Raw genomic sequence first — 72,089 nt, 5'->3', positions numbered from 1 at the left:
TTAGTCAGGCCTAGGGCAGCACGAAACCTAAATACACCACTGGACAGGCAAGATTTATGAAAATAAAGGAAAGGAAACCTGAAAAAAAATCATCTAATGCAGATGTCAGTGGTTAGCTGTAATATGTTAAACTGATTATTTGGGGGTTTAGTTACACTTTAAATATTGCATAGTTTAAAATTTGCAATAAAAGCAGAGAAATCTGGGTGCAAATGTTAGAACAGCTTTATATACAGTCTGCTATAAGTCCAGATATGAATGTGCACACAGCACATAGTTAAATGATGGCCTGCACCATGTTGTAGGTTTAATTTAGTAATTAAACATTTTTAATGAAACATTTACATTTCATGCTGTTAATGAAGTCAGCTGCAGCGGCCTCTCTGGAAGTAAGCAATGTTATAATGACTGAGAATGTCAGGTCTGCCAAATTTCTTTCTTGGTGATTGATAAGCATATGTTAATTGACGAGGTTCACCAGCGCCTGTGACTTGCTACAAGCATCACGAGTCTTACAATACAAAGTTGCCTCGTTTTGTATTTCTCTGATCAAAAAACAGTTCTCATCAAGAAAAGATTGATAAATGAGAAGATATTTTAGGAAGTTGTCGTGATTATTTTTCCCCGCTTCGCCTGCCCATCTTTCTTTCTGAAAGAGAAAAAAATAAAATCTCTGCTCGTGTCTCCAAACCCCCCCATGCTGTGTTACATGTCCCTTTACTGACAGGGAACAACGCAGACTGCAGTGACAATGTGATATGACGCACACAGAACATGGAGTGCCTGCCTCAGGCAAGCAAGGAATTTGGATACTGAGAACTAGCAAATCAACGTGTTTGGGGAAACCAAGTTTTACTGTCTCTTACATACAATGTACAATCTACTCTTACAATATAAATTCAGTTTTTCAGTGTTTCCATTGATTGTGGCAGGAATGAAAAGCACAAAACATATGGTTCACTAATGAGGAAAAGTTAAAAGATGTGTCAAGCTCAGTGTCAGAGCGTTTGTCAGTCTTTCCCTGCAACCTGGTGGTCCTGGGTAGGGATGAATTTTGGGTTTGAGTCAAAAATAAGTTTGACCCAAACCCAAGTCATTCATAAATCAAGAAAATGGCAGATTATTGTGGCTGTTTGCGTCTACCGCAACCAATTAGCAGTAACGCACTGCCTGTGGTTAGGTGACTTAGACTAGAGGATGTTTTTTTTTTCTTATGTAGCGCCTTGCTCCTGTTGAACAGGCCCTGCTGTAAATTTAGTGGGGGTCTGAGCTGTCATTTGGCTCAGACTAGTGATTAATGGCAAATTTAGCCTCTGTTCCAGCCATGGCTGTGCTCTGAGTTCCCACCATTGTCCGCCTGGGGGTGTCATTACCACCCCAGGCCAAGGGTGGCAGCAGAAAAGTCAGGGTGTATTGGGTGTCCCCCTCGGCAGTGAATCAGTGGGTGTGGTTGCGTCGCTGTGCATTCTGGGGAGGGGAACTTAAGGGACAGATGCCATTGGCAGAAGTCGTTCATCCCACGTGCCTCGTGGCCCGCCTGGCCTGGGGTGCGCGTTCCTGAATCCTGGCTCCAGGACCACGTTGGTCCGGGGTCGCGGCTTCGCCTGGTAGGCCCAGTAGTCAGACTGGGGCCTGCTCTTTTTCAGGAGTTGATCCTGTGCTGTCCATCCTACGGGAGGAAGCCACTTGATGAATGAAGCCAGGGGAGGACCTATACTGGAGAGGACATTGCAAGATGCTGGTATCTTGGGAGAAGACCTGGACACTTCATCGAAGGATGCACCATGCACTGAGAGGCTTGACAGTGTCTTACTAAAGCTAAACTGGAGAGTTCCGGGTGCTGAATCCTGTGGCAGGGGATTCTGGACCAAAAGTGTCTCCTCATAAAGGAAGGTCTGTGGCAGAGACTGTACTTTATTCCGTGCGCCATCGCGGCTGCTGGGCCAGTGAGAGGGACCTATCCAGGTGAGCAATGCCTACTCTGGCTAGAGTGGCGATGAGAACTGGTTGCTGGAAGCAGGACTGTTTCCTATTTGTGAATATCTACCTTCCCACCCCTTCCCACTTCTTTCTGTTGAAGTTCTACAAATAAATCCCAGAAAAAGAAGTACAGTGTGTGGACATTGAAATTCTTCAGACTTTCACTTCACCCTGGATGGCGAGAAGATAGAGTTAACATGCCACCCAAAACTAATCAGCAGCTCCTTCGTGTGTAGTGCTACACTTAGGCCTCGTACACACGACCGAACATGTACGCTGAAACTGGTCTGCGGACCAGTTTCCGCGGACATGTTCGGTCGTGTGTAGGGCCGACCGGACATTTTTCTGGCCTAGCGGACAGGTTTCCAGCGGACAAAAGTTTCTTAGAAAGCTAAGAAACTTGTCCGCTGGAAGCCTGTCCGTCGGACATGTCCGATGGTCAGTACGACTCATTGGACATGTCCGCTGGCCCGAGAACCCGCGCATGGCGTTGAAGTGATTCGACGCATGCGTGGAAGCATTGAACTTCCGGGTTTGCGGACGTGGCGGCGTCAACATCACCGCCACGTCACCGCGCTGTCTGTCTGCAGGGATTTTGGTTTGATGGTGTGTACAACCATCAGACCAAAATCTCCGAGCGGACATGTCCGATGAAAACGGTCCGCGGACCGTTTTCATCGGACATGTTCGATCATCTGTACAAGGCCTTATATTACAGCCTGCTTCCTATAAAGGCTAAAGTTCTCTGCAGCATTATGTTAGTGTGCATTGGAGGAGACGTGAAGTAGATAAGGATGTTTGCAGGAAGAGGTAGTTTCTGCTGCTGAAAAATGCTACATTACATTACAGTCAGCCAGTGCCTCATACACACACAATGTTGGAGAGATGTGGAGCAGACAGGACTAAATCACAGTGCTTGAAGGAAGAGAGAGTTGCTACTAGTCTAAACACTGCTAATGAAAACTGCTGTATTTATATTTATAGTCAATAATATACAAAGTCAGCTTTTGTTGGAGTCTTGGAGCACATAGGTAAAGATTACACAGTCTTTGCAGGGAAAGATAGTTGCTGCTATACTCATACAAATTGCAATGCTTGAGTTTTGATCTGGTTGCTGGGTCATTCCTAAATGAGTTATAATTTCTGAAATTCCTATTCCAGAGATGTAAGAAAGCGCAGTGTGCGTGACTGTGCTGTGAGTCAATGCACCACTAAGGATAGGGAAAAAAGGGTCCATTATGTGCAGGTGATGGCAAGCTGAGGAATTAGGAACAGGAAGTACTGAATGTAATGAATGTGAGAGCATTGAATGTGCAAGCATGATGTAATTAAATATTATACAGATCGTTTGTGAGTGCAGTACAATCTGTTACCCACTCTGGTAGACACAATGGCAAAACTGCTTTGATGGTAATGAGATATTTGTGAGTGTATTCTGTTTGAGACGGACTCAGTGGTTGTTTGTTGAGATGCTGAGTGACTTGCCTGTGGTGGGCTGGTGAGTCTCAATGGTCACTGAAGAAGCCCAATCACTGAGCATAATGCATATATGTTGGGGGGGGGGGGGGGGGGCAGATCCTGTGACGTCATATCCAGGATGCTGTGGATAATTGAATGCATGCTTTTATATGGAAGTTTGTAAGTGTTTTTAAGCCTTTTTAAACTGTGACTAAATATTAAGATAGAGAGCATGATGGTTCTCCTTCTTGTGTCTTTCATCTTGTAACTACTTAGCATTAAGTGGACCAGGTGGAGAAGGCATGTGATTTTTTCCCTTCACTAATGTGTGCTTATGAGGCTGCACTGATGAGCACTGATAGGCTTCACTGATGGGCACTGATAAGGTGGCACTGATGAGGAGGCACTAATGAGGCTGCACTGATAGGTGGCACTGATAAGGAGGCACTGATGAGGCTGCACTGATGGGCACTGATGAGGTTGTACTGATGGGCACTGATAAGGCAGAACTGTTGGGCACTGATGAGGCTGTACTAATAGGGGGCACTGATGGGCACTAATAGGCTTCACTGGTGGGCACTGATAAGAGGGCGCTGATAAGGCTGCACTGATGGTTACTGATGAGGCGGGACGCATGGGCACTGATAAGGTGGAACTGTTGGCACTGATGAGGGGGCACAGATGGGCACTGATGAGGAGGCACTGATGAGGTGTCACTGATGGACACTGACAGGCTGCAATGATGGGCACTAATAGACAGCACTGATTTGATATTTTTTTATTTATGTTATACTAAGGCAAAATCATTCAGATTGTTTAAAGGTACATATGTTCAACTACTGCTTTTAGTTAGGCTTTATATGTGCAGCTTCATGTATTGTCCCACTTATCTGTGTGTATTGGGCCATCAGCGTGCACTCTCGCCATAGTGATAAGCACCTGTCATGTGTGGAGGGCAGCGTTTGATTGGCTGTTGCACCGGGAGGCAGCGGGATATAATCTCAACTTGTTGTCGTGTGGTCACGCTCTATGTTGAAGTCGGATATGACAAAACGTGTAAGGGCGTGACCTACATGACATACCTGAAGTGACGCGTGCACTCCATTGCCAGCCAGCTCCATACTAGGAAGTGATTGCGGTGTCTGAAAGGAAACACAGGCTCCATGTTCGGACGGCAGAACGGTGATAGCATTAGATTTTGACACTTTTTGTCTCATTGACTGCTATATTATGTACTTAGTTAGTTATAATGGTGGGGTTATTTGTGTATTGGGAGTTTGTTTAATAAACAGGATTACGCTATGTGCATTTTTCTGTGTTTATGAAATTTTTTTGAGCCCATACATCATTTGACCTCCTGGGTTGGTGAGGACACAGTACTTACTGATTGAGGAACATTTCTCTTAAGACTGATTCATTAGAGCATTCTGGTGAGTTTAACCCCCTGGGGGAGTGTGCTTCACAAGGTGAAATTCAGAAGTTTGGTGGAAGGTGCACACTGTGACAACCATAGCTGATCACCTATGATGTTTTGAACTGTTTCCTCTATTATCACTGCACATAAAGACTCTGATGTGGTGTTGGCCACACATTACTTATTTTCACCACTTCCCTACCGTAGGACGTCATATGAGGGGGGATATCTGAATGATCCCTGTAGCTACAGGCATTTGGTTAAAGGGGTTGTAAAGGTTAGTTTTTTTTTCTTCTAAATAGGTTACTTTAAGCTACTGCATTGTTGGTTCACTTACCTTTTCCTTCAATTTCCCTTCTAAATGTTTTTTTTTCTTTGTTTTCTTTGTCTAAATTTCTCACTTCCTATTCCTTCTCAGTAAGGTGTTCAGTAAGCTGTTCTAGATGACTTTCCACCGCTCGGATGATCAGGGGAACAATGATGAAGTCACGTGATGTGACGATACGTAGGGATTGAGTCTGAAGTTTTAATACGAGTCCAGCGCTCGTGGATGTTTTATTCTACTTCACTACCTAAATGTGAGTTTTTTTATCTGTTTTTTATTAAATTCATCCATTATATGGAGTCACAATATGGTCTCTTTTTCGCTCTTCTTAATGCTCCTATGATACATCGAGCCTTGGCATTTGGACGTATGAGGATCAGATCACACTCTCACCTGTATAGCTGACACTCTGAGTGGGATACAAGTTCGGCACTCGTGGATTTATACCCGCTTCTTCTCTTTTCCATGACATACATTGGCCACTGAGAGCTGTCTTAGGAGTCAGGAGGAGGTGTTTTATCAACCCACTCATCCAGCTGCGATCAGTATATGTTAGCTGTTTGGACAAACAGCTGTGAGGTGAGCTGCTAGTACACTCAGAGGTGTCATCACTGAGGTGGAGGTGTTTCATCTAGACACTGTTCTGTGGAGGAATCACTGGACTGCCAGATCTGATCCTTATTTATTATAGGACTTTATCACATGTGTGATTTTTGATAGTTTTGCATTTTTTTCCACTTATTTTATGCTAGTTTTGGTGTTTGTATATGTAGTAGCCATTTTACTATGTATTTTCACTGTTAAATCTTTACAGGATTATAGGTGTTTGTTCACTTTCATCTGTATTGTTCATTGTAGTATCATCAGATACCCCCTTTTTTTTTTCACTGTTTAGTTCACCCACGATCCCTTTACTTCGCATTCCCTTTTCACTTCCCATTCCCTCCCCCGCAGCGCAGCTACCATACTTCACATTATTATCACTTTTTCTGTTAGGATCAGATCAACAGGTGCTGCTGCAGTCCCCCCGTCCCCCCCAGTCCATCAGACAGCGCCGGAGTTCTCTATTTCTATAATAATAATAATAATAATAATAATAATAATAATATATATAATATAATTATAATACAATGTATTCAATAATGTAATCAAATCAAAAACACTGAAATTTGCTCAGTTGCAGAATTGTCGCTGTCGTCACTTTCAGGCTTTAATGACAACATTTCCACACAAATCACTATCACTCAATTCTGCAAGTGATTCTAATTTACTATCGCTGTTTTCTAGCTGTCCTAAAAACAAGTTTTGGATGCCATGGACAATCTCAAGTTTCCAGGCAGAACGAACAGTATATACAGGGCTTTTTTTCAGGGGGAACTTGGGGGAACTCAGTTCCATCACCTCTGGCTCAGACCCTTTGGTGCCTGCTCACCACAATCATTTGTAAACACAGAAGTCTGGTTTCTGTGTTTACAAGTGACAGCTCTGCACTCTGTGTGTAACCCCCCTGAACTATGCACTCTGTATGTAATGCAATCCTGGTATTTAATGCCTCTTTAAGACCCTTCTACTGTTTGTGAAATCTGAACGGGGTCGTGGTTGAGTTCCTGCACCTATTTTCTGAGAAAAAAAGCTCTGAGTATATATAATATAAAAGTGCATGCAAGGCACTGAACAAAGCACTAGGGACAAAAGGAAGGTGAAATGTTATATATTTTTCATAATTTTGAAGTTGCTGCCTAGCTCCACCCACGTGCGTTGCAATGCTCGCAGGGAATGGAGCTCGGCACAGTAATACATCGGGCAGAGTACACAGTCTACAGACACAGTGGGAGGACATCGCAGGATCCTGGGACAAGGTAACCCTGATGGGGCCCCCTAGTGGCATGGGGCCCTCGGGCAGTGCCCGAGTGACTCAATGGTCAGTCCGCCCCTGCCGCTAAGAAGGTTAAACAACACATCTTAAAGCCCCAGTCTAGTTTGAAATCCTTGCCTGGGGGATACTGTAATGATGCAGTATAACTACCTTGTGTCTTGTTGCTATGCTCAGTCTTGCTATGGTATATGACTTGTGACATGAAACTGTCTTCCACAACCTCACCATAGCAACGTTTAGTTTGTTCCTCACCCAGTTTTAAGCCTCTTACACAGCTCTTTCTGTTTCAGTTAATGGCTGTGTTATAACCTACATATGGAATTGGCGACCATTAGCACCTGCTTGGCATAATTGGTTATTCATACACCTGATTCTTAAATCCCATACACACTATGGGCCAGATTCACATCCTATCTGATTTATGATCCGCCGCCGCAAGTTTTTGAGGCAAGTGGGTAATTCACAAAGCACTTACCTCAAAACTTGCGGCGGAGTATCGTAAATCCCCCGGCGGAATTCAAATTCCGCGGCTAGGGGGAGTGTACTATTCAAATCAGGTGCGTTCCCGCGCCGATCGAATAGCGCATGCGCCGTCCGCACATTTACCCAGTGTGCATTGCGCTAAATGACGTCGCAAGGACGTCATTGGTTTTGACGTGAACGTAAATGGTGTCCAGCCCCATTCACGGACGAGTTACGCAAACAATGTAAATTTTTTTAAATCGCGACACGGAAACGACGGCCATACTTAACATTGGCTGTACCTCATAGACCCAGGGGTAACTATCCGCCGAAAAAAGCGGAACGCAAACGACGTAAAAAAAAAGCGCCGGGCGGTCGTTCGTTTCTGAATCGGCGTATCTTCTCATTTGCATATTCGTCGCGTAAATAAACCGAAACACCACCTAGCGGCCGGCCTGGAATTGCAGCCTAAGATCCGACACCTGTCAGATCTTAAGGATCATAATCTATGAATCAGTCGCATAGATACGATCGGCAGAACTCAGAGATACGACGGCGTATCAGGAGATACACCGTTGTATCTCTTTGTGAATATGGCCCTATTCGATTTTCTGCAGATTTTTGTCTTTAGATTTACCAAAACCATAATATATGAGGTCAAACCTTAAAGCCTCGTACTCACGGTCTGATTGTTGGACGACTGATTTTTGTCAAAAGGGCGTGTCACAGTATCTTGTCTTGCATACTAATGTTACGCAAATTGTCATTTGACAACACAAACGTAGTGACGTACTATGAGAGTATAAAGAGGAAGTTAATTTCTCAAGCGCAACCCTTTGGGCCCCTTCTGCTAACTTTGTGTTAGTAGAAGTTTGGTGAGCGTTGATTCACGATTTTCAGATCGTACAAAACAAATGCCTTTTAAAATACGCTTGGCATAACTACATGCAAAGCAGCTTCATTATTATCCCATTAAAGAAGATGATAATTTTGACATTTCATCAATTGCCACATCACAAATGTTAATTCTAGATAGATAGGTAGTTTACAAGACCAAACTCTTCTGGTTCAATCCGTGGTTCCAATCATGCGTGATTTCGATTTTTCTGCTGTTCGCTCACTTTGGATTTTGTATATTGATAAAAATAAACACTTAAAATATATATTTTTGAAACCATTCTTACTTTATGGAATTTCTTCACACCTGCCTAAAACTTTTACACAGTGCTGTAACTTACCCCTGACTGTTCAGAAGAATGTTCCCAGATTTCGTAACTGCAGGGGTATAGTCATGCGAATGTCACAAGTACACAGCCATAATCAGCAATGCACTGAGACTAAACTGCACCTGTGCTCTTAGTGATATTGTTAGAAGAAAACCATTTACCATGTGTCTGGTCAGAAGCAATGTACATTAATATACACAAATATTTTCATTTCCTTGAACTTTTTCTTGCAACTTGCAACACATGAGATGCTATTCTGCACATAATTGTGCTCAGCAAATGCTGTCTTTTATCTGGTGGATGATTTTTAGAATTTATTGGAGAAGTTGTGTGTGCTGTCAGTATGGCATGGGACAACTGAAGAATCAGACTGATGCACCAGCATGGAGGTGAGTATAGATGTATTTTTTATTTTGTTTATATAAACCCCAAACTTCTCTTTTAATGGTCTATGAAAATGATGAGTAACCAGAGCAAGTCTATCTACAGTATGTCCAGGGCTGCTTATGTCATTTTCGGAATTTTTTTGACACTTGCAGTAAGCGATAAAAAGGGCTTTTCTATTCTTGTGTGTGGATGCAGGCTACAGTGTACCATAGTTTTCAATTATTTTTCTAAAAGTAGTAACAGAATGACACAGCTGAAGCCTTTGTGTGAACTTGGTATGATAGAAAACCGAAAAATACTGAAAGATGTAGCAATGCAGTGATTTTCACTTGCGAAAGCTGTTATAACAATATTGGACCAGATGCCTGCCATCAAGTCATTTGTGGAGTCACAGAGGGAAACACTTTCATGACTAAAAAAGGTTGAAAGAATTAGTATATGATCCCAACAGTCTACAGAGCCTACAGTTGTGCATTGATAATCTTACCACTTTTTATAATTGCCTTTTTAATGGTTATTTCCTCAGAAGAAGTTGACACATTACTGGATGAATTTTTGACTTCAAAACACTGGCAGACAATGAGTTATGCCCTGTACACACGATCGGTCAATCCGATGAGAACGGTCTGATGGATTTTTCCATTAGTTAACCGATAAAGCTGACTGATGATCAGTCGCGCCTACACACCATCAGTTAAAAAAACGATCGTGTCAGAACGCGGTGACGTAAAACACAACAACGTGCTGAAAAAAATGAAGTTCAATGCTTCCAAGCATGCGTCGACTTGATTCTGAGCATGCATGGATTTTTAACCGATAGACGTGCCTACAAACGATAGTTTTTTTTTTCTATCGGTTAGGTATCCATCGGTTAATTTTAAAACAAGTTTCAAATTTTTTAACCGATGGATAAATAACCGATGGGGCCTACACACGATCGGTTTGGTCTGATGAAAACGGTCCATCAGACCGTTCTCATCGGATTGACCGATCGTGTGTACGCGGCATTAGAACAGTCTGATGATATTGCATCCCTGTGGTTCCACAGTCCAAAAATGAATCAGCTGTTTTCCACTGCTTTGTTAAGTTGTGAAACACCAGCTCTACCACATACCAATGCTAACACCAAGAGGGTGTTCTCTCTAAAAACAAAAACAAAAAAAAACATGATGTAGCGCATCACAAATTATCCTTGATGAAGTGCACACTAAATATGTAACATATATATATATATATACTGTATATAGAAGATTACAACTATTTTTTTCACGGATTATATCATGTTTGTGTAGTTCAGTTTTGTATTATGGAAAGTTTAAAATTACACATTGGGGTTAATTTACTAAGGCTGAAAAGTGCAAAATCTGGTGCAGCTGCGCATGGTAGCCAATCAGCTTCTAACTTCAGCTTGTTCAGTTAAGATTTGACAAAAAACAAACTGGACGCTGATTGGTTTCTATGCAGAGCTGCACCTAATTTTGCAGTCCCCGGTTTTAGAACCTCTTTCACGCTGGGGCAGTTTTCAAGTGCTTTAGCGCTAGAAATAGCCTATGCAAAGCGGCCTGAAAACTGCCTCCCATTCTTTGTAGTGTGTCTTTTCACACTTGGTTGGTGCGCTTACGGGGTGTTATGAAAAGTCCTGCAAGCAGCATCTTTGGGGTGGGTTGGGAGCTCTGTATTTAGGCTACTGATAGCACCGGCCGTTAGCACTAAAGTGACGCTTGTTTTATTTAGCTGCGCTTTTTGGCCGCTAGTGGGGTGTTTTTACCCAAACAAAGGGGTAAAAACTCCAGTTTTGCAGTGCCTTTTAATTAACTTTTTGGGCGATTTGGAAGCGCTGCCCCTTCCTTGCAATGGGCAGGACATTTTGGGAGTGCTAAATACAGTGCTCCCAACCCGCCCCAAAGATGTTGCTTGCAGGACTTTTCATAATGTCCCGCAAGCGCCACCGCCCCAGCCCCTGAAGAAACTTACGCCACAAGTGGGTGAAACATGCCCTTTGCAGATAGCCAAACTGGGCTTTTCATCATCCTTTAGCCCTCATCCTGTCTCCGCAAAACTGGAAATCCACAAACAACCGAACACTGGAAGTAGATGGCCAGATGGCCCCATGCTGGTTTTGAGCGAATGACACCTTGTGCATGTCACCAAGACTAGGAATACAGAGATTCGCATCCTGCATACCCGAAGGACTCTGTACCCATCACCTTGTTGCTGCAATTGAAGACCAATTCAATATCGTCTAAACAGTGAGGGGCAGATCCACTATAGCGAGTACGCCGGCGTATCTACTGATACGCCGGCGTACTTTCAAATTTCCTGCGTCGTATCTTTGTTTTAAATCCTCAAAACAAGATATGACGGCATCTGGGTTAGATCCGACAGGCGTACATCTTCGTACGCCTTCGGATCTAAGATGCAATTCTTCGGCATCCGCTGGGTGGCGTTCCCGTCGTAATCCACGTCGAGTATGCAAATTAGCTATTTCCCACGATCCACGAACGTATGAGCAGCCGTCGCATTCTTTTACGTCATCTCTAGTCGGCTTTTTCCGGCGTATAGTTAAAGCTGCTGTTTCGTGGCGTATAGTTAAACCTGCTATGTTAAGTATGGCCGTCGTTCCCGCGTTTGAATTGAATTTTTTTTTTTCGTTTGCGTAAGTCGTCCGTGAATCGGGATTGGACATAATTTACATCCACATCAAAACAATGACGTCCTTGCGACGTCATTTAGTGCAATGCACGGCGGATAATTTAGGGACGGCGCATGCGCAGTTCGTTCGGCGCGGGGACGCGCTTCATTTAAATGAAACACGCCCCCTACTCGCCGATTTGAATTAGGCGCTGTTACGCCGCGAAAGATACACTACGCCGCCGTAACTTACGGCGCAAATTCTTTGTGGATTTAAAGCTAAAAAAAGTAAGTTACAGCGGCGTAGCATATCTCACATACGCTGCGCCCATGCAATTCTTTGTGAATCTGCCCCTGAGTCTTTTTTCAAACTGGTATATCCAGCAAGAGACCACAGCCTGAACACTTTTTTATTGCTATTGAAAAGACACACTGCAATGAATGGGAGGTGTTTTTTTAGGAGCTTTGCAGAGGGTATTTCTAGCGATAAAGTGCCTGAAAACCGCCCCAGTGTGAAATGGGTCTTAGCGCTCCGAAAACGCCCTGCCCATTGCAATGAATGGGCAGCACTTCCAAAGCACCTTAAAAGTGCTGCAAAACTGGAGTTTTCACCTTATTTTGGGGTAAAACCTCCTTGCTAGCGGCCGAAAAGTGCTGCTAAAATATGCAGCGCTTTAGCGCTAATGGCCAGCACTTTCAGTGTGAAAGTGGCCTTAGTAAACCAAAACCATAGGGCTAGATTCAGGTAGGGGGACCTAAGTTTATGCAGGCGTAGCGTATCTTTTTTACGCTACGCCTCCGCAACTTAGACGGGCAAGTGCATTATTCACAAAGCACTTGCTCTGTAAGTTGCGGCGGCGTAGCGTAAATCTGCCGGCGTAAGCGCGCCAAATTCAAATTGTCAGGAGGTGGGCATGTTTTATGTAAATAAAACATGACCCCACGTAAATGACGTTTCTCACGGACGGCGCATGCGCCGGCCGTGAACGTATCCCAGTGTTCATGCTCCTAATCACGTCGCAAATAGTCAATGCTTTCGACGTGAACGTAGTTTACGCAAAGTCCTATTCGCAAACGACCTACAATTTTAAAAATTTGACGCGGGAACGACGTCCATACTTAACTATGGCTATGCCTCATATAGCAGGAGTAGCGTTACGCCAGAAAAAGCCTTACGCAAACAACGTAAAAAAATCCGCCGGGCGCACGTACATTTCTGAATCAGCGTATCCAGCTCATTTGCATATTCTACGCTGCAAACGACGGCAGCGCCACCTAGCGGCCAGCGTTAATATTCACCCTAAGATACGACGGTGTAAGAGACTTACGCCAGTCAGATCTTAGCCTAATTTCGGCATATCTTGCTTTCTGAATACAGAAAGAAGATACGCCGGCGCAGATTTGAATTTACGCGGCGTATCAATAGATACGCCGGCGTAAATTCTTTCTGAATCTAGCCCATAGTGTTTATTCATTTTATGTTTGTGTAAATATCCATATCACTGTTTTTGTGTGATTTAGTCACATATTGGCATTATTAGATGTTGCATGTAGGGATTATTATGAGAGTTCATGTATTTTAATTAGCGCAGCACTATATTTGTGAATATAGAGACCGTGGCAAACTAAAGGCCCATACACACAATCTGACTTTTTGACAACAATTGACATACGGATCTGTTTGATCGGACAATCCGACCGTGTGTACGCTCCATCGGACAAACTTTTTTTGCTTTTTCATCAGACAAATGTTCACTGTGAGAACAGACAAACAGACAAATTTTCCGGCAAAAAATGTCCTAAATCGGCTAATCCGATCGTGTGTACACAAGTCCAAAGTCCAAGAACCAATGCTAAAGATCAGACAACAATAGCAGAAGTTGCCCAAAGGGTGGAGGTAGAGAGCAGAAAAATCACGTAGTACGTCTATTACGTCACTACATTTGTGTTTGTTGGCTGAAAATGTCCTGCCATGTGTATGCCTACCAAGTTCACGGCCAACGCCCATTCGGAAAAAAAAAATCCACAGAAAAGTCAGTTGGAAGTCAGATTGTGTGTATGAGGCTTAACCTCCCTAGCGGTATGATTCTTTCAGATTTTAGGTGCTGAAAGCGGTACCATTATTTTGCATGGAAATTTGGCGTTTTACATTGCAGGCCTGTAATTCTTAGGAATAACTCACCTAAATCTGTCCAAACCAGAGTCTCTAGTAGACTATGATAAAGTTTGAAACACAAAATCATAAATTATAATATAATAATTAATAACAAATAATAATTTAATAATAACAATACTTTTTATTCAATAAATAATATATTCAGAAACTCTGATTTTTTGGGGGGTCAAACAAGGGTGCAAAATCATTATTCAGTAAACGTCTCGGGTATGAAAAATTTTAAAGCAAGGAACAGCGCAAAGTCCAACGTCGCAGTCGGAACAATAGAAACACGTTTCTTTACGTATTTTTCTACCGCTGTCGTCGCGTTTGGAGCAGCAAACCACACACATCCTTGTGGGTGCTGTTTTTTTTTTCAGTGGAATGTGGTCCAAAAAAATTACGACCAGTCAGTCGTTCAGGGTTCACAACACCAGCAGCCCGATGTCCAGATCGGTTTGCCGCCGTTGGCGTTTGGTGCTTCAGAAAGATCAGTTCTGCCACTTTCCACACAAAGTCGGCATGGACCATAGGCCTGTCATTTTTTTTTTTCATCAGGATGAAGGCATTCCAGAGACATTGTTCCAAAAGATGTCGGAATTTTTTTTATAGTATTTTCTCTGCTGCTTCCTCATCGCTGGGTAAAAGGTCATGGTCAGGTCAGCCCTGTCCACACCTCCCATCGTGTGGTTGTAGTCCAACACAACTTGTGGCTTCATAACATCATTGCCACCTTTGGTATGCTCATAAGGGAAACGTCTTTTTTGTCCCGCCACTTCAGTGCCATCATTTTCCCCTTCTGCCATGCAGCTACTTCTCCTTTCCCAAGCTTTTTGTTGCCAAATGCTGACGGCATGTCACGCCAGTTAGGTCTCACGGTCTCATAAGCGTCCGTCTTATTTAGGATAAGGAACTCGTACAGTTCTGGCGAGGTATAAAAATTGTCTGTGGTGACACAGTAGCCCTGGTTCAGCAATGGCTCTATCAATGAAAGAACTGAAGCGGTTGCCATTCCAAAACCACTGAATCGCTGGCAGAATTTGGTCCCTTTCCCGGTGTACAGGACTGAGTTCCAGATATATCCAGAGCTGGATTCACACAGCATAAATGATTTTATGCCAAAGCGAGCGCGCTTTGATGCGATGAACTGTATCCAGCTGAGCCTACCTTCAGGGCCGATCCTAGGGTCACAGGCGCCTGGGTGCAGACATTTTTCTGGTGCCCCCACATGGGCGTCATCCTTTTACTAACTCCTCCCCTTTACAAATGTTTCCATGGCAATGACTCAACCACAGAGATGCTACCCCACAAAATCACGAAGTCTTCATTAACCTGGGATCTTTACATTATCTCTTAACAATAAACAAAATACAGGAAGAGAAGCAGAGTACTTTATTGGGACCTGGAGGGCGGCCTCTGTGATGGACACAGAGAGGGCTTCTGTTAGAGAGTCTGTTAGATGTTCGGCGCCCCCACCTCTGCAGGCGCCTGGGTGCAATGCACCCTGTGCACCCTGCCTAGGATCGGCCCTGCCTACCTTTGTAGGCCATGAGACTTTCATCGATGGTAATGTCTCTCTCAGGAATATAGGTCCGCTGGAAGTTCTGCAAAATAATCTGGTAAGTCTCCCAAAAAAAATTCAGCTTTGGAGCTGGATGAGAACTCTCATCAAAGTCCTCATTATTTTCAAAGTGTAAATATTTCATGATCAATGAAAATCTGTACTCTGACATGACGGTTCCAAAAAAAGGTGTGGCCAATAATTTATTGGTTGTCCAATACCATTTTTGCAGGGGTTTCCCCACCACTCCCTGCAAAATGATGAGGCCAAGAAATTTCCAGATGTCGTCGCTGGTTACGGGCTCCCATTTTCTGCGCCTTGAAAATCACTGTGGCGTAGCAGCTTGTTGTTCCTGGTAGCGATTTGTCTCCAAAACTATTTTGTCGATCACTTCAGCGGTCAAAATAAGTTGGAGGGGGATTGTCATCCTCAATGTCCACTTTTATCCCAGGTGCTCCTGTAAATGGAAATCTTGGGGGCGCTACGTGCTCCGCACCGCAATCAATTGCGCACCAAGTCCGCACATCGCTGGGCACAGGCGCAGGATCGTCGCTCAAATCACTTTCTGCGTCTGATGACGAACTTTCATACGCGTCGCTGTCACTCAGCTCCTCCGCAAGTGATTCTGTATCGCTGTCACTGTTTTCAACAAGATTGCATAGCGATTTTGAGGTAGAGGCGCGCTTTGCCATGGTCGCTGTGCAGTTTACAGACACAGGTACAGTAAATCTGCAGACAGGGCACTGGAGAAAGCATTGGGGGGCAATCAAAGGTCACTGGATATTATTTTTTATTGTAAACCAATAGTATCAGTGTGTTTTACATTGTTTCTACTTATACTTTTTGAATTTTGCGCAGTTCCCCCCCGTTCCGCCCCCCTGCGTCGCGACGCTCACAGGGAAGGGAATCAGAGGAACACAGTGCATCGGGCGGACATCCGGCCGCTGTGCACTGGGGAAAGACATCGCTGGATCACAGGGAAAAGGTAAGTCACCTCTTTCTGCATCCAGCAAGGCAAACCCGAGTAAGGCTCGGGGTTACCGATCGTAGCAAAAAAAACTCACCCGAGCCACACTCGGGAACACCCCTCAGGGGGTTAACTGTGTGTGAACTTTGCCTGACCCAAGTGAACTCTTAAGCCTCATACACACGATCGGATTTTCAGCGGACAAAGTGTAGGACTTTTTTCCGAAGGGCGTTGGCCAGGAACTTGTCTTGCATATAAACGGCAAAGTATTGTCGGCCAACAAACACAAAACTACTTGGTTTTCCAGCTCTTTAGCGCCACCCTTTGGGCAACTTCTGCTAATGTGTTATGGTTAGCATTTCTTCTGAGTAGGGATGAGCCGAACACCCCCCCCCCCCCCCGGTCAGTTCGCAGCAGGACATGCAAACACGCAAAAAAAATGTTCGAACACGCAAACACTGTTAAAGTCTATGGGACATGAACATAAAAAAATCAAAAGTGCTCATTTTAAAGATTAATATGCAAGTTATTGTCATAAAAAGTGTTTGGGGACCTGGGCCCTCCCCCAGTGGACATATATCAATGCAAAAAACTTTTTTTCGGGAGCATTGATTTTAATAATGCTTAAAGTGAAACAATAAAATTGTAATATTCCTTTAAATTTCGTACCTGGAGGGTGTCTATAGTATGTCTGTAAAGGAGCACATTTTCCCCTTGTTTAGAACAGTCCCTGCACAAAATAAAATTTCTAAAGGAAAAAAAGGCATTTAAAACTACTCGCGGCTATAATACATTTTTGTGTCCGGGCAATACAGATAAAAGTCATTGAAAAAAACAGGATGGGTTCCCCCCCAGTCCATTACCAGGTCCATTGGGTCTGGTATGAATATTAAGGTGAACCCTGAACCAAAATAAAAAAAAAATGCGTAGGGGTCCCCCCAAATTCCATACCAGACCCTTCAGGTCTGGTATGGATATTAACCGCTTGCCGACCACCCACCGTAGTTTTACGGCGGCAGGTTGGCTCGGCTGCGCAAAATCACGTAATATAAGGTGATTTTGCATTTCAGTCACTAGGGGCGTGCACAAAAAGTTAAAAATATTCATTTTTTTTCAAAATTGTCGCTCTATTTTTATTTATAGCGCAAAAAAAATGCAGAGGTGATCAAATACCACCAAAAGAAAGCTCTATTTGTGGGAAAAAAAGGGCGCCGATTTTGTTTGGGAGCCACGTCGCATGACTGCGCAATTGTCAGTTAAAGCGACGCAGTGCTGTGACATGTCCCAGGAGATCGCCTGCCCACTCATAGAGCACAGCGCGACTCGCACATTGCGCAGTGAGTGCCCGGCCTATGAAGCCAAAAGCTGTCACGGCTGGGTGCCCACACTATGAATGGAGGCACCGGCCGTAGAGGGGGGGAAGCGGAGCTCCAGGCGGTCACGTCGGTGGACCGTGGAGCAGGTAAGTGTTTATTAAAAGTCAGCAGCTACACTTTTTGTAGCTGCTGACTTTTAATAAACACTAAAAGGCTGGAACTCCCTTTTAAAGTGTCTGGAATGTCAGCAGCACTGCTTAGACAGATTAGAACCACACATAACTTTGGACACAATGCATGCCACCATATACAGTAAAGCCTTGGTTTGAGAGTAACTTGGTTTAAGAGCGTTTTGCAAGACAAGCTACATTTTTAAATACATTTTGACCTGATATACAAGCAATGTCTTGATATACAAGTAGCGTCACGTCACAGCTGAGTATAAAAGAGAAGAGAGGTGCCTCTAAGTGTAGCAATACAGTTACATTTAATGAAGGTACAACATTTAGAAACTCACATGGTGGATGATTAAAACGGGCACATCTAAGTATACAAGCATCCGGGGTAAAGATGTCCACATAGACCATCTGCCTCACTGCCATTGACATTGTCCCTTTCCATGCTGCGCTCCACGAGCCGTTCAAGCCTCACTTTCAGATCGCTGTACTGCAGGGTAGTCTTCCCAATCACGATTGCAGACAGCTTTACCCTGGATGCCTGCATACTTAGATGTGCCTCTTTTAATCATCAACCATGTGAATTGCTAAATGTTGTACCTTCATTAAATGTAACCATATTGCTGCACTTGGAGGCGCCTATCTTCTCTTTTATACTCTGTAGCTCCTACTGGATTTTGCTTCTAATCCCCTCGTGGAAGCTTCCATTTGTGGATGGACATTTTATGGTTACACAACCTATCACATTGCTATAATCTTTTTACATGGACTACAAACTGAAGGACTTATACATAAATGGTTGTGGAATGAATCATTTGAATTTCCATTATTTCTTATGGGGAAATTTGCTTTGATATAAGAGTGCTTTGGATTACAAGCATGTTTCCGGAACGAATTATGTTTGCAATCCAACGTTTTACTGTATATAAAAAGACAAAGATATTTTGGAGCTATGATACATTTCATGCAAATAGTAGCAGGGTTCATTTTTTACTTTAATTGAAGCTAACTTTACTATTTACTTTAATCTTTTTACATTTTTGTAAAATAAAATATTCATCTTAGATAAAAAGAATACTGTATATGTTTAATTTCAGGTTGATTGATTTCTATTGTTAAAGTGCACTGCATTTATTTCACCCTAGCAACTATTCACCCACATTTATTATATGTAGACTTTCATGTTAACAATTTATCTCTGTAGCATTTTTTTTTATAGCTACATCATTGCTCTGTTATCATCATGTCCACTTGTACCTCACAGTAGGGATCATATTTGGCTATTTATAACATGCCTTTTTCTGATTGCTGTGATACCCTGATAATCTAGCTTCTTTATATCTAAGATTGTTAACTTACTTCTGGAGAGTAGTGGGGCTTATGGTCATTTATGGTGAATGATGATGACATACTCTGAAAATATAATTTATGTCTGGAGACAGCTGATATGCAAGCCACAGGACATTTGCACAGCCATGTCATATTAAAGCAGAGGTCCAGCATTAACACTTACCTGCCCGGTTTGACGCGATGTTGGCCGCCCGAGGCCGATCCGTCGATCGTGGCTGGTCCCGGCGCCGCCATCCTCACTAAGGGAAACAGGCGCGCGGCTATTTGTGAATGGGCAGTGTGTCCTGTGTGTCCCAGAAGGCAGAACGCCTCCATTTCCCATGAGGCTTTGCGAGGAGGAGAACACAGAAACTCACAACGGATGAGGAAGAGACAGATTAGGAAGATCTGCCTACCGGGTTTCCCCGAAAATAAGCCCGGGTCTTATATTAATTTTGGCAACAAACATTTACAAACATTTTTAACTAGGGCTTATTTTCGGGGGTAGGTCTTATATTGCAGCCCTCCTGGAAAATAGCGCTAGGTCTTATTTTCAGGGTAGGCCTTATTTTTGGGGAAACAGGGTAGTAACAGCAATTTCTGGTAAGTGTAATTTTTTTATTTTTATTTTTGCCTTTTTAGCCATTTTTTTGCCTGGACCTCCACTTTAAAAACCAAATAATTCTGCACTAATAAACACAAAAACCTACCCACAATGTGTGAAAATGTGTTATAAATCACAGCTTAGCATTAAAAAAAAGTGTAAATGCTGTGCATCAGTAACAGTGACACGATGCCCCCACTGGTTCCCCCTTGGGAAGTCACCCTTGTAGCCCTAGTGCCTCCCCCTTCACTGTTTTTTTTTTTTTTTTTCAATACCTCCTTGTCCTTTCTACCTCTCTTTAAATGATGTACCCAGCTAACGTTATCCTGTTGATTTTTCAATTTACTCTTCATCGTGCCTTCAGCTTGATGAATAACTTTGTTGTATGACCTCTACTGTGATAAGTAATTCTTAAATGTTATCAGTAACGAAGATGTTCTCTGCAATCCTTTATTTTCAAAATTCAATAAAGAATATGGTATAAAAAAAAAGTGTAAATGGAAGCTACCGACATAAATACCCACATACAGATATTATTAATAATCAGTAACCAGCGCGCATGCTCGAAAACATAATAATGTCAGCCACTGTGCCCCGCCCGCCCGCTGCTGCGTTTCATTATAAATAAGACCTTCAGGGGAAATGGAAGCCCATTCAGGATGCTGATGCTGATAGCGCCATTTTGTATATCGCAAGTATTATTTCCATGTTTGCTGCTTTTGCTCACAAATGTTTTTCTTTAAAGCGTATAAATTATCACAGTATCAGTATCACACTATGTGCAGTGTGACTTTTTCCTTCGGAAATTCTGACCGTGTGTATGCCCCATCTGAGTAATTCCATCGGAAATTCCAATGAATTCCATCGGAGTTTAGATAGAGAACATGTTCTCTTTTACTCCGATGTAATTCCGTCAGAATTCCAATGTGATTTTGGTCGGACAAAGGTCAGATCGTGTGTACGGGGCATAATACGCCGGCGTAATTTTTAATTTCCCGCGTCGTATCTTTGTTTTGTATCCACAAAACAAGATACGACGACATCTGGGATCGATCCGACAGGCGTACGTCTTAGTACGCCGTTGGATCTTAGATGCAATTTTTCGGCGGCCGCTAGGTGGCGTTTCCGTCGAAATCCGCGTCGAGTATGCAAATTAGCTGTTTACGGCGATCCACGAACGTACGTCCGGCCGGCAAATTTTTTTACGTTGTTTTCATTCGGCTTTTTCCGGCGTATAGTTAAAGGTGCTGTTATGAGGCATACTCAATGTTAAGTATTGCCGTTGTTCCCGCGTACAATTTTGAAATTTTTACGTCGTTTGCGTAAGTCGTTCGCGAATAGGGATTTGCGTAGAATGATGTCACCGTCGTAAGCATTGGCTTGTTCCGGGCTAATTTCGAGCATGCGCACTGGGATACCCCCTCGGACGGCGCATGCGCAGTTAAAAAAAAACTTTGTTTACGTCGGGTCACGACGTATTAACATAAAACACGCCCCCATTACATCCATTTGAATTCCGCGCCCTTACGCCGCCAGAGATACACTACGCCGCCGTAACTTACGGTGCAAATTCTTTATGGATTCGAAAAAAAAAAAAAAATTGCGGCGGCGTAGTGTATCTTAGATATTAAGCGTATTAATGCACCCAGGTACGTGGATCTACCCCTTAATGTGACATTACTTATGTTTGATGTTTATGAACACTGAGGATAGCACATGTATAGTTTTAGATTAAGCCATTTCATATTACGCAACATATAAAATACTTACAAATATAATATAAAGGTCTTTATCTAATTACTACTACTACTCGCTGACTGCTCCTGATGGACAAATGGCTGATCATTTCGGATTCTCTTTGGCAGATATAATTCTTCCAGGAGGATTGACATAAGCTCTTCCATTTGCATGAATAATAACAGTTTCACTCATTCATACTTTTGGGTGGAGACCAGTTAACCCGTCAGTAGTGTTTGGACTGCAAGACAAAACCCACCCATAGGGAACATATAATTAATTTGGTGTTCAAACCTAGCTGCAAGGGAATGAGAGCTAACCACTTATCCATCTTATTTCTTTGGACTGGCGCTTTGGGTAGTTAAGAAGAAATATGTGTGCAATTGTCCTGTGTCCTCTGCTGCTAAATTTACAGAGAAGGATAAGATGCTGTCAAAACCACAGGATGATATTCCAAGTGGGGGTGGTTTGGTATTCAGGGAGCAGGGATGGTAAACACTCTTGTGCCCTGGCTGTAACAGTCAAATATTTCTGGATGTTGGGGTCACCTTACTGAAAATTTTTGTAAAAGGTAAATACTACTTGTCCTCGGCCTTATCACTGAATACATTATACAACTTTATCCATAGACAGTGGGTCTTCGAGTCTTGTGGTAGTCATAGTCAATAGAGGTTGCAAGTTCTAATCTAGAGGCTTCAGTCTTCTGCTTCTCGAGGCTTTAGTCTTTCATTCCTTATAGAAGCTGTTTTAGGCTGGATTCACACCTATGCATTTTTAGTACTTTTTGCATTTTGCAGATTTGTACTACAGTCTAGACATTAGCATTTGTTTTCATTCGAATGCATTTCCGTCCGAATTTCGGGTATTTTCGTTAACGTTTTAACAAACGAAAACGAACGTGCAGAATCTGAAATCCGAAAGATCCGACATAAAAAATGCTTTATTTTCGTTGCTACAACAGTTCGATATAAATAGGAGATTTGACATGACGCTGACAATAGCAATCTGTGTCTATCTAACCGGCGGTTGAATGTGCCTAACCTTAACTTTTTTAGTCCAAGATTATTCTACATAGAGAGGAAAGATTTGACATAGAGAGAAAAGACTAAACATTATGGAGACAGTGTTGGGGTAGACCATTCGACATGAACGATGAAGATTCGATGAAGCAGTGAAAAACATACTGTCAACACAATCTGTCATTGAAGGCTTATGGTGTCTGTCAAAAGTTATAAGAAGATTCGACAAGCAGCTAAACGTACATTTCCGGTCAAATGCTCGGCCCCTAGGCTATAGAATTATTTGAATGTTAGTTGACTAGTAATAAAAATTTATAAATATAATTATTACTAGTCATACAACATTAGAATTCTTCTATAGCTTGTAGGTGGAACATTCGACCGGAAATGTACGATTGCGGCATCGTACAGTTTAGCTGCTCCAACGAATCTTCTTAGAACTTTCGACAGACACCATAAGCCTTCAATTGACAGATTTGACCTTAATTAATTCAGATTTTTAGACGATAGCATTTTATAACGAAACAAAATAAATAAAAATGAATTTCGGGAGTAACTAAATAATCGTATTTTTCGGACGAAAACAAAATTCCAGTGTGCACATGTCTACTACAGTCCATTTACCATGGTTTCCTATGGAACATGTTCTGTAGTTCAAATCTGCAAAATGCAAAAAGCACAAAAAATGCATAGGTGTGAATCCAGCCTTAAGCCCTATACACACGATCGGATATCTGATGGAATCTAATCCAAAGGATTTTTTTCGTCGGATATCCAATGAAGCTGACTTTTATCAGTCTTGCCTACACACCATCGGTCAAAAATCCGACCGTGTCCAACGCGGTGACGTAAAACACTACGACGTGCTGAGAGAAATGAAGTTCAATGCTTCCGAGAATGCGTCGACTTGATTCTGAGCATGCGTGGATTTTTGACTGATGGACTTTCACACAGACAATCGTTTTTTTCTATCGGTTGTTATAGGAAAATTTTCAAATATGTTCTATTTTTTTTCACTGATGGAAAACAAACCGATAGGGCCCACACACGATTGGTTTGTCCGATGAAAACGGTCCATAGGTCTGTTTTCATCAGACAAACCAATTGTGTGTACAGGGATTTAGAGGTCACTTCCCTTTATTAACAGAACATAAACTGCACTCTCAGCTTATAGTTGACACCTCAGACTAGAGGTCCCTAATACTGTAGAGGTAGTTGATGGCACATATTTACTTATTTTAGCACCTTCTGATGTAAAAATAATATCTTCAGATTACACTATCTGTGTTTTTTTTAACCAGGTTAATACATTTCTCATTTATCTTTTAAATTGTTTTAGTTCCAGATGTATCAGTAACGTGAAATGGTGATATCCATACAAACCTAGTCAGTGCTCACCATTATTTTCAAACCGTCAGTTCCAAATTTGGAGGTTTTCTATAAAAATACAGCATTTAAACTAATTAGGAAACTCAGCTGCAGGACATTTTCCAGGTCTAAGTCATGTGCCTAGAAGCTAATTTGCTCAACAATGTGTCTTTTTTTTTGTTTGCGAACGCCTATCAAAACCCCATTATGTGCAGGGCTTGGGCTGAGTTCTTGAGGACAGCAATTATGGTGCAAAAGATCAGGGATGTAGGGAAGGTTTGTGCTGGTACAGGATGAGTAAGAGGACATCTGGAAAGTACTTGTCAGTACTGACATAATGCAGAACATCAGTATCTTAAGTGGAGTTCGTTAAAGGCTGGAAGCTTGTCTTTGCTTAACTTTTAGACAGATAAATCATTTTGCACAATGTACTCCATTCTGTATGTCTATACTCTTCAGGAGCTATTTAGTCCAAACTGGGAGGCAGATGGCACTTATTAGGATCTAGTGACCTTGGGCTCCAATTGACAGCAATAAAAATGACCTATAAGTTTGGCAAACTACTTTGGCAGGCACAGTGACTACACAAGCTGTATATCATAGTATATGTATATGCACACAGAAACACACACATACTATATATATAGGGGTAGATCCACAAAGAAATTACGCCGGCGTATCTATTGATACGCCGGCGTAATTTCAAAATTCCTGCGTCGTATCTTTGTTTTGAATCCTCAAAACAAGATACAACGGCATCTCGGCTAGATCCGACAGGTGTACGTCTTCGTACGCCGTCGGATCTTAGATGCAATTTTTCAGCGGCCGCTAGGTGGTGTTTCCTTTGAAATCCGCGTCGAGTATGCAATTTAGCTATTTCCGACGATCCACGAACGTACGACCGGCCGTCGCATTTTTTTATGTCGTTTCCGTTCGGCTTTTTCCGGCGTATAGTTAAAGCTGCTATATAGTGGCATACTCAATGTTAAGTATGGCCGTCGTTCCCGCCTCGCATTTTGAATTTTTTACGTCGTTTGCGTAAGTCGTCCGTGAATGGGGCTGGACGCCATTTACGTTCACGTCGAAAACAATGACGTCCTTGCGACGTCATTTGGAGCTATGCACCCTGAGATATTTTAGGGACGGCGCATGCGCAGTTCGTTTTGCGCGGGGACGCGCTTCATTTAAATGAAACACGGCCCCTACCCGCCAAATTTGAATTCCGCGTCCTTACGCCGCGAGATACGCTGCGCCTGGCGCAGATGTATGTGGATCTGCCCCACAGTATGTGTATAAATATATATATATATATATATATATATATATATATATATATATATATATATATATATATATACTGTATATACTATTATACAGGATTTTACAGTATATAGCACCAACAGTTTGCACAGCGCTTTACAATATGATGGTAGACAGTACAGTTAAAAAGCAATTCAATGCAGGAGGAATCAGAGGGCCCTGAATATATATACAGGCATATCTCACTTTTAAGTACACAATGGGGTTTATTTACTATCGCTGGAGAGTGCAAAATCAGGGTCTCACTTCTGCATAGAAACCAATGAGCCTCCAGGTTTTATTACCAGGCTTAATTGAACAAGCTGGTGTTAGAAGCTCATTGGTTTCTTTGCAGAAGTGAGCCTGATTTTGCACTCTCCAGCGATAGTTAATAAACCCCATTGTGTACTTAAAAGTGGGGTATGCCTGTATATACACACAATATATTACCAAAAGTATTGGGACACCTGCCTTTAGAAGCACATGAACTTTAATGGCATCCCAGTCTTAGTCTGTTGGGTTCAATATTGAGTTGGCCCACCCTTAGCAGCTATAACAGCTTCAACTCTTTTGGGAAGACTGTTCCCAAGGTTTAGGAGTTTGTCGATGCAAATGTTTAACCATTCTTCCAGAAGCACATTTGTGAGGTTAGGCACTGATGTGGATGAGAAGGCCTGGCTTGCAGTCTCAACTCTAATTCATCCCAAAGGTTTTCTATTAGATTGAGGTCAGGACCAGTCAAGTTTCTCCACCCCAAACTCGCTCATCCATGTCTTTATGGACCATTCTGATGCTTGGTTCGAACGAGGTCTAGATGCCTAGTTCTTCACCAGGTCTAGATGCCTAAATGCTAGAACAAACGACAATTGAATATTGGGACTTTAGAGGTGCTGAATTCTCATTGTGGAATAACATCTGACAAGTGATATACAATTTTAATATTTTATTATAAAAATTATATCTATGACAAAAATAGATACAAATAGAAAAGTTTAAACAGCAATCTCTAATTGCAAACAAACATCCCCTGCAACAAGGTAGGCTAGTTTCTCTATGACCATGCATGTATGCAGTCATGTACACCCATGACAAACACCAAAACATGAATATGAGAGAAAGAGCTCAACCCGACGCGTTATGCTTGACAGCTTGACAGCTTCTTCAGAGGTTCTTTTTTAAAGGGGAGTAGGTGCAATGAAGTTGCTGTAAAGAAAATATATACAAAATATCTACACAAAAACAATAACATATATTCATAAAGAGCAGTTTGAAAAAACATCACGTTAAAAAAAATGTATACATTAGTTCAAAAACATACATTGAGTAAGTGAAAATCTTGAGAAGCCCCCCTAGGGCACTACAAATTCCCACCAGTGCACTGTAAAGTGGGCCAGATATCTGTCTCTGTCAAGTAGATTCAAGGCAAGTCAAGGAAGTTTGTCCCAAAAGATGACTAAATGCATTGAGTTGCTGCCATGTGATTGGCTGATTAGCAATTTGTATTAATTGAAGCAATTGAACAGCTGTATCTAATAAACATTTATATAAATGTTGTACTGTTTACATAAATGCATGGTAAGCACTGTTCATGACTAATAAGTAAGAGACTGGTAGGTGCTCAATTTATCCTCTTTCAGACTATAGGAAAATGTAATTTAGACAGTTTTTCAAAGCATATCACAAAATAAATAAATATTTTTTATGACACAACCCTGATAAGTAAATTAAATCTAGGTAAGTTATTAGCTTAAAGGGAAATTCCACCCAAAATTGGAACTTCCACTTATCTGCTTCCTCCCCCCTCCGGTGATGCATTTGTGGGGAGGGGGGAATGGGTACCTGTTTTTGACAGGTACCCTTTCCCACTTCCGGGAGGCGGCATGGTCCCTCCTTCATCCACCACTGGGCCAGTAACAAAGCGCAGTGCGCTTCACACATGCGCAGTAGGGAACCGGCAGTGAAGCCGTAAGGCTTCACTGTCGGGTTCCCTTACCTGGAATGGCAGCGGAAGCACCTAACAGCCGATCTGAAAATTGACTCGGTGCTGACATCACGGGCTCCCTGGACAGGTAAGAGTATAGTATTTGTAGCTGCTGACCTTTATTTTTATTTTCTCCAGGCGGAACTCCTCTTTAAATCACAAAGGCCCTTACTGTATGTTTAATACTAGAAGCAAGGTGAAGGTCAAATAACGTCGCAGTATGTTGGATTGTGGGAGGCGGCTAATAAACTGAGAGGAAACCCACATCAACTTTATGCAAATGGTATGCCAGGTCAAATTCAATTCCAGGACCCAGAGGCACAACAAAAGACTAATTAGCCACTGTGCAGCCTTCAAAAGTGTGACAAAAGTCCTGGATGCACACCTATGACAGCATGCAAACATTTAGATTTGTACAGAACAAAAGGGAATAAATATGTACTGGTTTGCTATGAATACGTAAGGGTTAACACGTGGTTACACCTCTTTAGTATCTCATGTGTTATACATATGTAAATCATCTAGGACCTGAGATAAGACATATCTCCATTTCTACTGCATAGTGCAGATCATTGATTAAAAGGGGGCAGGGATGTAGAATGTTGCAGTACTCTTTAATGCAGTATTCTTTAATGGGAGCAAATTTTACTTTTTGTGATTTAACCCCTTGTAATATACATACAGTATATCTATACTGTATAAAGATACAGTATATAAAGTATATATATATATATATATATATATATATATATATATATATATATATATATATATATATATATATTGTTTTTTTCTTTTAACAGAAGTACATTTATGATAAGATTATTAAGGCATTTTTGTCACAAATATATGTCAGGGGGACTTTAAGGCATAATTAAAGACAAGAAGTGGTGGAAGCAATGTAGAAATGATTTCTGCACTTGTGAGCTTAATAAATGCATACTACAGATATGGAGTGGTATTAAGAACGTGCCAGCAGAGCCACTTTTAGAGGATTTAAGGTAAAGGTTGAGGGTCTTATTTTTAACTTAATTATAAAAAAATGATACTGAATATTTTTTACATTTTTAATTTGGAGATGCGGTTTAAAGTTGGAGTCAGGTGGATATTAAAATTGCAGTGCTTAAAATTCACATTGATAAATTAGAATGGTAAGATTGTTGCATCCTCTTTTTCCCTTAATTTGACAGTGACCCTCTCTGCCTTGATGGCCCTGAAGCAAATGCCCTTTTTGACCTTTGTTGAAATATTCTTGTGTACCCAGAGATGCTTTTCATCACCAAGTTGGAAATACCATTTACTGTTTCCTGCGATTTGATTTTTTAATACCTTTCAATTATGCAAGTAGTAATTCCAATAGTGAATTATAATCCTTTCATGCCTAAGCCTTTTTCTGATATTTGTTGCTTACAAGTTAAAATCCGTATTTTTTGCTAGAAAATTACACAATGTTACTTCTGTTTTACTTCCCACAAATATTATGTATATATTGTAAGCTGGGGGATAGGTAGCAGGTACAAAAGCTCCCTGGGATGAGCAGGCACAGATACCAACAGGGGTCAAGTCCTGGGGAAAAAAGTGTGGGAACTCCCACCCAAGATCCACTCCCCCACCAAAAAAATAAACAATTATGGGGGTGGGTGGTATGTAGATGAGAGGGGTGCGGAGTGTATGGGGTGGGTGGTATCAAATACACCACTGGCCACCGATGCATTGGTGACCAGTGGCAGGTAATTAACCCCTTTGTGCTGCATTAGTGACACCAGTGACAGTGTTTATGAACCCTTTCATGCTGCACCAAATAGGGGTAATAAACACTTACACTGGTGTCACCAATGCATCAGTGGAAGTACATTAACCCCCTCATTGCTGAATACCATTGTAAATTACCCCCCCCCCCCCCCAAGAAGCAAAAACGTCAGACAGTTAACATAGCTAAGCCACTGTGATACAACACTGTCTTAGGTAGGTTAGGTCTCCACAACTGCACCTCTGGGCCCTTTACATTACACAACACCCTGCACCTCTGGGCCCTTTACATTACACAGCACCCTGCATCTCTGGACCCCTTTACATTACACAGCACCCTGCACCTCTAGACCCCTTTACATTACACAGCACCCTGCATCTCTGGACCCCTTTACATTACACAGCACCCTGCACCTCTAGACCCCTTTACATTACACAGCACCCTGCACCTCTAGACCCCTTTACATTACACAGCACCCTGAATCTCTGTGTCTCTTTACATTACACAGCACCCTGCACCTCTGGGCCCCTTTACATTACACAGCACCCTGCACCTCTGGGCCCCTTTACATTACACAGCACCCTGCACCTCTGGGCCCCTTTACATTACACAGCACCCTGCACCTCTGGGCCCCTTTACATACATTACACAGCACCCTGCATCTCTGGACCCCTTTACATCACATAGCACCCTGCATCTCTGGACCCCTTTACATCACATAGCACCCTGCACCTCTGGGCCCTTTTACATTACACTGCACCCTGCACCTCTGGGCCCCTTTACATTACACAGCATCTTGCACTTCCTGGCCCCTTTACATTACACAGCACCCTGCACCTCTGGGCCCCTTTACATTACACAGCACCCTGCACCTTTGGACCCCTTTACATTACACAGCACCCTGCACCTCTGGACCCCTTTACATTACACAGCACCCTGCACCTCTGGACCCCTTTACATTACACAGCACCCTGCACCTCTGGGCCCCTTTACATTACACAGCACCCTGCACCCCTTTACATTACACAGCACCCTGCACCTCTGGGCCCCTTTACATTACACTGCACCCTGCATCACTGGCCCCCTTTACATTACACAGCACCCTGCACCCCTTTACATTACACAGCACCCTGCACCCCTTTACATTACACAGCACCCTGCACCTCTGGACCCCTTTACATTACACTGCACCTCTGGACCCCTTTACATTACACAGCACCCTGCACCTCTGGACCCCTTTACATTACACAGTCCTTGTCCCTCTGGACCCTTTTACATTACACAGCACTCTGGACCCCTTTACATTACACAGCCCCCCACAGCTCTGGACGACTGTATGTTACACAGACACCCCCCCCTAACAGTTATGGACCCCCTGCATGTTACACAGACCCCCTACAGTGCAGACACCCCCCATTCAGTACAGACCCCCCCCTTTCAGTACAGATTCTCCCCCCCCCTTCATTACAGATTCCCCCCCCATTCAGTACAGATTTCCCCCCCCATTCAGTACAAATCCCCCCCATTCAGTACAGATTCCCCCCCCCATTCAGTACAAATTCTCCCCCCATTCAGTACATACCCCCCATTCAGTACAGATTCCCCCCACCCCCCATTCAGTACATACCCCCCATTCAGTACAGATTCCCCCCACCCCCCATTCAGTACATACCTCCCCTCTCTTCAGTACAGATTCCCCCCCCCCCATTCAGTACAGATCCCCCCCCCCATTCAGTGCAGATTTCCCCCCACCCCATTCAGTACATAACCCCCTCCCCCATTCAGTAACCCTTATGTACCTGAGATGATCGGGACATGCCAGACACCTGTGAACCTGTCGGATCCCCTCCCCCTGTGTAGACATACAGGAGGAGGGGGAGGCGGGCCGCTTCACTCAGCTGTGCCGAGACTGATCAGAAAACGGAGAGCAGGGAGGGATCTGACGGCCGGGTGTCACTACACTGCGGTTCGCACCCCCGCAAAGCCACACTACCTCAGGCTCTTCTCTCCGCGTTTTCTAAAAATTGCGCGCCGCTGCCTAATCCCGCCCGCTGTCTCTGAACCCGCCCGCTCAGCCTCGCTGTCTGTTCAGTCGCGCGGGGGGGTGGGCGCCTGCCACTCCGCTGCTTAACCTGCCTGCAGTCTCCGCTTCAATCGGAGGGGGGGCGCCGACCTGACACCCCCAGTGTGTGCCCCCCCCCGCCCCTCACTTAGTAAACACTGCATTCATTTCCCACCTATTCTCTGCTCGAGTCCTGCAATGGGAACACGCGTTCCTGCTGTGAAAAAAGTGCAGGGACGTCGTTCCCGCAGGACTCGAGCCCTGGATACCAAGTCCATAATATAAGTGACAAACAGTGGGGTGTTTATTGGTGCTATATACAAAGGCCCAGATTCAAGAGGCTATTGCGCCCGCGCAACCATAGGTTGCGCGGCGCAATAGCTGTTTTGCTCCCGCGTAGCGAATGCCCCTGATTCAGGAACATCGCTACGCGGACTGCAGCCTAGGATATGACAGGCATAAGCCTCATTATGCCTTCATATCTCAGGCTGCATTCTTGCGTTGTCCGCTAGGGGGCGCGGCCATTGTGATCGGCGTATAGTATGCAAATTGCATACTACCACCGATTCACAAAAGTTGCGCGGGCCCTGCGCACGCAAGGTACGGAGTTTCCGTATGGCGACTTTAGCGCAAGGTTGCTCCTGCTAATAGCAGGGGCAGCCAATGCTAAAGTATAGCCGCCCTTCCCGCTCGTGAAATTTAAATTTCACGTCGTTTACGTAAGTGATTCGTGAATGGTGCTGGACGCCATTCACGTTCACTTAGAAGCAAATGACGTCCTTGCGACGTCATTTGCCGCAATGCACGTCGGGAAAGTTTCCCGACGGAGCATGCGCTGTTCGCTCGGCGCGGGAGCGCGCCTAATTTAAATGATTCCCGCCCCCGGCGGGATCATTTACATTAGGCGCCCTTACGCCGGGCTAATTAGCATAGCGCCCGCGCAATTTACGGAGCTACTGCTCCGTGAATCGCGGGCAAATCAAAATATTTGCGTGGGCGCAGAGCAAAAATCGTTGCCCTTTGCCCACGCAAATATTGCGCGGATCTACCTGAATCTGGGCCAAAGTCTTTTTACAGGTGCTGTACAGTGTGCAGAAAAGCAAAACAAAAGTAATTAAACAAAAAGCCTAGCCGTGTCCCGGCTCTAACTATACAATATGCATGCCCTCACTACCAGGCTGAACAAACCTACAGCTTGTCAGCTTCCACATAGATTGTGTAACAGTTTCGTTTACCAACCTTCTTGCTCTCACAGACCAACACTATCTGTGTGTCCCAGGGCAGAGCAAAGACTGTCTGCACAGGTGAGCTTAAATTGGCCTGGGGGAGAGGGCCAACACCCGTACTGGATCAGAGCTCAGAGATCCCTGAATGTATAAGAGAGGAGCCTGGGAGAGGTGTTAACCCCGAACAGGACTTTTCCAGGCTCTCTCTGGGACGCTCTGCTACACATCCTCCCCCCTTGTTTCAACCCCAGGGTTGGAACACCTGTAGCCCAACAGGAGTGAACACGGGACAGGGCATCTACATTCCCCATTGCAACACCTGGCCTGTGTTTTATCGTGAAGGAGTAATCCTGTAGGGCCAAAAACCACCGGTTCACCCGTCTATTCGTCTCTTTCTTTTGGGCCATCCATTTCAGGGGAGCATGGTCAGTTATCAACTCAAACTGGCGCCCCAACAAGTAGTACCTGAGTGCATCCACGGCCCACTTTATGGCTAAACACTCCTTTTCAATGACTGCATATTTTTTCTCATGGTCATTAAGCTTTCTGCTTAGGTACACCACAGGGTGTTCTTCCCCATTGTGTACCTGTGATAGTACTGCCCCGATACCCACATCAGAGGCATCCGTTTGAACCAAAAAGTCTTTGGCGAAATCGGGGGAGTATAGCACTGGCTGGGCACAAAGAGCTTTTTTCAGGACTTGGAAAGATTCTTCCGCTACTGGGGACCATTTCACCATTACGGAGTCTTTCCCTTTCGTAAGGTCTGTCAGTGGGGCAGCTATAGTTGCAAAATTTGGGATAAATCTTCTATAATACCCCGCAATCCCAAGAAAAGCCCTGACCTGCTTTTTATTTGCAGGACGTGGCCACTCCTGGGTGGCTTCTATCTTATTCACCTGGGGCTTTATGACACAACGGCCAATAGTGTAGCCCAATTGCTTGGCATCCTCTAGACCGATGCCACATTTTTTGGAATTTGCCGTAAATCCTTCTTTGAAGAGGGAATCAAGGACAGCCTGGACACGGGGCAAGTGAGACTCCCAGGCAGTGCTATGTACCACTATGTGGGAACTGGACTTTTCCAGGCTCTCTCTGGGACGCTCTGCTACAATATATATATATATATATATATATATATATATATATATATATATATATATATATATATATATATATATATATATATATATATATATATATATATATATATATATCGTGTTTCCCCAAAAAGAAGCCTGGGTCTTATATTAATTTTGGCAACCAAAAACACACTAGGGCTTATTTTCGGGGGATGTCTTATTTATTTACGGTATGTACAATGATCTTAAAGTTTTTGTAACTCTAAAAAAAACAAATCCTTTTCCTTTAAAGCATGATAGATTACATAGTGCTTTTGCTGTGTCATTTATCCATCTCCTGTGCCCCCTGTCTTCGCCCCCTCCCCGTCAGGTCAGGAGTCAGTATTTTTTCATAAAAACCATCTTAAAATCCATCCTTATAGAATTATGTAATTGGTTTTGTAGGAATTGTGCCAGTGTGGGGTGCAGTGTGTCTCCCTTTGTGATTGTTTTGTGGGAAATACCTTTGTTGCAGCTCCACTGGGTGTCGCATAGTCTGCATGGGCTCTTCTTCTCTGCGCCGGGATCCCCCCTGGTGTCGGCCCACTCCGTGTACTGAGGAGGGGGGGCAGCGGGAGGAGAGCAGAGGAGGGGGGAGCCGGTGTCCCGCTGCCGTTGAACCGCTCTGTGCGCTGAAGAGGGAGGGGCCGCAGGCATCGGGCAGGAGGAGAGCGGAGGGGGGAGCCGCTGTCACGCTGGTGTCAGCCAGGAGGAGAGTAGAAGACCTCCGGCGAGTCTGTAAATAGGGTGTTTTGCACAGTGCAGTTACAGTACAGTACAGTACACAAAAGAAGACACGCACACCTTATGGCGGTGTAATCATTCTGCAAGTTGGATTGAAAAATAAATTATCAGATTTTACAAGGGCTTATTTTTGGGGTAGGGCTTATTTTCGGGGGAAACACTGTATATATATATATATATATATATATATATATATATATATATATATATATATATATATATATATATATATACATATATATATATATATATATATGTATTAGCAGAGAATCTAGATAATAAAATGGCGATTGTTGCAATATTTTATGTCACACGGTATTTGTGCAGTGGTCTTTCAAACGCAATTTTTTTGGGGATAAAGACACTTTCATGAATTAAAAAAAATAAACAGTAAAGTTTGCCCAAATTTTTTGTATAATGTGAAAGATGATGTTATGCCAAGTATATAGATACCAAACATGTCACACTTTAAAATTGCGCACACTCGTGGAATGGTGACAAAGTACGGTACCTAAAAATCTCCATAGACGATGTTTTAAAAACGGTTACCAGGTTAGAGTTACAGAGGAGTTCTGGTGCTAGAATTATTTCTCTTGCTCTTAACGATCGCAGTAATACCTCACATGTGTGATTTAAACACCGTTTACATATGCGGGCGTGATTCGCAAATGCTTTATTTTTTGCTGCGCAAGCTTGCGGGGACAAGGGTGCTTAAATTATTATTATTTTTTTTACATTGTGTTTAAAAAAATTTTTAAACATCCCTTGTGACAGTAATATGCGATGATAGGTACTCTTTATGGAGTGATCGGGGTCTAAACGTCCCCAAATCCCCCAAAAACAGTGATTCTGAATACTGTATTTTTTTTCTTTTAAACCGGCGCCATTGGCAGCCAAGTAAACCGGAAGTAACATTGTGACATCGCTTCCATGTTTACATACAGGAGACTGGAACAAAGCTGTTTACGGCTTAGTTCCAGTCTGTCTATAGCCGGGGGAAGTGCCGGATCGCAGAGCGGGTCTCCTGGAATGGGAGGCACGGTAAAAGCAGCGGAAGGCGGTGGGAGGGTGGAATGTCCCCTCCCGCTCTTCCGGGATAAGAACCGAGCCGCTTTTAGCTGAATTGGTTGTTTACCCTGGAAAGCCAACCGCCCGCTCTAAAAAATGGTACTGGGATACAGCTGCAGGCATCATCCCGGTATAACCCCCTAAAGCCGAGGCCGCAAATGTGCATACGGTCGGTACTAAGGGGATAATAGATGATGTTTAAGAACAAAGAAAACATGGTTAGGATGAGGTCCATAATGAATATTACAATGACTCTGTAGTGTTTGTTTGCAGATATCATTGTAGCCTTTGCGGTCGTAGCATATGCAAATGGTAGACCCATGTAAGAGGGGTCATGTGTATATCTTTAGAACTCTAAACTCACTTATACATTGGACAAAACATTACAAAGCTTGGTAAAATATGCTTCAAAAGGAAAAAAAAACAATAATTTTGCTCCCCAGAGGCAATCCGATCAAGAGTCTACAGTATTATTTTTTTTAAATAAAATATCTATTTATTTATATTTTCTGCATTTAAAGCACATAAATCCCTTTTTAAAGCTGTCCTCTGAGATGGCTAGAACCATTCCTATGGAAGATATTTCAAATTTGTTACTGTTTTTACAAAAACATTACCCCTCAGGCACAATTAGTAGATGCAAGTGATAGTCACCAACTCACCATGTTTTGTGCCTATTGATGGCTTTAATTTATTATTTATTAATGATGCAGGAAGAATTACAAACTGCTCCAGTGTGTGGGGTAAACATAACAGTCATAAGTCAACCATGGTGCAGTGTAAAATTTAACTTAACTAGTTTGCATCTAACCAAATGAAACATGTCAAAGAGCAGCTTCATTTTCTGTCCTCAAGATATTTGGATTATCATTTTTAGCTCTGAATAGTACAAACAGTCTGCTATACTATTGGTAAACAGATTTTCACACTGTATAGTGGCAACTGAATTTTGTGTTTTGAAGTAGTCCCTTAAACATGCCTTTCCTAGAATATATACATATTTGATGACTTTAGTGTGCACAAGGGTTGACCACACACGTCTTGACCTTTGTTACCAATGAGATCCATTTTATTATTCTTAACAAGATGGATCAGAGAGAAGACTTCAGACAGACAACAGTGAACAAACCCTGTGGCTTTCTAGCTGTAATCAAGATGACATCCTGCTCTTATAATACTATGAATGGGTCATTGATAAATTTAGGGATTCCAAAATGCCCCATTGTGTGATAGATTTGAAGATCTGGCATGTCACTGTATTAGAAGAGAAATGCCGCCGATTTAGTCAGGGCTACATGTTGATTGCAAACGGAAAGTATTTTTGTCCCCTGACTCATTCTTAGAGGGAAGAATCAGAAAAATTTCACATCTTTCTCTGGCCCTGTGAAATGTTGCCATCTACTTGGAAAATTAAATAATTTATCCTTTGTACGCTTAAAATAAGATTCTATTTTGAGATTGTAAAGACATTTGATCACCAACACATCATTTTTTTTTCTTTAACAAGAACATTTTATTTAATAAAAATAGTATTACAAAACATTGGTCCATGTGGCACAAGTACAAAAACTAAAATATAACACTTCTAAAAATACAGTGCGTACATGCAGGTCGTCTGAGAGGAGTACATACATCTCAAGTAGCCAGAGGCTACCTAAGACAATGTCTATCAAAGTCAGTTACATGTCACAAATCAAAAATATATATATATATATATATATATATATATATATATATATATACAGTTTTGTGTGGACGAAGTACAGAGAGAGAGAAAGAGAGAGAGAGAGAGAGAGAGAGAGAGAGAATTAAGACTTGGAAAGGGAATGAGGATGGGGATGGGAGGGGAGGAGAGGGGGAAGGGAAGGGAGAGATACCCGCCAATAAGGCACATAACATCAACATTTGATATATATAGTAGTTATTGCAGGTATTTTGGCAGGGATTTGAACTGGAAATCATAGGTAGGTTGACTGGTAGTAGTAGCTATTAGTGATGGACGAACATCCGACGGGACGGTTCGTGAACGCTAACCGTGACCGATCACAAATGTCCGTGAACCACAAGTTTGCGGCGGGCCCCATTGACTTTAATGGCAGGCGAATATTAAAAACCTTCAGGTCATATTTGCAGCCACAAAATGCTTACTAGCTGTGCAGAAATAGTTCCACAACAACATGGACACTGACCTACCAGAAGTATTAAGTGAAAAACCTCGATACATAAGTTAGTCCCGGCCATTACAAGCCCCAAAAATTAGCCGACAGGCGTTCACCTGACAGCAAACAACCTTGTATTCTGTGACTGGTGGCACATTAGGCATTCACCGGATACAGAAGTAAGTGTCGGCCATTACAGGCCCCAAAAATTAGCCCACGGCCACAGGCGTTTACCGGACAGCAAACAACTTTGTAGTCTGGGGCTGGTGGTACATTAGGCCAGTGTTTTTCAACTCCAGTCCTCAAGGCACACCAACAGGTCATGTTTTTAGGCTTTCCATTATTTTGCACAGGTGATTTGATCAGTTTCACTGCCTTAGTAATCACCACAGCCGTTTCATCTAAAGGAAATCCTGAAAACATGACCTGTTGGTGTGCCTTGAGGACTGGAGTTGAAAAACACTGCATTAGGCATTCAACGGATACAGAAGTAAGTGTCGGCCATTACAGGCCCCAAAAATTAGCCCACGGCCACAGGCATTCACCGGACAGCAAACAACGTTGTATTCTGTGGCTGGTGGTACATTAGACATTCAACGGATACAGAAGTAAGTGTCGGCCATTACAGGCCCCAAAAATTAGCCCATGGCCACAGGCGTTCACCGGACAGCAAACAACTTTTTATTCTGTGGCTGCTGGTACATTAGGCATTCACCAGATACAGAATAAAGTGTTGGCCAGTACAGGCCCAAAAAATTAGCCCACAGGCGTTTACCAGAATTTGAATGAAACATGGTCTACTGGTCACATGTGTAGAATTCCTCCGAGATCCATGCTTCATTCATTTTTTTAAATGTGATGTAGTCAACACTGTTGTGAGCTAGGCGAGTGCGCTTATCGGTCACGACCCCCCCCTGCTGCGCTGAACGTCCTTTTGGACAGGACACTGGATGAGGGGTAAGCCAACAGTTCCATTGCAAATTGTGCAAGCTCTGGCCAGAGGTCAAGCCTGCCCACCCAGTAGTCCAGGGGTTCATCACTTCTCAGTGCGTCCACATAGGCTGTTAACCCGATGTAGTCGGACACCTGTCGGTCTAGGCGTTCCCTGATGCTGGATCCGGAGGACAGCTGTCGATGGGTCGGCTGAAAGAATGATCTCATATCATTAGTGACTAAGACATCTTCAAACCGCCCTGTTCTTGCAAGCGCTGTTGGATTGGTACCCGAAACTGTTTCTCTGTGAGTGGAAATTCCTCTGCCAGCGGACGCAAAAGCAGAATGCAGCATTTCTCGAAGCAAGGCCTGGAAGTGCTGCATTCTGATAACGCTCTGTGATGGTGGTAACATTTCCGCCATGTTTTGTTTGTACCAGGTGTCTAAGTACATTGCCACCCAGTACTGGTCCTTGCCCTTGCCTGGTCCCTCTTTAAACACTGGAGCATGAAGGCCCCCATTTGCACTAAACTGGAAGCGCTGTACTGGCCTGGCTCCTGCTCATCATCCAGGATAATGTCGTCCTCGTTCTCCTCCCCCCATCCACGGACAACACCAGGGATCCCAGAAAGGTTTAAAGCATGCTCTTCTTCCTCCTCCTCCTCCACCCCGGCACCATCCTCCTCTGACTCCTCTTCAGACTCCTGTTGTTGACTTGTCTCAGGTGGAGTAGCCCCCCCTGGGAATTCATCCAGCATTGCGACTTCCTCATCATCCTGCTCCTCGACGGCTTGATCAATGACACAACGCAATGCACGCTCCAGAAAGAAGGCGTAAGGTACGATGTCACTGATGGCGCCCTGGCTGCGACTGACAAGTTTGGTGATCTCATCAAATGGCCGCAGAAGTCTGCATGAGTTGCGCATGAGCAGCCACTGGCGCGGTAAAAAAAAACAAGCTCCCAGAACCTGTCCTGCCGCAGAGTTCGTACAGGTAGTCATTAACTGCACGTTTCTGCTGGAGCAGCCTATCAAGCATATACAATGTTGAGTTCCATTGCGTCGGGCAGTCACAAATAAGACGTCTGACAGGCAGGTTGTGTCGCCGCTGAATGTCAGCAAGGCGAGCCATGGCCGTGTAAGATCTTCTAAAACAGGCCGAGATTTTCCTAGCCTGCCGCAAGATGTCCTGGAGCCCAAGGTATTTGGCAACGAATCGCTGCACGACCAAGTTCAGGACGTGTGCCATGCATGGCACGTGTGTAATTTGCCCTGTTTCAGTGAGCTCAGCAGATTGGCACCACTTTACCAACTGTCAAATTGAGCGGTGTTAGCCACTGATCTGCCTGTGAACGCAAAGCTGAAAGGAGTGCAGGACCAGTGTGGCTCTTGTCTTCCAGGCACAACAGACGCAGCACAGCATGGCAACGTCTCACCTGACATGTCGAATAGGTTCTGGGGATCTTGGGCGGCGCATCGGAAGAGACGGTAGCATCGGAAAGTGAGGAGTCAGCCGAGGAGGAGAGGGAGGATAGAGTAGGAGGAGAAGGAGAAGAAGTGGCAGGCCTGCATGTAATTCGTGGTGGTAAAACTAAATCTACATGGGTGTCACTGGTTACTAGTGTTGCTCACGAATATTCGCATTGCGAATATTCGACTCGAATATAGCATATTCGAGAAATCGCGCTATATTTCGAAATTCGCGGTGAATATTCGCAATTCCGAATATTCGATTTTTTACAATTTTTTTTTTGAATCAGATCACATCCTAGATATCTCCATCGACGTCTAAAAGCATTGCTGGTATCATTAGAGACCCTGGGCCGAGTAGCTGAAGCGTTCATTGAATTTTCCAGAAAGATCGCAATGCGATTATTCGGCAAACGCAATATCGCGCGATTACTTTCCTCGCCCCGATCTTCCGCATCAGAGCGATTTTTACAGTTTCATTTTTAAAACAGATCACATCCTAGTGATCTCCATAGACGTCTGAAAGCATTGCTGGTATGATTAGAGCCATTGGGCCGAGTAGCTGAAGCGATCATTTTATATTGCCGAATATTCGCAATGCGAATATTCGGCAATAGGAATATTGCGCGATTATTTGCTCCGCCCTTTTGCATCAGAGCCAATCAGAGTTCTCCTTCCACACTCGTCACAGGTTAGCAACCAATAGGAACCTGCCTGCATGGACATTATATAAGCTCACTCCCAGCACCATTTCATTGCAGATTCAGAAGCTGGCTATAGAGTGTGGAGGCTGTTTCTGTGTTCCTGGTTTCCTGTGTCTTTGTTCTTGATTGATTTAGATCATCACCAGCATTGCTATTTAGTGATTCCAGTGGATCTTTTCCAGTATATCAACTGCTTTTTTCAAAGCAATAGACCCAAGAGCTTTTTTCAAAGCTACGTTTTGTGCTGTTTTGTGCTGTTTTTTTCATTTGTGTTACTGTTTGATCCTGCAATCCTCCCTGTTCAGTTATATTTGCAAGAGATTTCAGAACACGTTTTGCTGAGCTTTATAAAAGAGCTTTTCTAAAAGCTAAGTTTTGTTCATCTTGTGTTACTGTTAGATCTTGCAGGTTCGCTGTTCAGTGATATTTGATAGGCATCTCAGTTCAAATTTTGTTTAGTTTTCCCTAAAGAGCTTTTATAAAAGCTAAGTTTTGTGTTCAGTTTAGTTAAATTTTGTGTAGTAAGTGTACACACTGTTAGTGTACATTTATTTCATCTAGCTTAGCTTAGTGTGTGTTTAGTGTCTGTGTTTTGTGTTTAAAAAAAAAAAAAAAAAAAAAAGTTAGTGTTTGTTTAGTGCTTTTTTTTTTTTTCTTTAATTTTGTAGTCCTTGTCTGGTGTACTACTTTTCTTATAGTTTAGTAGCTGTCTGTGTACGTCTTTGTCTGCGTGCCTGTCTTGTAAAAAAAACACAAAAACACATTTTGTTCACATTTTCCCCCCCCAATAAAGTTTAACCCCCCCACACACATATCAGCAATAATGAGCGGCATCCGTGGCCGTGGCAGCAGGGGTAGGGGAGTTACTCCCAGTGCTGGATCGCTGCCAGCACGGGGTACCTCTCGTGCCCCTACTAGTGGTAGAGGATCGGGTGCAAGGGGAGTACGCCTGATCCGGGAGTTCTTCCCATCGGGCAGCCGCCCGATATTGCCATCTCAGGCTCAAGTAGTGGTGGACTACATGGGGCACAGCAGTGCCACTGAGTCGTCGGTCCCGACTCACAGTAGTACCACCATTACACCGTTGCCTGTACTACCCCCCCCCAGCCCCCAAGAGTCCAGCATCTTACTGTTCGACAGCGACAGTGATAGGGATCTCTTGGGGGAGGCCATGCATCAGGCAGACCTCCAGCTCTGTCCTGATGGTCAGGACCTTTTTGAAGGGATGGATGAGGAGGATGGGATACCTGCTGGCAGTATCCCAGAGACATCCCTTCAAACTGGTGCTGCTGTTTTGGTGCAGGAAACAGCAGCACCTAGTCAGACCCAGGCGTGGGTGAGGGGACAGCGGAGCCAGGCTAGAGGCTCCATGTCACGTGGTTCCCTCAGACCAACACATCTCAGCCCTTGGTCTGACATCTCTGGGGGCGAAGAGGGTGACCCATCATGGTTGCCATCTGACGCGTCGGCTCACTACGTCAGTGACGACGGGGAAGGTAGGCACCCTGGTGAACCACCAGGGAGACCATCGTCAGGGTCTCCACTGGTGATGGCAGCAGGAGGTGTCAGGAGGAGGAGCAGCAGCAGCAGCAGCAGCAGCAGGCAGCTCCACCTGTGCGCACCGAATCCCAGCAGGTGCAAGTAAGCGTCACCCCATCTGACAGGAGGGCGGTGCTGAAGTCACCTGTCTGGAATTTCTTTACCCTGGTGGCAGACAACCCTACCGTGGCCATCTGCCGGATTTGTAAAGTGAGGGTGAAGAGAGGGAAGTGTTTGGCTCGGGTGGGTACCACAGCCCTGAACCAGCACCTGAGGATAAACCACTGGGCGTTGTATGACGAGATGAAGCGTGGTGGTGGTAGCAGCGCCACCACCACAAGTGAGCAGGGTACAGCAGCCCCTGCCACATCTTCATCTGTTTCCAGCAGGTCATGCCCCCCCGCTCCCTCTAGTAGAGGTACTGGTACCGGCAGCCAGACCTCTACTTCCACAGCACCCTCCACGTCTGTGTCCCGCACTGCCGTCCGGCGCCAGGCGTCGATTTCAGACGCCTTTGACCGCACCACTCCCTTCCCCCCTGGAGACCGACGTGTGCGTTCCCTCAATGGGCTCCTGGCAAGGGTTATTGCCCAACATCTGCTGCCCTTCAACATAGTTGACAGCAACCCCTTCAGGCAGATGTTGGAGCAGGCCCAACCCCAATGGCGTGTCCCCAGCCGCCATTTCTTTGCCAGGACTGGTGTCCCTGCCCTACACCAGCACATTGTGCAGAATGTAACCCTGTCGCTGGATCACGCTGTCAGCGACAGGGTTCATCTGACAATGGATGGCTGGACCAGCAGGCATGGGCAGGGACGCTACATCAGCTTCACGGCCCATTGGGTTTCCCTCCGAGGCGTCGGTGAGGGATCGTCGGCAACCGATCTTGTGGTGCCGCCCCGGGGTGTCCAGGGGAGAACTGCTGGTCTCCCTCAAGCCACTGTCTCCGCAGCTGCTGAGCCTCCCAGCAAGCGCCCCCATAGCTACTCAAGTGTGGGGCACGTGCGCTGTCAGGCCGTGCTCCAGCTTGTTAGTTTAGGGGACCGGAGACACACTGCAGAAGAAGTGCTGAAAGCACTTCAAGCTCAGGTCCAGAAGTGGCTGACACCCCGAAGGCTCCAGCCAGGTATGGTTGTCTGCGATAACGGCAGCAACCTACTCGCCGCCCTCCATGCTGGCAGTCTGACGCACGTGCCCTGTCTGGCACATGTCCTCAACCTGGTGGTGCAGAAGTTCCTGCGCACTTATCCAGGGTTGAGTGACATTGTGGCAAAGGCGCGTAGGATTGCCAGCCACTTCAGGCGCTCCCCAACCGCTACCGCGTCCCTGTCCAAATTGCAGCGGAAGTACAATCTGCCCCTTCACAGGCTGATTGTGGACAGTGTGACGCGGTGGAACTCCACCCTCCACATGCTGAAGAGGTTGTGGGAGCAGCAAAGGGCGGTGAGGGAGTACCTGATGGAACTAGGCACTGAGAGGGCTTCACCACAACTCCCTTTCATCGCCTGTGCGGAGTGGGGGCAGATAAACCAGGTCTGCCAAGTGTTGTCCTCCTTCGAGCAGGCGACCAAGATGGTCAGCAGTGAGCAAATTGGCCTCAATAGCGTGCTGCCAATACTGTTCATGCTGGAGAGGACACTAGATCGCCTGCTCGAGGCTGGGGAGAGTGCCTTGGTGGAGCAGGAGGAGTCAGCAATGCTCCACCGAGACCAGGGCCAGGACCAGGAGGAGGAGGAGGAGGAGGAGGATGATGATGAAGAGGAGGAGGAGGTGGTTGCTGGTGTCGTCCCGGAGTCAGGGCCTGGTCAGGAGGGAGAGCCGGTGTTGGGGGCACCGATAGTCCGGGGGTTGGGCATGTCTGAGTTTGACCAGCAGCGCCTCAGGGAAGAAGAGTCGCACCTCATTCACCTGGCCAGCATTGAGGAGTCACAGCGGGCTGTGCTCTTCCCCATGGCTGCCCACATGCTGAGATGCCTCAGGAGGGACCCCCGGGTTAAGACCATCAAGACGAGGGATGATTTCTGGATGGCCACCCTTTTGGATCCCAGGTGCAAGGGGAAACTGGAGCAGTTCATCCCAGCCAGCCGGAGGCAGCACCGGATGGAGGAACTGCAGGCAGCCATTGTCAGACGGTTGGAGCAGGCAACTCCCCGGCCTCCAGTTGTCCCCCCTCATCTCACCCAGCAGGTGGCTGCACCCAGCTGCAGCCGAGCAGGGGACCTAATGGAAGAGATGAGGATGTTCTTCCAAACCGAGCGACCCAGTACCACCACCAGCAGCAGCAGCAGCAGTCACCACCAGCGGCTGGCCCACATGGTGGCAGACTACATGGCGTCCGTCGGTGCTTCTGACAGTATGAGCACCGACGACCCCATGGAGTACTGGGTTGCCAGATTGGACACCTGCCGCGAGCTCGCTCAGTATGCGCTGGAGTTATTGTCTTGCCCCCCCTCCAGCGTACTATCTGAGCGGACATTCAGCGCGGCAGGTGGGGTGGTCACGGACAAGAGGACCCGTCTGTCCACAGACTCCGTGGACAGACTCACATTCATAAAGATGAATGAGTCCTGGATCGGCGGTGACTTTCTGGCACCCGTCGTCGGTTCAGGGCGCTGAAGGGTCCCTTGCCATGCATTCCCTGATGAAGCCCCGGACCTGATGTATTTACAGTGCTGAATATAACTATTTCAACATCAGAGAAAATCAATGTTAATATTTGGTAAAGTAGGCTTTCTTTGCAATTACAGCGGTCAAACATTTCTTGTAGTTTTACACCAGCTTTGCACACACTGGAGGAGGGATTTTGGCCCACTCCTCCACACAGATCTTCTCTACATCAGTCATGTTTCTGGGCTATCGCTGAGAAACACGGAGTTTGAGCTCCCTCCAAAGATTCTCTATTGGGTTTAGGTCTGGAGACTGGCTAGGCCACGCCAGAACCTTGATATGCTCCTTACAGAGCCAATCCTTGGTTATCCTGGCTGTGTGCTTTGGGTCATTCTCATGTTGGAAGACCCAGCCTCGACCCATCTTCAAAGCTCTAACTCAGGGAAGGAGGTTGTTGCCCAAAATCTTGCAATACATGGCCCCGGTCATCCTCTCCTTAATACAGTGCAGTCACCCTGTCCCATGTGCAGAAAAACACCACCAAAGCATGATGCTACCACCCCCATGCTTCACATTAGGGATGGCGTTCTTGGCATGGTACTCATCATTATTCTTCCTCCGAACACGGTTAGTGAAATTATGATCAAAAAATTATATTATAGTCTCATCTGACCACATGATTTTCTCCCATGACTCCTTTGGATCAGTCAAGACAATTATGTCAGCAGTTATTTCACACCCTATATACTCTTATTAAGACTGCTGTACATCATGGCAACTCCTGCCCATGTGATATGACTCTGTATCAACTACTACTGTTAATACTGCTACTGCTGCTTCTGCTGCCCAGTCAAGACACCTATGTCAGCAGTTATTTCACACCCTATATACTCTTATTAAGACTGCTGTACATCATGGCACCTCCTGCCCATGTGATATGACTCTGTATCAACTACTACTGTTAATACTACTACTGCTGCTTCAGCTGCTGCTGCCGCCCAGTCAATACACCTATGTCAGCAGTTGTTTAACACTCTATATACTCTTATTCCTACTGCTGTTCATCATGGCACCTCCTGCCCATGTGATATGACTCTGTATCAACTACTACTGTTAATACTACTACTACTGCTTCTGCTGCTGCTGCCGCCCAGTCAATACACCTATGTCAGCAGTTGTTTCACACTCTATATACTCTTATTAAGACTGCTGTACATCATGGCAACTCCTGCCCATGTGATATGACTCTGTATCAACTACTACTGTTAATACTACTACTGCTGCTTCAGCTGCTGCTGCCGCCCAGTCAATACACCTATGTCAGCAGTTGTTTAACACTCTATATACTCTTATTCCTACTGCTGTTCATCATGGCACCTCCTGCCCATGTGATATGACTCTGTATCAACTACTACTGTTAATACTACTACTACTGCTTCTGCTGCTGCTGCCGCCCAGTCAATACACCTATGTCAGCAGTTGTTTAACACTCTATATACTCTTATTCCTACTGCTGTTCATCATGGCACCTCCTGCCCATGTGATATGACTCTGTATCAACTACTACTGTTAATACTACTACTACTGCTTCTGCTGCTGCTGCCGCCCAGTCAATACACCTATGTCAGCAGTTGTTTAACACTCTATATACTCTTATTCCTACTGCTGTTCATCATGGCACCTCCTGCCCATGTGATATGACTCTGTATCAACTACTACTGTTAATACTACTACTGCTGCTTCTGCTGCTGCTGCCGTCCAGTCAATACACCTATGTCAGCAGTTGTTTCACACTCTATATACTCTTATTAAGACTGCTGTACATCATGGCAACTCCTGCCCATGTGATATGACTCTGTATCAACTACTACTGTTAATACTACTACTGCTGCTTCTGCTGTTGCTGCTGCCGCCCAGTCAATACACCTATGTCAGCAGTTATTTGACACTCTATATACTCCTATTCCTACTGCTGTTCATCATGGCACCTCCTGCTCATGTGATATGACTCTGTATCAACTACTACTGTTAATACTACTACTGCTGCTTCTGCTGCTGCTGCTGCCCAGTCAAGACACCTATGTCAGCAGTTATTTCACACCCTATATACTCTTATTAAGACTGCTGTACATCATGGCACCTCCTGCCCATGTGATATGACTCTGTATCAACTACTACTGTTAATACTACTACTGCTGCTTCAGCTGCTGCTGCCGCCCAGTCAATACACCTATGTCAGCAGTTGTTTAACACTCTATATACTCTTATTCCTACTGCTGTTCATCATGGCACCTCCTGCCCATGTGATATGACTCTGTATCAACTACTACTGTTAATACTACTACTACTGCTTCTGCTGCTGCTGCCGCCCAGTCAATACACCTATGTCAGCAGTTGTTTCACACTCTATATACTCTTATTAAGACTGCTGTACATCATGGCAACTCCTGCCCATGTGATATGACTCTGTATCAACTACTACTGTTAATACTACTACTACTGCTTCTGCTGCCCAGTCAAGACACCTATGTCAGCAGTTATTTCACACCCTATATACTCTTATTAAGACTGCTGTACATCATGGCACCTCCTGCCCATGTGATATGACTCTGTATCAAGTACTACTGTTAATACTACTGCTGCTGCTTCTGCTGCCCAGTCAAGACACCTATGTCAGCAGTTATTTCACACCCTATATACTCTTATTAAGACTGCTGTACATCATGGCACCTCCTGCCCATGTGATATGACTCTGTATCAACTACTACTGTTAATACTGCTACTGCTGCTTCTGCTGCCCAGTCAAGACACCTATGTCAGCAGTTATTTCACACCCTATATACTCTTATTAAGACTGCTGTACATCATGGCACCTCCTGCCCATGTGATATGACTCTGTATCAACTACTACTGTTAATACTACTACTGCTGCTTCTGCTGCCCAGTCAAGACACCTATGTCAGCAGTTATTTCACACCCTATATACTCTTATTAAGACTGCTGTTCATCATGGCACCTCTTGCCCGAGTGATTTGACACTGTATTGTCAATGTCTACTACTACTATTACAGCTCAGTCAAGACACCTGTGTCCCAATTTTTTGGTACACTATTGACTATTATGACCACTACTAATGCTGTAAAGTATTCCCCAAGTGTTTTTATGCTATGTATTACTATTACCACTACTGCTTGTAAATCGTGCCTGTGTGATACTTAGTGGGAATGCTTTAATAAGCATTCCTAGTATGGATACCCGTAAATGTATTAATCTTAATTAGTGTGAATGCTTTAATAAACATTTCCAGTATTGATATCCGTAAATTTAGTAATCTTATTATTCCTTACGTTTTTTGGTTCTGCGTAACTTCGGCATACTTTCAGCTATTGAGACCATTCAACTGTAAAAATGTTCGTCTCTTTCAGCAAATGATGGGACTTGTTCAAGTTTTTTCCTACTTTTTACACTTTTATAAATTTTTAGCTTTTAAGACCCTTTTTTTAACATTGAAGTCAATGAGAACATCCTTTTCCCCTTTGAATTCACATGCCCTGCCAAAAGTTTCAGCTACTTCATACTTTCACTTACAGACACTGAAAAAACTGTAAAGCGGTCACAAAATATTTAGCTATCCGGCTATGACTTTTCAGATAGTTAGCGTTTACAATTTTTTGGTGAAAACGCAATTTACGTTTTGCGAATTTTTCACAAAAATGCGATAGGTTATAATGTAATCCTATGGAGGGGATTTAGAGTCTGTCATGTGACCTTAACATTCTAGATCTTTGTAATTAAAAATATCTTTACAAAAAGGGGAAACAAATTGGTCTCACGCCCACAAGATCTACTTTTCATACACAATTTTTATATCAAAACGTAGCTATGCTTGTCTGGTTTATGGCAATGTGATCAAGTCTGCGATACGTATTTTAGTTTTAGTTATTGGAGCAACAGCCAGAAATTATGTCTCATAGACTCTCATGTTAAATTATCTAAAAAATGTTGCTGCAGAACTCACAAAGACGCTCTTTTCTAAATCGCAGACATGGCCACATTTTTAAGTTTATCTACATAAATTTCATATCGATGCGTTTACAAGGGCCGTGTATTTCAAACGGTGTAGTCGTTGTATCAATTGCATGTACGTTTGAGGATTTATTAAGCTTTGTTTGGAGGCTTAAATCATGTATTAGATGTGTGAATTAAAAGCGTTTGTAATGTTATTTCTTTCTATAAATCACTTTCCTGACCTCAGTGCAATATTCCTCCTCACTGACCTGGGGGGGAGGGGAAACCTATTGAGGGGGGAGGGGCGACCAGGAAGTCAGCATACGCTATACTTTGCAGATAGAGAAAGAAGCTGTGTGTCCTAAAGATAGTGTAGTGGTTATGGTGAATGTCTTTGGCAAGGGGCTCACCAATTAAGCTATTCAGCATTCCCACTCGCATTTTCCTCAGGAAATGCATTGTCTAGTTATATTATATTTTAATACTCCTGCTGCTGCCTCCATGCTGAGTAAAGCTTCATGACCTCTCTGGCACAGCGGATCCACCAACAGCCTCCGCTACAAGCTACCAGACCGGATCTAAACAGCAAGTGTAACTATAACAATGAACCTTATGTTAAACACTGTTTTGCGGCATTTATACTGCAACCATTGGGCTGTCTGCAAGAGCTCATCTGCATTCTCTCTCTTTCTTGCTCTCCCTCTCTCTCTCTTTGTATATATATATATATTGTTGCTTTTGTTATGTTCATTTTTCAACTGTTTATTTTGTGTTCGTCGTGTCTGTGTCGTGTGCTTTAGTTTGTCCTAGGTTACTGTTAAATAAAATAATAGTATAAAATGTTTTTGCTTATTATGAAGTTAAATGTGTTGATGTTGATTTGTTTGATGTTAAGTTAGATGTGTTGAAAAACCTACAAATCTATCTCAAAAAGAAATGAAACATTTCCAAAAAATAATATTTATTAATAAAAACATAATTTCAGATATAACTCTGATTGAGCTTCTGAAGGCGCTCCAGCTTCTCTATATTTTTTAATTGCTGCTGCTCCAGCAGCACATTTTGCTGAATAAGGTAGCGGATCTGGCGCTGATTTGCCTGGATCCTCTGGTGGGTTGTCTTTATGAGCGCGGTCTGCCTCCTCATCTTTCCTGATACTGTTAGGATATAATAAAAAAAAAAATTGGATTTAAAATAACGTTACCAAATAAATAAAAATTTTTTTTTGCTTATTAATCAATCATTATCATGTGTATACACTTGTTATGTGTCTAACACATCCCGGGAGTGCAGAATTATTAGGCAAATGAGTATTTGGACCACATCATCCTCTTTATGCATGTTGTCTTACTCCAAGTTGTATAGGCTCGAAAGCCTACTACAGATTAGGCATATTAGGTAATGTACAACTCTGTAATGAGAAGGTGTGTGGTCTAATGACATCAACACTCTATATCAGGTGTGCATAATTATTAGTCAATTTCCTTTTCTTTGTCAAAATGGGCCAAAAGAAGGATTTGACAGACTCTGAAAAGTCCAAAATAGAGAGATATCTAGCAGAGGGATGCAGCACTCTTAAAGTTGCAAAGCTTCTGAAGCGTGATCATCAAACAAAAGAAGCGTGTGGAAAAACAAAGGTGCAAAATAACTGCCCATGAACTGAGAAAAGTTAAGCGTGCAGCTGCCAAGATGCCACTTGCCACAAGATTGGCCATATTTCAGAGCTGCAACATCACTGGGGTGCCCAAAAGCACAAGGTGTGCAATACCCAGAGACATGGCCAAGGTAAGAAAGGCTGAAAGACGATGACCACTGAACAAGACACACAAGCTGCAACGTCAAGACTGTGCCAATAAATATCTCAAGAAAGATTTTTCTAAGGTTTTATGGACTGCTGAAATGAGAGTGAGTCTTGATGGGCCAGATGGAAGAGCCCGTGGCTGGATTGGTAAAGTGCAGGGAGCTCCAGTCCGACTCAGACGCCAGCAAGGTGGTGGTGGAGTACTGGTTTGGGCTGGTATCATCAAAGATGAGCTTGTGGGGCCTTTTCGGATTGAGGATGGAGTCAAGCTGAACTCCCAGTCCTACTGCCAGATTATGGAAGAGACCTTCTTCAAGCAGTGGTACAGGAAAAAGTCACCATCCTTCAAGAAAAACATGATTTTCATGCAGGACAATGCTCCATCACACGTGTCAAAGTACTCCACAGCGTGGCTGGCAAGAAAGGGTATTAAATAAAAAAAAGTAATGACATGGCCTCCTTGTTCACCTGATCTGAACCCCATTGAGAACCTGTGGTCCATCATCAAATGTGGGATTTACAAGGAGGGAAAACAGTACACCTCTCTGAACAGTGTCTGGGAGGCTGTGGTTGCTGCTGCACGCAATGTTGATGGTGAACAGATCAAAACACTGACAGAATCCATGGATGTCAGGCTTTCGAGTGTCCTTGCAAAGAAAGGTGGCTATATTGGTCACTGATTTGTTTTTGTTTTGTTTTTAAATGTCAGAAATGTGTATTTGTGAATGTTGAGATGTTATATTGGTTTCACTTTTAAAAATAAATCATTGAAATGGGTATATATTTATTTTTTGGTTAAGTTGCCTAAAAATTCTGCACAGTAATAGTAGTCACCTGCACACACAGATATCCCCCGAAAATAACTAACACTAAAAACAAACTAAAAACTACTTCCAAAAAAATTCAGCTTTGATATTAATGAGTTTTTGGGGTTCATTGAGAACATGGTTGTTGTTCAATAATAAAATGAATCCTCAAAAATACTACTTGCTTAATAATTATGCACTACCTGTATACTTCTAGCATCAATACCATATTATGGTTCTACAATCTGACAGGTGCGCTTTATATGTTGTCCATTTTTATATCTACATTTTATTGTTGAAATGTTATTAATCATTGTGCACATATTTACCTTCCTGAACGAGGCTCACAGGACCGCTCTCTTCCTCCTGCTCTTCTGCTTGAGAAGTTGGGGTGGTGGGGGGGGGAAGCTCCTCAGCTTGCTCCTCAGCAGGAGCTGGGGTTGGGGAGTGGGAGGGCCCTGGCTGCTCCTCTTCATCCATCTCCTCCTCTGCCGCATCCTCCTCTGCCGCATCCTCCTCCTCCTCCTCATCGGCCTGGCGCCTTCTGCGCTTGGCGCGGATAACTGGCATTGGAGCTCCTATAATAACACAATGTTCATATATTATAAAAATGTTTTCTAATGACGTATGCAAATTCTGTGTACTCTGCTGTATTGTATATGAATACAAATTGATTTATATAGACAGTTAACCAATGGGACAATGTTATATTAAAGGGTCTTGTGGGCACTACAGGGGACTGAGCGTGAGCTGGGATGCAACCATGTTAAAATGAGCTGTTTTTGTCTACTTTGTTTTGTTCAGACCATCTCATGTTAAAAAAAGGGCCTGATGGAGCACACGGGATTACTATAACAACCCCACTCCTAACACAGGAATTTAGTGGTAATCTATATATATAAAACTCAACGTGTGTGTGTGCATAAATGTATGTATGTATGTATGTATGTATGTATGTATGTTCCAGCATCACGTACAAACGGCTAAAGATATTTATATGAAACTTGGCACACAGGTTACTTATATGTCAGCCACAAACATAGGATAGGTGGTTTAAACCTTACCCACCCCCACTTGCCATGGTCGGGGTTTTTCTTTAAAGTCCCATGCAAAGCAATGGGAAAATTATGTTCCCACATAACTTCTGTGTTCCTGTCTGCTGCCCCATGTCTTTTTTCAACAGTACTATGAATACCTTGGCCGGTGGTGATATATGTTAGCACAACATGGCATCTTGGTTAACAACATCTGACCTTACATGAATTACATATGACCTTACATAACTGTCACCAAAGGAGCTGCGGTGGCTCCACGCGATTGCCACTGCACTGACAACTGATTCACCTCTGCAGCTAGGGGTTCGGATCCCGCTCTCGGCTACCTGTGAATTGAGTTTGGTGGTCTCAGCCCCGCCCCTGGTGGGTGTGCTATGCGAGGTTGGGTTGGGAGGACCCCCTCACACCCGCCATTGCCAACCGGGGCATGGAGAAAGGTGGCAGATTGCCTCTGGGGGAGGCCTCCCAACTCCTGCAGGCCGGCTCCTCTCTCTTTCGAGTTCACGCACAAAATACACTTTTTTTAAAAAAAACATAACTGTCAACAATAACTTACCTGGATGATATTTAGCCCGAAGACGTCTGACATGAACCATTTGGCGCCTCTTCAGGTCAGACCACTTCTTAACAATGGCCTTGTGGTCATGTTGGCCGCCAAAGTCAGCGATTAGGGCGCTGACCACAGCCCTTTTCTCTGGCTGCCTCCACAGCTCATCGTATCCTGTTTCCAGGAACTTCTGCAAGATGAAGAACAAAGTATATTGTAATACTTCTGTTGACAGCCTTATGGATATATGACGTAAATGTATGCTATTCAACAATTGGAAGCATTCTCGCCTTATTAATCAATGACAGGGGTAACATGAAAGATTTTATATCCTGCCATTTCGGTCGCCACCTTTTTTGCATAAATATAGCAGCCATTATCATTTGCATAATTATGAATATATTATTAACAACACAGGATACACGTATAGGGGAGATATGCGTTGCTAACTCTTTTCCCTGTCAGGAGCCTAACGCCCCGGGGGGTCAGAGACGGGACCTTTTTCGGAGGACCACTGACGTATGTACCCGTCGCAGTTTTTTGTGATGTCACTCTTTAGGTGTGTGCACATTTTTCACTGCATCCGGGTGGAGTTTTTGGGTTGTGTTTTGCACGCCACAGGCTTTTCAACAGGAAAAAAACAGCTGGAGGCAGAATGGTTGCAAAACACTACGTGTTTGTTACTTAACTCTGGGTTTCAAGACCAGTCCACCTCCAGCTGTTGCAAAACTACTACTCCCATCAGCCACGGTCTGTCAGTGCATGCTAAGAATTTTACTTTTGCTGCATCTAGGGTGCCACAGTTTAGAGACCCGTGCATAAAGGCCTGAAAAATGGGGGCCTGCAGAACTTACAATACTAGAAGTGCCAGCATTCCCAGGCATGCTGGAAGTTGTAGTTCTGCAACATCTAAAGGGCAATATGTATTCGAACGTCCTTGGGCCTTGAGGACACTGAAGTCAGGACGTTCGCATACGTCCTATGTCCAAAAAATTTTTAAATTCATTATGCTAAATAACAAGGAAAAGTGCCTAAATACACATTTGCCAACCAGGGTGTCTGCAGCTGTCCAGGCATGCTGGGACTTGTAGTTTTGTAAAAGCAGGAGACACATTTTTTGTGAAATACTAATATATGATCATATATACTAACTTTTAAACTAGACTAAAATGCTGGGCTGGGCTGGGACTTGTAGTTTTGTAAAAGCAGGAGACACATTTTTGGTTAAATACTAATATCTGATCATATATACTAACTTTTAAACTAGACTTAAATGCAGTTGAAGATGATGAAATAACAGTGGTCAAAATACTTACACAAATCAGCAACTTTTCCTCAGACTTAGTGAAATTGCTTCCAACCATGTTGCTGTGTGATTGCGCTGCGATCATAAGTTGGAAACTGGCAAGGCTCCAGGAAATGGTCGCGTGTTGTTCGCGTGTTGATTGCGCTGCTTGGACCGAGATGGGTCCATATGGCTTCGGCTGTATGGACCACAGTAACTCTTTTCCCTGTCAGGAGCCTAGGAGCCTAACGCCCCGGGGGGTCAGAGGCGGGACCTTTTCGGAGGACCACTGACGTATGCAACCGTCGCAGTTTTTTGTGATGTCACTCTTTAGGTGTGTGCAAATTTTTCCTTGCACCGGGTGGAGTTTTTGGGTTGTGTTTTGCACGCCACAGGCTTTTCAACAGAAAATAACCAGCTGGAGGCAGAATGGTTGCAAAACACTACGGGTTTGTTACCTAACTCTGGGTTTCAAGACCAGTCCACCTCCAGCTGTTGCAAAACTACTACTCCCATCAGCCACGGTCTGTCAGTGCATGCTAAGAATTTTACTTTTGCTGCATCTAGGGTGCCACAGTTTAGAGACCCGTGCATAAAGGCCTGAAAAATGTGGGCCTGCAGAACTTACAATACTAGAAGTGCCAGCATTCCCAGGCATGCTGGAAGTTGTAGTTCTGCAACATCTAAAGGGCAATATGTATTCGAACGTCCTTGGGCCTTGAGGACACTGAAGTCAGGACGTTCGCATACGTCCTATGTCCAATAAAATGTTAAATTCATTATGCTAAATAACAAGGAAAAGTGCCTAAATACACATTTGCCAACCAGGGTGTCTGCAGCTGTCCAGGCATGCTGGGACTTGTAGTTTTGTAAAAGCAGGAGACACATTTTTTGTGAAATACTAATATCTGATCATATATACTAACTTTTAAACTAGACTAAAATGCAGTTGAAGATGATGAAATAACAGTGGTCAAAATACTTACACAAATCAGCAACTTTTCCTCAGACTTAGTGAAATTGCTTCCAACCATGTTGCTGTGTGATTGCGCTGCGATCATAAGTTGGAAACTGGCAAGGCTCCAGGAAATGGTCGCGTGTTGTTCGCGCAATTGCGCATGTGCGATCGAAAAATCGCAATCGCAATATGTATTTTGGTTAAAATATCATACATATTCGATTTCAGAGTGCTGCTACAGCAGTTTTCGAAATATCTGCAATAAATTTCGCATTCGCATGTTGCGATATTTCGATAAAATATCAGGAATATTCTGAGCCAATCAGAGCGCTCCTCCAGCATATCTCGAAATTGCGCAATAAATATCGCATTCGCATGTTGCGATATTTCGATAAAATATCAGGAATATTCTGAGCCAATCAGAGCGCTCCTCCAGCATATCTCGAAATTGCGCAATAAATATCGCATTCGCATGTTGCGATATTTCGATAAAATATCACGAATATTCTGAGCCAATCAGAGCGCTCCTCCAGCATATCTCGAAATTGCGCAATAAATATCGCATTCGCATGTTGCGATATTTCGATAAAATATCACGAATATTCTGAGCCAATCAGAGCGCTCCTCCAGCATATCTCGAAATTGCGCAATAAATATCGCATTCGCATGTTGCGATATTTCGATAAAATATCACGAATATTCTAAGCCAATCAGAGCGCTCCTACCGCAGTTATTAAAAAAATCGCAATTATTTTCGCATTCGCAATAGCGAAAAATCGCATTCAATTAATTTCGATAAAATATCACGAATATTCGAATTTAGCGAATATATCTCGAATATTCGAATATATATTCGAGATATATCGCGAAATCGAATATGGCATATTCTGCTCAACACTACTGGTTACATGCTTGACAGCCGTCAGAAGGTTCACCCAGTGGGCAGTTTAAGTTATATACCTTCCCTGCCCGTGTTTGCTAGACCACGTATCTGTGGTCAGATGTATCTTGGCACCGACAATGGCCATGTTCAGAGGCAAGTGAATGTATTTCACTTGCCGCTGAACATGGCCATATAGCTCTTGGATGCCCTTCTGTGAAAAAAATTTCCTTTCTGGGACCTTCCATTGTGGTGTTCCAATGGCCACAAATTTTCGAAAGGCCTCCGACTCCACCAGTTTGTATGGCAGTAGTTGGCGGGCTATCAGTTCCGACAAGCCAGCGGTCAACCATTGGGCAAGAGGGTTATCCGGCGTCATCTTTTTTTTACGATCGAACATTTGGGCCACGGAAGCCTGCCTTTTTGCAGAAAAATTTGAGGAAGGCATGATGGAAGGTGGAGTGGAGGACAATTGTGAGCATAAAGGGGAAGGAGAAGAGGCTGGACGGTGAGAGCCTGGAGTGTGGCTTTGTGGGTTCTGATGGCGTTGCTCCCACTGGGCTCGGTGATGGGAGGCCAGGTGCCTTCTTAAGGCGGTCGTCCCTAGGTAAGTGTTGGGCTTACCGTGAATTATGCGCTGACTGCAAAGGCTGCAGATGGCAACACTACTCATCGATCAGAAACGCTTCTGAGTGCGCGCCCCAGGGGGAAGCATGAGTTTGTGAGGATATCATAGTAAGCCCTCGCACTGGAAAAATGTGCCACTTTACCGGCATACTATAGACACTTCACAGGCATGAAATTTAAAGGAATATTTCACTTTTATTTTTTCACTTTAAGCATTATTAAAATCACTGCTCCCGAGAAAACTGACATTTTTAAAACTTTTTTTGCATTGATACATGTCCCCTGGGGCAGGACCCAGGTCCCCAAACACTTTTTTATAACAATACCATGCATATAAGCCTTTAAAATTAGCACTTTTGTTTTTTCCTGTTCGTGTCCTATAGACTTTAACAGTGTTTGTGTGTTCGAACACATTTTTTGCCTGTTCGGAAGTTCTGGTGCGAACCGAATCGGGGGGGGGGGGGGGGTGTTCGGCTCATCCTTATTTGTTATGACTACTATAGACTAAGCCATTATGAATTGCCTGACCTGCTATCCTATAGCCTTAATACTGATTGCAGGCTTTATTGACGGCCACAACAAGCTCCAACGGTTTAGCTGCCGAAGTTTCAGGACTAAAGACTGCCTCTAAACTATAGAGAAATTGGTTCTAAGGTCCCCAAACCAGAGAGCCAAGTAAAGGGGGGTTTTGGGCCATGATTGGACTATCACGGTACTAATAACATAGGTATAAGATGTAAAAAGGAACAGGTAAATTATAAAAAACATTTTTATTGAATACAAAATCAATAAAGACACAATGGGAGGGTACAGAATTAAAAAACTAAACAACCAACAAAACACCAGTGTAGTAGTCCCCAGGAGGGGGAGAAGAACAGTGGGTTGCAAGTCATATCAAACATCTTTACTAGTTTTGCGGCTTCAGCCGCTTCATCAGAAGAAGGTCTAAAAGCCCCCCCATCCCGGAGCAAGCGAGGAGGGCAGTTGCCACCACATGGGGTCCCGGATGGCGACCAAGGGGCACGTATATGGACGATTGGACCTACTTCAATACAAGGAAGTGTATCGCATGTAGGGGGCCCCACGGGGAAGAGAGCCATTGATGGCCGACGGACCCCGGGCTCTCTTTGGCCTTACCCGGTTCACAGTGCCACTGGTAGGCGTCACTACCCTGACACCACCATGGGATCTTCTGCGGTCCCCCTCCTTCCGGGGTCCATTATCATGGACACCACTCAGCGGAGGCTACATGTGGCTCCATCGAGTAACCCTAACCAGGGCTCTCTTCCCTGGGGGCCCCCTACATGCGATACACTTCCTTGTATTCAAGTAGGTCCAATCGTCCATATATGTGCCCCTTGGTCGCCATCCGGGACCCCATGTGGTGGCAACTGCCCTCCTCGCTTGCTCCGGGGGGGGGGGCTTTTAGACCTTCTTCTGATGAAGCGGCTGAAGCCGCGAAACTAGTAAAAATGTTCGATATGACTTGCAACCCACTATTCTTCTCCCCCTCCTGGGGACTACTACACTGTTTTTTTGTTGGTTGTTTCGTTTTTTAATTCTGTACCTTCCCATTGTGTCTTTATTGATTTTGTATTCAATAAAAATGTTTTTTATAATTTACCTGTTCCTTTTTACATCTTATACCTATGTTATTAGTACGCGATAGTCCAATAATAGCCCCAAACCCCCCTTTACTTGGCTCTCTGGGTGGGGACCTTAGAACCAATTTCTCTATATTTATACCCTGGATGATGGTACGCCCCCTTTAAGAGTTTATTTATTTTTTACCCTCAGAGGTTTTAATATCAAATCTTGCCTCTAAACTATCCCGAAACCTTGGCCCTTTGCTAGTTTAAAGGGGTACCATACCTATGTTTATTCCTTTGAGTGCACTCAAAACGTAGGGCTAGATTCAGCATTGATTTACGCCGGCGTATCTATAGATACGCCACGTAAATTCAAAGCTGCGCCGGCGTATCTTCTTTCTGTATTCAGAAAGCAAGATACGCCGACATTAGCCTAAGATCTGACTGGCGTAAGTCTCTTACGCCGTCGTATCTTAGGGTGCGTATTTACGCTGGCCGCTAGGTGGTGCTTACGTCGTTTTCGGCGTAGAATATGCAAATGACCTAGATACGGCAATTCACAAATTTACGTACGCCCGGTGCTATTTTTTTACGTCGTTTACGTTAGGCTTTTTGGGCGTAAGGTTTCTCCTGCTATTATGAGGCCTACGCAATGTTAAGTATGGACGTCGTTCCCGCGTTGAATTTAGAATTTTTTTACGTTGTTTGCGTAAGTCGTTCGCGAATAGGGCTGGATGTATTTTACGTTCACGTCGAAACCAATGACGTCCTTGCGGCGTACTTTGGAGCAATGCACACTGGGAAATTCCACGGACGGCGCATGCGCCGTTCGGGAAAACGTTAATCACGTCGGGTCACCACCAATTTACATAAAACACGTCCCCCCTCATACTCATTTCAAATAGGCGTGCTTACGCCGGCCCCATTTACGCTACGCCACCGCAACTTACGGAGCAAGTGCTTTGTGAATACTGCACTTGCCCGTGTAAGTTGCGGCGGCGTAGCGTAAATAACATACGCTACGCCCGCACAAACTTACGGCGGGCTACTTGAATCTAGCCCCTAGTGTAGATTTAAACGTATCCTTGTTGCATTTAAAGCGGATGTCCGCTGAAAAAAAAATATTTAAAGCCAGCAGCTACAAATACTGCAGCTGCTGACTTTTAATATTAGGACACTTACCTGTCCTGGAGTCCAGCGCCGTCCACAGCAGAGGACAAGCGATCGCTCGTCACTCTGCTGCCCCCCTGCCACCCTCGGTGAGGGAACCAGGAAGTGAAGCGCTCCGGCTTTACTGCCCGGTTCCCTACGGCGCATGCGCGAGTCGCGCTACGCCTGCCGATTGGCTCCCGCGGATGTTCCCAGAACACAATGGGGGGGGGGGGGTGACGTCATGCCCGCAGTCTGCCCGAGACTGTGTGGCCGGAGGTGGGTGCAAATATTTGTCTTTAGAAAGGTGTCAAATGTGACACCGGAGGGGGGAGGGTTCCGATCAGCGGGAGTTCCACTTTAGGGTGGAGCTCCACTTTAAAGTTTATAGGCATTGTTTATTGCTAACCTGTCTGCTGTGTTTGTTCAATTCAGTTTAACTGTTGCGCTAATCCGTTTCAATAAATTAAGCGTATTTACCACTAAACAGGTGTATGTGTATTTATTGCCATATCCCACAGCTAGGCGATAGGTATTTTTTACCTTTGTTGTAAATTGTGCTTGCAGTAATTTTATTCAAACAGGTGTACCAGAGGAGCTGAGGTTGTTCTTTCCTCCCTACCTTACCTCCTTTCCTCGCCTTTCTCCACCATCTCCCCCCTTTTTTCCCTTCCAACCTACTTCCCCTATATAATCCCCTCCCCACCCCCCTTCTCTTCCTATGTGCCCTCCCCATTCTCTTTCATATCCCTCCCTCTCCCCCCTTGCTTTTTGCCCTTTCTCCCTTTCCAACCCACCCCTTTACATAGACTGGGTTGCAATGAGTTACAGCACGCCTACAATTGCACTTTTCCAGTCAGGTATTACAATTCTCTTCTTCAGACAGTAAAATATATATATATATATATATATATATATATATATATATATATATATATATATTTTTTTATATAATGTAAAGGAAGAACATTGCTATGACATGGAACTGTTTGATGACTTGCATTGGATAAATATAATCAGATACAAGGAGTGTCCAAAGACTGTTCTGACATGTGATCAGTGTTCCAACACAAGAAAGGAGAGCGCTGACCTTCTGAAGACAGAAGAAAAACATTTTAAATGGATTTTCAAGTATTTGGTAAGTTGGTAAAAGGCTAAGGTCAATTAGACATTTTCTTACGGGGCCTCATTTATTGATGGCAAAAGGGGGTTGCTACAGCAACTGATGGTGCTGGTTTTCGGGGGGAGAGGTGTGAAGCAAGGCCATCAGATCAACATTTCTCTGTATCTGAGCTCCCATGGATGTGACATTATCCTGCGCTTTTAAGTTCTCTCACCTTTCCCTTTCGCTCTCTCTCTCTCTCTCTGTACTTTTTTTTAAATCTGTTGCACAGCCAGATTAAAGAGAATATTTTATTGGAAAAAAAAAAACATTGAAGTGCAGTTCCTTCTGGCATCTAACTAAACCGTAGACAATGACATCTATAATGGGTTAAATGGAAGCCACGGTTTTCTTTTAATGCTACAAAACAACGTTTTTATACACAATGGGGTGATTTGGAATCTGTGAGTGCACTGCGGTAAGCCTGTAAGTGCTGTTGTTATATAAGAAAAGTGTATTTGTGATGTTAGACTGATTTATAATATTTAAAAAAAAAAAATGAACAATCAACCAAAACTATATGAACAGGTTTATTAAAAGTGACAGTGCATCCAAAATACGATATTTCAGCTTTCAGAACATGCTGGAAAGTTAGATCATCTGGGAATACCTTATATCTCTAGGGATGCTTATTGTGAGATCTGTATGCTTTATTTCCAAGGTCTGCACATCTTCTGTGGTCAGCCATACTGTTGGGTCACCACTGCCCCAATTGGTTTTTACAGGCATTTTACGTTTTTTTTCTGCCCCTAAACTCCCCTTTATGTTAGCCTGTGTGTCCAGAACAGGTAAGTGTTTACAGCAGGGGCATTTAGGGGCAGAAATCTGAACGCACCAAAATCGCATTCAGGAGAGGAGTGTTTGGGCAGAAAAATAACATCTGATGCACCTAAATGCATGTAAATATTTATTCATTTTAATGGCCAGAATAAATTAATATTCTGGCCAATCAAATTAATGAGGGCCCAAATGATTGATGTGCCTCATGCTTTGTACACACGATCGGTTTTCCCGGCGATAAAAATTCCGCCGGGAAAACCTAGGGGAAAACCGAGAACCTGCTCAGTAGCTTTTCCCCCCTACACACAGCCGGGTTTCGCAACAGGAAAACTGCCATGAGAGCTTTGGTCGGGAATCCTGGCCATGTGTATGCTCCATCGGCACTGCCTTGCAGTGTTTACCATTGGAAAACTGCAGAGAAAAAAACACCGGGAATTCCGGCAGGAAAATAGAGAACATGGCGGTTTTAATGCAAATGAACATAATGGCCACGTGCTAACTTCAAAATGAATGTTAATGTGCGGAAGGGATAGCATTTAAGATACTGTGTCATGAGATAAACACTTCAGCCAGGCAGAAAGTTGTTCCCAGCTTAATAGTTTATTCTAGTTGCTAAGCATCAGAGGAAACATGTCCATAGCCTCCAATAGTGCTACCCGTTGCGCACATGCACCCTGTGACCAGGGCAGGACTTAGGGTGGTGGGGGCCCCTGGGCTTGAGTGTTGAAGGGGCCCCCTGGAGCCGAGAATTGGGGGGGGTCGAAGATGTTGAGCGAGGGGGGGATCATAGTTGTTGAGCGGGGGGGGGGGCGCATTAAAGCATTAAAGCTGTTGAGCGGGGGGGCGAATTGAAGTTGTTGAGCGGGGGGGCGCATTAAATTTGTTGAGCGGGGGGGTGCCTCTCACCTGTGCACGGAATGTGTCGGCTCTCTTCCCTTAAGCAGACATCCACACACCGCTCCGGTTCCTCCTGGGGGGGTTTTGCAGTTGTTGAGCGGGGGGGGGAGTGCCTCTCACCTGTGCCGACAGCCGGGGCCACAGACTGTCATTAGCCCGGCTGTCGGCTTTCTTCCCTTCAGCAGTCACAGTCCTCCACACACCGCTCCGGTTCCTCCTGCTTCCGTGCTGCCTCCTCTTGCAGTGCGGGAAAATTAACCCTTTCGCGGGACTGCGGGAAGAAGCTGTCTGTGTGGGAAAGTCCCGCAGAATCCGTGCGTGTTGGAAGGTATGCGCAGGGCGGCTATCAGGAATTTTGGGGCCCCTTGCTAGGTTTGCCACCTGTCCAGGAATCACCCGGACAGTTCGGGTTTGGGATCTTGTGTCCGGGTTTCAGTCTGCCTGAAACCCGGACACATTATTTAGACTGGGCTGTGGCTCCCCAAGTAACTGAGGTAGTCACACAAAAATCTGTTTCCATTCGGGAGATGCGGGCCGATGTCTGGGGGCAGGTTTGGCATCACTGAGGGGGAGCCATGATGTCAGCAAGAGCAGTTTGGCCACACCCACTGTTTGCCGCAGCGCGCTGCATTACCACTCTCCTCGAGGCACCCAAAGGTGCCCCAGGTCTTTTATAATCCTATTGTGTATACTACGAAAAGAATGTGCCCTGTGCCGCTAAAGTGTTCGGGTGTGGCTTGAAGAAAAGGTGGCAACTCTACCCCTTACACAGCTTAAGGCATGGGCCCCCTGGAGCAGAGAACCGGGGGGGTCCTTCCGCCTGAAATTGAGAAGCGGGGGGGGGGGCCTTTACAAAAAAAAGAAGAAATAAAGAAAAATATATATACAGTACAGACCAAAAGTTTGGACACCCCTTCTCATTCAAAGAGTTTTCTTTATTTTCATGACTATGAAAATTGTAGAGTCACACTGAAGGCATCAAAACTATGAATGAACACATGTGGAATTATACATAACAAAAAAGTGTGAAACAACTGAAAATATATTTCATATTCTAGGTTCTTCCACCTTTTGCAGCAGACACATCTCTAGAACTGTTAAGAGGAGACTGTGTGAATAAGGCCTTCATGGTAGAATATCTGCTAGGAAACCACTGCTAAAGAAAGGCAACAAGCAGAAGAGACTTGTTTGGGCTATAGAACACAAGTAATGGACATTAGACCAGTGGAAATCTGTGCTTTGGTCTGATGAGTCCAAACTTGAGATCTTTGGTTCCAACCCCCGTGTCTTTGTGCGACGCAGAAAAGGTGAACGGATGGACTCTACATGTCTGGTTCCCACCGTGAAGCATGGAGGAGGAGGTGTGATGGTGTGGAGGTGCTTTGCTGGTGACACTGTTGGGCGTTTATTCAAAAGTGAATACTGAACCAGCATGGCTACCACAGCATCTTGCAGCGGCATGCTATTCCATCCGGTTTGCATTTAGTTGGACCATCATTTATTTTTCAACAGGACAATGACCCCAAACACACCTCCAGGCGGGGGAAGGGCTATTTGACCAAGAAGGAGAGTGATGGGGTGCTGCGCCAGGTGACTACCTCTTGAAGCTCATCAAGAGAATGCCAAGAGTGTGCCAAGCAGTAATCAAAGCAAAAGGTGGCTACTTTGAAGAACCTAGAATATGAAATATATTTTCAGTTGTTTCACACTTTTTTGTTCTGTATAATTCCACATGTGTTAATTCATAGTTGTGATGCCTTCAGTGTGAATCTACAATTTTCATAGTCATGAAAATAAAGAAAACTCTTTGAATGAGAAGGTGTGTCCAAACTTTTGGTCTGTAAAAAAAAGGGGGTAGCCATCTGGGGCCATGGGTACCTCTGGGCCCTTTAATAAAAAGAAAAAAGAAACCTCTGGGCCCTTTAAAAAAAAAAAAAAACATTTATAAAAAATACATAAAAAAAGAGAGGTTGCCATCTGGGGCCCTGGGGCCTCTGGGCCCCTCTGGGCCTTTTAATAAAAAAAATATATATATAAACAAAAATAAAAAAATAAACATTTATAAAAATAAATAAAAAAGGGGGGGTTGCCACATGGGGCCCTGGGGACCTCTGTAAAAAAAAAATATATATATATATATATAAAAAAAGGGGGTTGCCATCCGGGGGCCCTGGAGGCCTCTGGGCCCTTTATATATATAAAAAACATTTTTTTAATAAAAAAAAAAAAAAAAAAAGGGGGGTTGCCGTCCGGGGCCCGGGGGACCTTTGGACCCCCTAAAAAAAAGGGGGTTGCCATTCAGGGGCCCTGGAGACCTCTGGGCCCTTTAATAATAATAAAAAATATATATATATATTTTTTATATATATATAAAAAATATATTAAAAAAAACATTTTTTTTAATAAAAAATAAATAAAAAAAGGGGGGTTGCCGTTTTTTTTTTTTTTAAGGGGGCCCCCTATTGGGCGGGGCCCATGGGCTTGAGCCCAGTCAAGCCCAATGGTAAGTCCGGCCCTGCCTGTGACCTACAAACATCAGCGCTGGCTTGAACTGGCGTGTGTTGGGCTTTATATTTTGCGCATGAGCCATGGGACCCATGGACTTCAGTGCAGTGGCCACCATTGTCAATGCATTATGCTGGCACCAGCGCCGAATGCAATACTGGGCAGGCTGGGGAGAAAAGGAGTTATGTGTGCAGAAGAGTGTATAGTGAGATCGCTGGCAAGAGGACAAAAAAGGAAAAGAAATACAAAATTTAAAAAATAAATAAAAAGTAGACATGGAGATAAAAGGAAAATAAGATAATAAAAAAAGAATAATAAAAAAAAGTAAAAAAATATAAAAAATGAAAAAAATTATTAAAATATATAATACAAATAAAGTGGGGGGAAAATAAATGAAAAAAAAATAAATAAAACACAAGAGAGAGACGAGGGAAACAAAAAAGAGAAAGGGGGTACAGAGAGGAGAAAAAAGAAAAAGAAAACAATAAGAAAAAACGGAAAATTGTATACTTACCTTTCCGTAATTTTCCTTTCCTGACGCATCTTCATGGCAGCACACACTGGGTTGTGACTCCGCCCCCACAACCTGACAGGATTGGTTAGCTATAAATTTGAAGGGGAGACACCCGGCAATATTCTCCGTAAATATCATCATTGAACAGTAGGGTGGGCAGCTGTGTGCTGCCATGAAGATGCGTCAGGAAAGGAAAATTACGGAAAGGTAAGTATACAATTTTCCGTTTTCCTGACGCATTCATGGCAGCACACACTGGGAAATAACTCGCCAGTCGGGAGGGTTCAATGCAAAAGATTTTTATTCCCTAGAGAGCAGAAGAATTGGCCCTGATGACAGATCTGCCAAATTCGGCAGAAGCCAAGAGAGCGGCGTCCACCCTGTAGTGGGAGATAAAGGTATGCCTGGACGACCAGGTTGCTGCTCTGCAGATGGTTTCTGAAGAAACACCACAATATGCTGCCCAAGAGGTTGCCACTGCCCTGGTTGAGTGAGCCCTGATGCCTTCCGGGATTTCCAGTTGTTGAGTGGAATACGCTTTTTCAATAGCCTTGACTAGCCAAGAGGCGATGGTGCGGGAAGTGGCCGCCTGGCCTCGCCTGGCCCCGAGCGGGATAATCAAGAGGGCGTCTGTTGACCGAAGATGGGTAGTAACCGACAGATACTTGGAAATTGTAGACTTAATGTCCAAGGCATGAGGTTCGCCAGTCTCGTTAGAAAGGCATGGTAGAACGATGTCCTGGCCGTAGTGGAAGGCCGAAGTAACCTTGGGAAGGAAACGATCTGAAGGTCTCAGTATCACCCTGTCGGGCCGAAAAACCAGGTATGGCTCCTTAGACATGAGAGCTTGCAGCTCCGACACTCTCCTTGCCAAGGCGATGGCAATGAGGAAGGATAACTTCAAGGTCAGATCCCATAGAGAAATCGAGTCAAGTGGGAAGAAGGGTGGATTGGAAAATGCCTCGAGGACCACCGAAAGATCCCAGGCCGGGAAGGACGGTTTTCTGGGCGGTCTGATTTTTATGCATGCCCTTATAAACTGGATGATGAGAGGATGCAAGGCCCATCTGGTGCCAGTTTTGGCAGACAGAGCGGGGATCTGTACCTTTAGGGTGCTTGAATTTAGGCCTTTGTCGACTCCCGTTTGCAGGAATTCCAGGATCTGGTAAGGATCGGGAGAGATGGGATTCCAGCCTTTAAGTTGCGCCAACTGGGCGAATCTTTCCCAAACCCTGGAGTAAATGGTGTTTGTGGAGGCTTTCCTGGCTTGCATTAAAGTTGCTATAACCGCCTGGGAACATCCCTGTTCTCTTAGTCTAGCCCTCTCAACCTCCAGGCTGTCAGGTGGAGCCTGTCTGGGGCTGGATGGAGAAACCGACCTTGGTGTAGGAGATCCGCTGCGGCTGGTAGGTGGATTGGAGGTCGGGTATTGAGCTGTAGGAGCGTGGTAAACCACGGCCTCCTTGGCCAGAATGGTACTACTGTGATTACTGTGGCCGATGACCTTCGGAGACGAGATAGAAACCTCACTATTAGAGGAGTCGGGGGAAAGATGTATCCCAGATTGAAGTCCCATGGGTGAAGAAGGCAATCTGTCCCCTCTGCTGTCGGGAAGGGTACTCTGGAAAGGAACCTTGAGCATTTGGCATTTGCTGGTGTTGCTGCCAGGTCTATCTCCGGAACCCCCCATGTCTCCGTCAGAACGGAGAACTCCCGGGGATTCAGAGACCACTCGTTGTTGGACAGAAGTTCCCTGCTCAGGAAGTCGGCTAGCGTGTTTTGTGCTGCTGGAACATAGACTGCTTTCAGGTCCAGAAGATGTACCTGGGACCATTCCATTATGGGGTGAACTTCCTCTAGAAGAGTGTGGCTCCGGGTACCGCCCTGCCTCTGGATGTAGGCCACCGCTACCCTGTTGTCCATCCGAATTAGGACGCTCTTCCCACGTAGCAGAGGTGCGAAGGCTAAGAGGGCCTGGAATGCCGCTCGGAGCTCCAGTATATTCGAGACTGTCCCCCGAGCGGGGAAGTGCCAGTGACCCTGGGCTGTCTGATCCAGGTAATGAGCCCCCCAACCTCTCTCGCTGGCATCTGATGTCACTATCTCCGGTCTTGGAGGGGCTATGGGCCTGAATCTTCTGAGGTTGGGAGGCCAAGTCCACCACAAAAGAGAGAGCCTTACATGGCTGGGGACGCTGATGGGTTGGTGCATCGAGGTTCCATCCCATTGTCTGAGAAAGGTGTTTTGCAAGGTTCTCATGTGCCATTGGGACCATTGCACCATGGGTATGGTTGATGACATCGAGCCCAGCATACTGAGGCAGGCTCTGGATGATGTGGGACTGGAGGACAATAGATTCCGAACTTTCCGTACTAAGGGCTTCACCTTTCTAAGGGCAGTTGTACTCTGTTCTGTTTGGTATCCAATTCTGCCCCCAGGAATACCATAGACTGTGATGGCTGAAGGCTGCTCTTCTGCCAGTTGATTAACCAGCCGAACTTTTGTAGGGACGAGACTAGGATCTCCCGTTGGAGGAGTAGAGTCTCCCGATTTTCTGCTAAGAGCAGGATATCGTCCAGGTAATGATGTACCCGCAGCCCCTTCTCCCTGAGGAATGCTATGAGAGGAAGAAGGACCTTTGTGAATGTCCTGGGAGCTGAAGAGATCCCGAATGGTAGACATCGGAACTGGTAGTGATGTTGGCCGATGGAGAAGCGCAGAAACTTCTGGAATGCGGGGTGAATTGGCACATGAAGGTAGGCGTCTGATAAGTCTATCGACAGCATCCAATCTCCGAGATTCACTGCCATGAGAATGGACTGGAGACTCTCCATCTTGAAAGCTTCTATTTGAATCCTTCTGTTTAGCCTCTTGAGGTCCAGTACGGGCCGTAGATCCCCTGATTTCTTCCGCACCAAAAAGAGAGGGGAATAGAATCCCCTGCCCCTTTGGTGCGAAGGAACCTCCACGATGGCTTCCTTCTGGAGTAGTTCTAAGATGTATTGAATGAGTAGTCTCCTTTTGTCTAGGGAAGACGGTATTTTGGTAGGTTGGAAAGTAGCGTGAGGCAATGCCCCCATAAAGTTCCATTTGTGGCCATGTCTTATTGTGGAAAGAGTTCATGGGTCCTTTATGTGTTCCGACCATATTTGTGCAAAACTGCTGAGCCTGGCGCCCACCTGAGCTGGGTGGGCAGGCAATACTTCAAAAGGACTTTTGCTGATCCCCTGCAGTAATGGCCTTGGACTTCTGACCCCTCGCAAAGGGAGGGCGAGTAGGTCTCCAATCTCTTCTGAACTCCTTGCCCGGGCGATAGGATCTGGCTTCCCTGTATCTCTCAGGCAGATTACGCCTGAAGGTAGGACCTTTCTGAGGCTTGGGCCTCCTGTCGGAGGGAATAAGCCCCGACTTGCCTCCAGTGACTTTGGAGATTGCAGAGTCCAATTTCGTGCCGAACAGGCTTGTGCCATCATACGGAATCTTGCACCAGTTGGATTTTGAAGACGTGTCAGCGACCCAAGGCTTCAGCCATAAGGCTCTGCGGGCCATAACTGAGGCCAACATGGACCTAGCCGAAGAACGAATGACATCCACCGAGGCCCCTGCCACAAAGTCACCGGCTAGCCTGATCTCCTGCAAGGAGGATATTATGTCCCCCCGGTCAGTACCTTCTAGGAGAGCCCTCTCAGCGCTGGCTGCCCATACGGAAATGGCCTTGGCGACAGCTGCTGTGGCAATAGCTGGTCTACATGCTCCCCCTGCCGTGGAGTATGCTTTCTTCAACTCCAGGTCAATCTTGCGGTCGAGAACGTCCCGGAACGAGACTGCGTCCTCTATTGGCAAAGTGACGTGCCTGGCAAGCCGCATAAGAGATTAATCCACAACGGGAGCATTAATGAGGGAAGCGATCTTAGATTCCTTCAGAGGATACAATTTAGCAAGCTTGTTGGACAGACCGGGCCGCTTGTCCGGTTTTTCCCACTCCTCCTTAATGAGGTCCTCCAATTCCTCAATGAAGGGAAACAGTTCTGGATCCCTCCTTAACTCGGGGAAGTATTTCCCAACCTTCGGTGGTTCCGACACGGGTTCTTCCCAACCTATTGTCTCCTTAACCGAGCGGGCAAAAGGTTCGACCAGGCCAAAATCAAATCCGGACACGAGCTCTCGATCCTCATGATCGGAATGAGCCTCTGTTAGCTGGGCATATGGGCCAGAAGCGGATGAAGTGCCTGGGATGGGCTCATCACAGGCCAGAGGATGTGCGGTCCAGATTGATTCCTGTGTTGGCTCCTCAATGTGGTGTCGGGAAGAGAGATCTGTAGCCATCCTGGCGTCCGTCTCCTTTTCTCTAGTTGCTTCATTAAAGCAAGTACGACATGCTAGCTTTCCTGGCAAAGCAGTAGCACCGCACACCCAGCAAGCGTTTGCTGCAGGACGGGTATGGTAGCGTTGGCGGTGACATGAGGGAGAGCGTCCACGATGAGACCGGCTGTGACGGGAGCGGCTGCGGCGTGATCGGCTATGCCTTGATCGATGGTAGCGGGAGGAGGATCTTGACCGACTTTTACGGGACCTCCTGCTTGATGCATGCCTGGACCTCTCCCTGCGCCGTGGGCTTGCGTCTCTTGGCCTGATGGGACTGCAACAAAAAGGCAGTGTTAGCGGCCGGCTCTCTTTTTTGTCTCTTCTCTACTTACCTAGTAACATGATGGCCTCCATACCTCGTTTGCTGGTAGTGGTCTGCGAGGGCAGTGGGCTCCATGAGAAGTGCAGGAAAGCAGCAGAAGTGGATATGCTGGAAGGAAGCAGAATATGGTGAGAAACAAGGCAAAACAAAAAAACAGAAGGAGAGCCTAGAAGGGGAGATGCAGATAAATACCTGGGAAAAAATCCCTGTGGGATTTGAGTAAAGCAGCAGCCTCAGGGAGGAAAAAGAAATTTAGTGCCTTTTTAAATTCGGCGCCGCCGTCGCGGCGCTGATGACGCATGCGCACATGCGCAGTAGCGTCCCGCGCGTCCCGGCGCCATCTTGGATGAGGGCGAGGAGACCGCCGACATCATCATTCTGCTGCGCGCATGCGCAGTACGCTAGGGGGACGCGGCGGTGCTAATGAGGGACTACATGGCTCAGAGAGCCCGCTGGAGAAGGTATAGTAAAGGTAATATTTGAAAATAAATAGAGAAAAACGGAGCAATAAACCCATAAGGTTCCACTGGGCAACATTAGAGGTATAACATGGGACAGAACACCCAGGGAGCAAATAGGGAGCCACACTTGCCTGATTAAGCTTATTTAAAGCTTGTACATATGCCAGGAATTTATGCCGGGATTTAACCCCTGAGACCACCAGAGCGGGGTTCCCCCTATAAAGCTCGTTTAGAGACTGTACAAGGGGGACTTCCAAACAGGAGAGGCTGAACCTGCTGGGGCGATAGCGGTAGGAGACAAGCTGTACGTCCATGTCCTGTCAGGTGAGGATAAAAAAAGAGAATAATGCCGGGTGTCTCCCCTTCAAATTTATAGCTAACCAATCCTGTCAGGTTGTGGGGGCGGAGTCACAACCCAGTGTGTGCTGCCATGAATGCGTCAGGAAAGGAAGAATGGAAAAAAAGACAACATGAGATTAGAATACAAGGGGTGCAAGGGGAAAGTACTTATTGAAAAGAAAACCCAAAGAAAATGTAAAATGTAAGGCAGAAATAAAACCCAAACTATGTACATGATTCACTCATGAACAGACATTATAATCAAAATCATCTGTCGTCAAGAAAACACAGGTAGGAATAATTGGTATAAAGACCCCCTAGTTGCAGGGACGTTTTTAAGGCAGGGCAAAAGGGGCAGCAGCCCTGGACCCTGTCATTGTTGTGGGGTCCAAAGCAACTGCCTCGTATTTGCCAATTATCCCAGTTAACCTTTCACGCCCACGGAACGCATATATGCGTCCTCGGCTTTCAGGGGTTATACCGGGATGATGCCTGCAGCCGCAGGCATCATCCCGGTACTGTTGTTTAGAGCGGGCGATCGGCTTTCCAAACATAACAACCGATGCGGCTAAAAGCCGCTCGGTTGTTATGCCGGAGGAGCGGGAGGGGACATCCCCCCCTCCCGCCACCTCTCGCCGCTCTGACCGGGCCTCCCGTCCCACCGGGAGACCCGATCCACGATCCGGCGCCTCCAGCGTCTCGGCGAGCTCTGAAACAAAGCCGTAAACGGCTTTGATTCAGTGTCCGCATTGAAACCACGGAAGCGGCGTCATGACGTCACTTCCGGGTTTCTCAGATGCCAATGGCGCCGGATTTAAAAAAGTACACAGTATTTAGAATCGCCGTTTTCGGCGATCTGAATACTTTGAAGTGCAAAGGAGGGCTCGGAGGTCTTTTAGACCCCCGATCCCTCCATAAAGAGTACCTGTCACCACCTATTGCTGTCACAAGGGATGTTTACATTCCTTGTGACAGCAATAAAAGTGATCAAAATGTAAAAAAAAAAAAAAAAAATTTAATATTAGAAAAAATAAATAAATAAATAAGAAAACAAAAAAAATTTTTTTTCAAGCGCCCCCCTCCCCGCGAGCTTGCGCAGCAAAGAAAGCGCATATGGAAGTCGTGCCCGCATATGAAAACGGTGTTCAAATAACACATGTGAGGTATCGCCGCGATCGTAAGAGCGAGAGCAATAATTATAGCACTAGGCCTACTCTGTAACTCTAACCTGGTAACCGTAAAAAAAGTTTAAAGCGTCGCCTATGGAGATTTTTAGTTACCGTAGTTTGTCGCCATTCCACGAGTGCGTGCAATTATAAAGCGTGTCATGCTTGGTATCTATTTACTCGGCATAACATCATCTTTCACATTATGCAAAAAAATTGG

Source organism: Rana temporaria, chromosome 3, assembly GCF_905171775.1.
Source record: "Rana temporaria chromosome 3, aRanTem1.1, whole genome shotgun sequence".
Lineage (NCBI taxonomy): Eukaryota > Metazoa > Chordata > Amphibia > Anura > Ranidae > Rana > Rana temporaria.
Note: the sequence above shows the minus strand (reverse complement) of the source record.